At 31.8% G+C, this 72,089-nt stretch overlaps 3 protein-coding genes and 2 long non-coding RNA genes across 6 annotated transcripts; 4 read left to right on the top strand and 1 right to left on the bottom strand.

The window, feature by feature from the left end:
• Positions 1-6,639: 6,639 nt before the first annotated feature.
• On the top strand, positions 6,640-7,847 carry LOC107900345 (uncharacterized). Of its 2 annotated transcripts, XR_001684905.2 has the most exons (3): positions 6,668-6,898; positions 7,156-7,558; positions 7,652-7,847. It is a non-coding gene; the product is annotated as an uncharacterized lncRNA (long non-coding RNA). The 2 variants fall into 2 exon arrangements; XR_001684904.2 differs by lacking the exon at positions 7,652-7,847 and having other exon boundaries at positions 6,640-6,898; positions 7,156-7,512.
• Positions 7,848-11,422: 3,575 nt separating this feature from the next.
• LOC107900346 (uncharacterized) lies at positions 11,423-12,271 on the top strand. The gene is made up of 2 exons (XR_001684907.2): positions 11,423-11,645; positions 11,963-12,271. It is a non-coding gene; the product is annotated as an uncharacterized lncRNA (long non-coding RNA).
• A 2,334-nt stretch (positions 12,272-14,605) lies between these two features.
• LOC107901540 (carotenoid 9,10(9',10')-cleavage dioxygenase 1) lies at positions 14,606-20,915 on the top strand. The gene is made up of 13 exons (XM_016827597.2): positions 14,606-14,727; positions 14,824-14,964; positions 15,027-15,129; positions 15,521-15,780; positions 15,913-16,092; positions 16,174-16,252; positions 17,185-17,266; positions 17,995-18,057; positions 18,133-18,271; positions 19,159-19,480; positions 19,692-19,756; positions 19,869-20,030; positions 20,423-20,915. The coding sequence occupies exons 1-13, from the start codon at positions 14,617-14,619 to the stop codon at positions 20,615-20,617; spliced, it is 1,902 nt and encodes a 633-aa protein (XP_016683086.1). The 5' UTR covers positions 14,606-14,616; the 3' UTR covers positions 20,618-20,915.
• Positions 20,916-24,582: 3,667 nt separating this feature from the next.
• Positions 24,583-26,266, top strand: LOC107901541 (protein JINGUBANG). The gene has a single exon (XM_041095787.1). The coding sequence runs from the start codon at positions 24,726-24,728 to the stop codon at positions 26,094-26,096; it is 1,371 nt and encodes a 456-aa protein (XP_040951721.1). The 5' UTR covers positions 24,583-24,725; the 3' UTR covers positions 26,097-26,266.
• Positions 26,267-52,770: 26,504 nt separating this feature from the next.
• LOC107901543 (aquaporin TIP4-1) lies at positions 52,771-54,239 on the bottom strand. Its single transcript, XM_041095788.1, has 3 exons — positions 53,864-54,239; positions 53,528-53,766; positions 52,771-53,315 (listed from the first exon to the last, which is right to left on the bottom strand). The coding sequence occupies exons 1-3, from the start codon at positions 53,988-53,990 to the stop codon at positions 52,941-52,943; spliced, it is 741 nt and encodes a 246-aa protein (XP_040951722.1). The 5' UTR covers positions 53,991-54,239; the 3' UTR covers positions 52,771-52,940.
• Between the last annotated feature and the right edge of the window lie 17,850 nt (positions 54,240-72,089).

Raw genomic sequence — 72,089 nt, forward strand, 5'->3', positions numbered from 1 at the left:
ATGTGCAGAGCTCTGGTAGACCCCATGCCTCCAGGTGGTATTTCGTCATCGTGGAAGAAGATGAAGTTATCAGTGCTTATATTGCCGACCAGTCGATCTAGTTTGTTGACAAAAATATCATCGGCCACATAGGTTTCGTTTAGTACTTTCAATAGTGCATTTCGATGCCCCTCCGAGCTTAGGAGTAAAGCTAGCATAGATATGTGAGCTGATTGTTTGTGCAATTGTTTCACAACACTGTACTCGCTATGCTTCAGAAATTTTAAAAACTCTCTAACTTCCTCTTATTTTATTGGCTCATTAACCAATAATTCAGGTTCGGCCGCGTTCTCTTTTTTTTCATCCGAAGCTTCTTCTTTTGTTGGCTCTACCTGAGCTTTCATCTGATCGCAGTGCTTTCCATTATGAGTATAGGAACCCCTATCCTGGTCCTCCTTACTAGTCACACCCTCTTTCCCTGGAATTGTCACATTACAATCGTAATTCCAGGGAACCCTCATGTTATCCTTATAAGCAAAAACGGAAGGTTTCTAAATGATAACCCTCGGTGTTACCCGTGCTCCAGCCTCACTATTCTTAGGCCGCATAATGATGACTACAGGATAATTAGCCTTTGGAACTTCCAATACTGACTCTAACGCGCATACATGACTCTCCTCCTAAACTCCTTCACAGAATTCCATTACCTTATTATCCATCATAAATTGCACCATGGCTCTGAACTCCGCACATTCCTGGATTTCATGCCCCATTTCATGGTGAAACTCACAATAGTCTCCCTTCTTTCCGCAACATTCTTCCGAAACGATCAGTCCCCTTTTCACCATCTCCTTCCAAACCCAATTCAAAGGAGTTTTTACATCCATGATGTCTGCCTTAATTCTTCTGTTTTCACTCATCATATTTACCCCATTGTCAGTGTGGTTTGGTAATGGATTTTCTGCACTGGTCGAATCATCAAATTTGACCACACCCAAATCGATGAGCTTTTCCACCAATTTCTTAAAGGCAGTAAAATTTTCTATGAAATGTCCCATAATTCCCGCATGATAGTCGTATTATGCCTTCACATCGTACCATTTGGGATACGGGGGTTGTAAGGGCTTTAAATAGGAAGGGGAAACCACGTGTGCGTCGAACAAATTCTTATACAGCTCCCTATACGATATTAGATTCTGTTACTCTCTCCAGCATTGATCTTCCTACTTCTTATGGCATTCTCAATCATCTCACCATTCATGACTATATCATGAAATCTTTTTGTAGCACTCCCTAATATATGTGTAATGAACGGTGCATTCAGTGTGTTAATGAATAGCATAGTCATTTCTTTTTTCAAAAACGGTGGTTGAACTTGGACCGCGACTTCCCTCCATCTTTGTGCGTACTGCCTAAAACTTTCGTTTGGCTTCTTCTCCATATTTTGAAGGGTGATTCTATCAGGAGCCATGTCTGTCACATGACTATACTGTTTCATGAACGCCTGTGCCAAATCCCTCCATGAACAAATCGTGGTACGACTCAGTTGATTGTACCACTTAGATCCTGCCCCTGCAAGGCTATCCTGAAAATATTGTATCAAGAGCTGGTCATTGTTAACATATCCCGCCATTCGCCTGCAGAACATGGTGATATGAGCTTCTAGTCAACTTGTCTTGTTGTACTTCTCGAGTTCTGGCATCTTAAACTTATGGGGAAGTACCAAATTCGGAACTAAGCTCAGCTCTTTAGCGTCAATCCCACGATAGCTTTCAGTGACTTTCATCGCTTTGAATTTCTCCTCGAGCCATTTGCACCTTTCCTCTGCTGCTTTGGTAACTCCTCCTTTATTCTTTCCTTTTCAGGCACTTCATCGAAGTCAGGAATGACAGAGTTAGCAGGGTGGTTTTCGGGGTTAGAGCCCAATCTAGCTTGAAAGTTCGAAGCATCGGCCTAGAACTGCTGAGGCCTAATTGTGACAGTAGGTTTGTGCAGATATTCAGCTTGAGTTCGAACATGTGGAGGAGTAAAGCTTGGAGGATAGAATAGTTCATCTTCATCACCCTCTTCGACATCAGCCATGGGGCCCTTTTCCTTATCACCTCCTCCAGTCAACAGTTTGGTTAGCTTTGCCATTATATTATTTTGGGATTCCTGCATCCTCTTTGACATATCCTGTTGCATCTTGTCCAACCGCTCTTGTACTTGTAGCTGAAGTCAGTCTTGCATCTCCTTCTGGTATTGTTCGAGCTTTTCCAATCTCTGATCCATGTCTTTTGTCTTTGCTCGAGTGCCGTATCGGTGTTTGGTTGGTTGGTTGGTTTCCAGGTTAACTGAGCAATAATTTTAATCAGAACCCTCTTAACAATTTAATGCATGAAATGCGATGTATGAAAATGAATGCAAAAAGGCGTCAATTCTAATTTTAATTACTTTCAAAAACTTTATTAGAAAACAAATCTATTTACATAGAATGGGATACAAATATGACTTTGCCATAATACTTAAGGCATTGATCTTTTTAAGCAACGAAGCTAATTCTTGTCCCTGGTCTGACTCCAATTCATACTTCACGCTCAATGTGTCAGCTTGTACTGCTAAAGTTTGTAGGTGATCTGCCACTTCTCGAATCTGATCCACAGCTTCTCCTATAACACGATCCCTATTTCTGACTTGATTCTAGAAATAATGAAGTTGCTCACTCTGACGACATTTCTTTTCCTCTAAATGCTCAATCCGAACCTCACAATTTCGCAATGCTGCTTCTAACCCCTCTATTTTACTCTTCATCTCTTCAATCTTACTCAGACTTACTTTCAGCTTTGTTACAGAGTTTTGACTTCTATGCTGATGAAGAGACCCTTCTAACTCAACCACTCTGTCATTCAATTCACCTCTTTCCTTTTTGCTTTCTAACAAGCTTTTCTCTAAGGCTTCATTTCATGTTTGTACCTCTTGAAATTTCCTTTCCCACCGGTCTGACTTGTTTCTTTCTTCTCGAAGTTCTTCACGCCACTGTTCTAAAGTTTTTCCAAGCCCTACAGTTCTTATTGAGAGCCACAACTTTTTGTAATCTGTCTTCAAGCTATCTAACTCTTTCTTATCTTTATTCTTCCCCTTCCTTATTTTATCAACCTTAAGCTTTTGAATATCCACATCCAGTCTCAAATTCACCTTTTCTTCCTCCATTTGCTCTATTTTCTTCTCTAATTATGCATTTCTTCTTTCAAAGTCTTGCTTTATGATTTCCAGCTCAGAAGGGACAACCCGCAAATGCTCCTCTATCGACTGACTATTTCCTAAACTCGACCCAAGAATGTTATCGTTGATCCTCTTAACCCACCATTCACTATACTCGGAAGTTTTCATTGGACCCACAGCTAATCTCTTCATTCGGTGAATCTGATTCCACGCATTGGCCATCTCACGAGCTTTCTTTTTGTAACCTTCACCTCTATACGAGAATTCACACTCGACCAATCCTTGAGTTGTAGGCACAAACTGCCTTGACTTGTATGGCCTTAGCACTAGCAATTGAGCATAACCAACAGCACCCCAAATTCCAAGCAAAGGAACCCAATCAAAATCCTCACACCGATATAGGATCTTATTCGGAAGCAACCACGGAGCTCTCCACTCGATATCCTCTTCTTGCAGATTTTGAAAAATTACCATCCATTTCTCCTTCGAGATGTTATCTCTTCTTGTCGTAGCCACTATCTCCTTCAATGGTGAATAACCTTCAGAGAAGACCCGATATGAAACTTTACCCACCTTTCAAAAGTGGATGTGGAACCACGCAAGTAGAAACTGTACACATCTAATAAATCTACCCTCTCCCGCTCTCCGACATGCATTTAGTGGGCTAAAGGTTTATGCCAAAATTACCAGGACTAGTGTAACTCTCTTATCAAGTTGATCAAATAAATCAGTGATCGCCTCGTCAACATGTCCCAAAATCCTTGGAAACACAATTAAACCATATATACTTAAAGCAAAGACATCTACCTTCTTCCTCATGTCTGGGTGTGTCAAAATAAGATCTTTCAAATTTTTCCAGGGAATACACCTGCTATCCCTTTTTTCTTAATCCGAGCTGTAACCCACTGCTCACTCATCCCCGTTATATTCATCAACTTCTTCAAGAAGGTCGGTACATTTACTACTTTCGAGTAGATTCTATCTACTTGAATCCTCGAACACCGAAGTAAAGCCAAGTATTCTTCTATTGTAGGCACCAAATCAACCTTCCCGAATGTGAAGCAACTATAAGCCGGATTCCAAAATTAGGCAAGAGCTCGAAATAGACGCTTGTCTACCTTCATATCAAGTAAATAAGGCAAATCCCCATAATTTGAATAGAATAACTGTCTAATCTCATTATTCCACTAATCTCAAATCTCCTTCAACTCCTGCAAGTTGTTCTGGGCTACGCTAATACGGGTGAAGTCCCATAATTCTGATATGTATCCCTCGGCCAAACTATCACCTTTTTCGCGCTACATCATCTCAGCCCTAGTTCGAACAGCCGTATTATCCTCCACTCTATCAAGAAACCCATCTCCCATGATAAAATTTTCTATCTAGCAACCAAAAACGAACCAACGCCTTTTATAATGACATGCCATGCAATCATAATTTCATGCAATCAAAACAAAATAAACCCAAGTTAGTGTCACGCATAAAGACATAATCCATCACAAAATAGTAATACTTATCCAGGAATTCACTAGAGTTTGTTACAGCTTTACCTAGGGAAAGTTCCTAAAGCTCACTACATGAGGTTTAGTTTCTAAAGTAAGGGTACCCGAACCAGCAGATTCCTCGATCCTCACCCATTATAGGCTCATATGGATCGAGTTCAGTTCAGGGGAATACATTTCCGTATGGCTGCACGGAGATGAAAATCTCACGAAGACATAGGTACGGATGTATCCCGAAAGCAGTCCACTACCCTGCACAGAGGTGAAAACCTCACGAAGGACTAGTTTCTCGCTCCCACTTAAAGGGTAAAACTGACCATGTGATGCAAAATGCAAATACAAAGTAACCGACTTGGTCCAATCATGCAAACATATCATGATAAAAATCAATGAATGCAAAGGGAAAACATGATTTAAAAAAACTTTTGATTTTCGACAAAAAAAGACAAAACGTAATCAATTCATGGCTCGACTCTCTAAAATCCCCAGTGGAGTCACCAAGCTGCCGAAACCGTTTTTTGAAAACAAAAATTTAGTTGTCGACTTTTAAAAAACGAAAATTGGAGTCGCCACCGATCTTTGATTGAGGTGTGATCAGCTCACCTTAAAAACAATTCTGGTCTACGAAATTTGAGAAAATAGGTTCGGGAGTCAGTTACGCACGAGGAAGGGTTAACACCCTCGCAACGCCCAAAAATCGGTACCGAATTTGATTGTTTAATGTCTTGGTGTCGAAAATTTGAAAAGATTTTAAAAGAGACCTTTTAACTCGTGAATGAATCAAAATAAAACATTCTTATTTCAAAGAAATAAAACATCACACCCAGTGAGTTAGGGCACAATATTTTTAAATCTTCAAAATATTGAGTATTGCCTTTTGTTTTTGAAATCCTTATTTCGAGATAATAAAATGTCATGACCAGTAAGTTAGGACCCAACATTTTTGAATTTCCGAGAATAAGTTTTTATTTGAAATTTGTGAATTTATTGCAAAACAAATACTTGGCTTTTTAAATCCATCGAAAAATAATCGCAATCCAGTAAGTTAGGACACGATCTTTCTCGAGAATCATGAATGTCAAATATTTTGGAAATTTGTAAAATATGATGATTTTAATGCTTTGACGCAACCAGAATATATATTTTCTAAAAGGCATGTTAAAAAGTTAATGTATAACATGAAACAAATACTTCGATTTAAAATATATATGTATATATATTTACAAAGTATGAATATATATAGACATAATATATAGGTGAATTTTGCAAATATAGGTATGGCTATAAAATACCAAAGATGCATACATATTTGAAAACGTTTATGCATATATATGTACACAAAAGTCATGAAACTAACAATAATAAAATACATATGAAATATATTTATGCATTTACAAAAAAATGTATAATATAGTATATTGGTAAATATAATAATGTGGAAAATACATTTATAGTAAGTTTTAAATAGAGTTGGATATATATGTACATATTATATAAAAAATATACAAACTTGTATAAATTATAAAATATGGAAAACGTGTAACTATTATAAAATATAAATGTATATGTATATATGTATGAAAAAAACTATGAAAATAAAATAATAATAAAAACTATGTACATAATATGTATATGCATTTAAAACGTTTAAAATGTATACCTATATATTTACATACATATGTGCATATAGATACAATGATAGTAACATATAATATAATAAATAAAAATATAAACTAATAATGATACAGTAATAATAATATAAATAAACAGTATTAATAATAAAAAATTAGAATAATAAATTCAAGATTAGGTTGAAAATAAATAGAATTTAAGGGCTGAATTCAAAAAAAATGAGAAAGGGAGCAAATTAAAACATGCGTAACAGGAGGAGGACCGAAAGAGCAATTTACCAAAACCACCCAAAACACTGCGCAGCAATGGATTGAAATAAAACAAATTCAATATTTCATAGGGAAAATTGGAAACAGAAAACAATGATTTTGAAACGATAGGATTAAAATGAAAGGATTAAAAACGTAAATAACCCATCAATGCTTTAAAACCCTTTTCAATCCCTAATTAAAACCCAATTCCATTTGCAGCATAGTAGCCGCAAGAATTGTTTCATCCTCTCCCCTGCTCTTCACGCCAAAATCCTCCTTTCAACTTCGATTTGGATGAAGCGAAACAAAGATGTCGACGGTGCGCCACCGTTGGTAAGAATCTTCCCTCCTTCTCTTTTCTTTTATTTATTATTATTTTTTTAAAAACCAATAGAAAAATGAAACAAAAAGCAGTAAAAAAACAGAATAAATAGATCACATTCGACAATTGTTTTCTTTTTCTTTCGTATTTCCGTATTCTCTCCTTACAATCCGTCCCCATTTTACAAAATAAAACGGCTTTATATAGCCCGAAAAAAGAAAAATAAATCGAATATAATTGCTATTTTTTGTTGTTTCTTCTCTTTCAGACTCTTTGAGTTTGTGCTTACAAGTGTTTGTGGAGCACACGTGGAAGAGTCGGCCTCGAGACGTGCGGCGGTTGGAGGCTTTGCTAGAAGCGGGGAGGCTGATGCTAGGGTTTCCTAACCCTTCCTTTTCCATTAATTTCGGGCCTGGGTTAGGAATTAGCTATTGGGCCCGTTATTGGATTTGTAACAAAATTGAACTGAAACATTAGCTTTTGTTTCTGTTTGGTTTTTATTTATTTAACGGGCCGGGCAGAAATTGGGCCCTACAACATAATTAAATTTTTATCTATAGAAAATGGTAAATGTTGGTATATAAAATTATTTCCTAATAATATATCTCCATGAATTGCAGGGAAACATAATATTTTGGGTGTCACTAATCTTACATTATTTATGTAGATTGGTACATTTCTAGCTTTATATTGGATTATGGTTTCACTAGATTCTATTCCTATTGCTTTTATTGGATGTTTCATAGGTTTCCATTTTTCTACAGGAATGTCATTCTTTCTGCAACTACTGGTTGTAGCTCCTATATCTAATAAAGCATGCAAAGAATATATTTTATATTCTCTAAATTGAAATGTAATTTCAATATATATGTAATATTTCCTGGATTGGAAATTTGAAAATGTAATTACACCACTTATTCCAATTTTTATTTGTTGAATAATTGTTGAAGTTTGTATTTCTTCCATTCTACTGTTTCTAGAATTTCTTCTTGGTTTTGTAAGAAAAATAGGAATATGAACTGTTTTCATTCCTATTGAAATAGAACTTATACATGTATTATCCTCTTCTTCTTTTATTTGAGTATTTGAGGGTAAAATTAAATTGTTATTTGTATTTGTTATAGCAATATTTTTAAAATATAATTTATCTTCAGACGACATATATTCTATAGTACTTACAGGTTTAGAAGTACTTGCACTACTTATCTTTTCTATAATCCAGTCTTTTGGTATTGATAGATCTCTTAAATGTAATAATTTTGGTTGTATTTTAGTAGTAAATTTATTAAGTTCAAAGAGCTCAATAATTTTATTATTAATCTCTTTGATTTCTACTTCTATTGTATTTGTATATTCATTAATAGAAGTTCAACTTATTGTTAGATCTTCTGCTAAATCATTAATTTTAGAGTTTTTTGTTTGAATTCTTAGACATAAACACTCTTCTATTAAAGGATCTGTAATAAATATAAAGTAATTTGGTTTAACTTTAAATCCTATTACGCCTTTATGTAAGTTTGATTGAATTCCTCCAATAAGTGCTTTTATTGGATTTTCAAATCTTTTATCTAGCAAAACTGCTATTATCGGTATATCATGACCTGTTCTAAATAAAGTTCTAATAGTTATCGTTATTATTCCTAAATGTATATATCTAACTTGAGGATATTTCTTTTTAATCCTCTTAATTTTATCTTTAGTAAATAATGAGATTTCTGTTAATCTTCTTCTAGTATCTTTAGCTATTATATTACCACTTATTTTTTCTATTTCTTTGACTCTATATTTTGAATTTAGAAAACTCTCATACATACAGGTGAAATTGTTGGGGATTTGGAGTTTATAAGAGTGTTGGATGAACTTTAGGTGGCGGGATGATGGTGGAAGGGTAAGTTGAGGCAATGGTGGGGCACGGTGATGATAATGGTGGTCGAAAATGGCAAGGCTTAGGTTGAGGATAGATGGTGAAAGGTTGAGAGTTAATGGCATTGAATTTAGGCCATGGTTTTGGAGGACGGTGCTCAGTAGTTATATTTAACGTGTTTAGGATTTTTGGCGATGACTTGATTTTCATGTTGGCATTTAATGTGCCATGTGTGATTTTCGTAATACTTCAAACGGAGAGTAACGACACAGTGATCAAAATATTATAAAACAATAAATTATATCGTAATAAACTAAAATTTAGTGATCAAAACGTAATTTAAACTATACATAAGTTATTTTTATTGTTACCAAAAGAAAAAAATTATAAATATTGAAATATTAAGGCTTTCAAACGTACTCATTTTAATCAATCCCCTGCTTATGATATCTGCATTTTTTTTTTTTAAATATTTGTGTTTGGTGCATACTTTAACATCTTCAGTTTTGGGTATATTCCAAATTCCTTCTGCACACAAATACAGCCAATTTCAAAACATCTCTTCACCTACCCATTTTCTATAAAAGAGAAATAAAACAATAATTCTACTAGACATCTTCAAGTTTTAAATTAGTTTCATTTTATGTGAAGCATATTTTAAAAAATATAGATTAAATTGTAAATATATATATACTTGCTACAATAGCGGATCTTGAAGTTAAGATTTGGAAGACTTAATTAAAATTAAAATAAAAATATTTAAAAGTTTTAGTAAGTCTTTTAAAATTTTAATTAAACCTACCAAAATTTTATAAGGGTCTAATTAAAAATTTTAAAAGATGTTGTCGAAACCATTTTTAATTTTGAAAAAAAATGTCGATCGACTTTGAAAATAGAAATGGGAGTCGCCACCGATCTTTTATTGTGGTGTGATCGGATCACCTTGAAAATAATTTTAGGTCTGCGAATTTTTGAGAAAACAGGTTCGGGAGTTGATTACGCACGAGGAAGGGTTAGCACCCTCGTGACGCCCAAAATTAGTACCAATTTGATTGTTTAATGTCTTAATGTCGAGAATTTGAGAAGATTTTAAAATACGATCCTTTGAAAAGAAAATTTTAATAATCGAATTGGAAAATAAGACCTACCCACTTTAAAGAAATAAATCGTCACACTCAGTGAGTTAGAGTGCAACGACTCAATCTTCGAAGCTAGATTCGTCCTTTTAAGTTTTAAACATTCATACCTTTTGAGAAGGATTTTTGGTTATTTAGGTTAATCGAGAAATCAAGACCTAGTAAGTTAGGGTTCAATTTCTTAGAATTCCTAAACACCAAATATTGCCTTTATTTAAAAATCAAGATAACAAATTGTTATATCCAGTAAGTTAGGATCCAACATCTTGAAATCTTAAATGTTTTATTTTAAAATTGCATGGTCAAAATAAAGCGGATACTTAATGATATAAATTCATCGAGAAAAATTGAAGTCCAGTAAGTTAGGGCACAATTATCTCGAGAATTATTAAACATCAAGCCTTATTTTTTGGAATTTAAAATAAAACGATTATAATATATTAATGAAATGCAATTCGTACAAACAATATGGTTGAATAACAATATATAAAGCAAATGATGAATAACAAACCAACTCTTCAATTTGGAGCACCCAAACATATGATGCATTAACATTTATAATCAAATAAGCTAATCATCAATCTTACAAATAACAAAACGAGAGTAATTAATACAAAAATAATTTAATCACAAACAAACCAACCAAAATAATCTACATGAATAAAATTTTAAAACGTAGAATAAAAATTTATAAGGCACAAATTATAATATATTTTATAAACATATATATATTAAAAATAACGTCATACATAATAATAACATATCGAATTAACAAAAAAAAATAAGTAGAAAGAATTTAAAATAATGTTGATAAATTTAAATCATGTGGATAATAATTTAGAAGAATAGTGCATCATATCTTAGAAATCACTCTAATAATTAGTTTAAAAATTATTAAGCCAATATTAAAATAACATTAAAAATAATGAATTAATAGAAATTGATTTATTTAAAAAGGGTTTAAAAATAAAATTAAATGCATAAACATTTTTAAAATCAAGAACCACGATCAACAAAGCTCAAATCCAATCTTAAACAAAATTAAAATAACAATATATAAAAAAAATACAATAGACTCAAAATATTGATGTATAATGAAATTAAAATAAATAATATAAACTAAATAATATTTTTATTACATTTTTAAATATAAATTAAAATACCATCAAAGTAAATATTACAAAGAATATTAAATACCATAATATATGAAAATAGAATTAAATATATAAAAAAACATTGAATTTTAAGAAAGAAAAATAAATTAGTATTAAAATAAAATCTGCTTCAAAATTGAAGGACTAAATCCGCAATTAAACACAAACATCAAAATAATCCCAATCATCAACAAAACGGTACCGTTTAAGTTTGGATCTAAATGAATACGGAATTAAATATGTAGTACAAATTGAAAAAAAGAAATAACATCAAATTGAAACAACACCAAAGAAAGAGGACTTGCTGCTCAAATAGGCCATTAAAATGAAACGCGCGGATCCTTCCCCCGGGTCGGGTCACCACGCGGATCGGGTCTTCAAACGGCGCCGTTTCGAAGTCATTACATTGACTCTGAACGTCGGAGTTTTAATGACCGCCCTTTTAAACTAAAACCCTAAATAAACTTATCCCTTTATTAAAAAACGAAAACCTAAACTAAAAAAGGAACTAAGCGCCGCTTTGCCGAATCGTCTCTTCCAGAGGCCATCAATCTCCGATTCGACTCTGATGACTGCGGAGCGAAGACGAAAATCTGGCCTCCAGGTACACCTAAACACTCTTATCCCTCTCTTTTTTTGTTATTTTTCCTCTTCGTATCAAAAGAACCAAAAGGCAACAGTAAGAAAATCCGAAAAGAAAATAAAAAAGGGCAAATCACCTTTTTTGAATCTGTTTTTCTCTAAATATTTTTTGTATTCAATCTGTGTAATCCGTTTACAGCGTTTGAATGGCTTTTTTATAGCCACCATTTACATAAAAGAAAAAGAAAATCAAAAATAAATAAACAGAATCAAAATCGCTCCCTTTTTTGTTATTTTTTTTATTCTCTTTCTCTGTTGCTTTCCTGTGTGTGTTTGCAGGTGCTCGGCCAGCCTGGAGGCGCATCTGTGTGGAGATGACGTACGCGCCTGGTGGTGATGCACGCGCGGGATTTGTTGCCTACAGCGCCGAAACAGGAGTTTGTGCCGCGGCTTCACCAGAATAGTCTAGAAACCTCTAGGGTTTCTAATTTTGGGCTATCCGGGCCACTGTAACCGGGCTATTAGGTTAGGTCCGGGGTCCGTTTTAATTAATTGAAATTTAGGGCTTGTTTCGGGTTTAGGCTTTAGAAATTGGGCCTTTTATTGTACCTGGACTGTACTGGACTTTTAATTTAAATGGTTTTTTATTTTATTTGTTTTTTTGGTAGTATATGTGGGCCGGGCAAAATTTGGGTATTACAGATGCAATGAAAATTTTCAAATTTTAGGGAGAACTAAAATTATTTTGAAGGTCTAAAATGAGGTTTTAAAATTTTGGAGGGAGGCCTCATTACCATACTTGTGTGAAAATTTTCCTAAATTTTATTAATAATGAAAGTTTTTTTAGCACATGAAATTTAAGCTATTTATCTGTTAGATACACAAAGTTATATGAAAAAAATACTATACTTGAATATTTAATTAGAATGTCAATATGTCATGAGCATTACAATTGAGAAATTAATGCAAAGAATACAATATATAGAGAGGATTAGGTAAGCAATTAAATTATCAATGGTTTTATTAAGACCTGTCATTATTGGATCCTTTCCATTAGCAATATGATAATAAATATTTAGGATTTACGCCTTAGAGTTTAGGGTCTCACTTAAAAAAAAAAACAAAGAAGCTAAATGAACTGTTTATTTCTATTTTATATGAAGTTAGAGGTGTTGGTAGGTTAAATTTGGGTTAGGTTTACATATTCAATCTGAAATATTGTTTTAAACCCATCCATATTTGTAGATATATTTTTAAAATAGAGTTCATTTTAGTTAATAATTATATTATTTTATTATCATTATATATACTCTTTTATTAAATTCCTAAACATAAACCACTTAATATAATTTATAATATAGAATAAATTAAAAAATGTGTTCTTAATATTGAAATTTGGAGCACGACTTTAACCCATTATTTAAACCCTTTCGATTTCATACATATATTTAAATTTAGAGGTATCTTAAATACTTAATCAAACTCAAAAGAAAGGTATATTCCGCATTACTTGTACATGCTAATACTGCCAACATTATTTTCCAAGTTGAAAACAGCTCTTCATTTCCCCCCTTTTTCTTAGCTCCAAAATTGATAGCTCTTTAATTTTTTATTCTAAAATTGAGACATCTAAAAACAATTCTCAATTTCTTTCTTTTTTTAATATGATGTAATTAATTTTGGTGAGCAAAAGTGCTAAGTTAGTAGTCCCTTGGTACCATACTCGAACATCAAACAATAACACGTTAAGATTTGCATAATACTACTTTGGGTTTGTATTTCATATTTTTTTAAACAAGTGTCTGTATTGTGATTTATACATGGTGTATGAACTGAAATTAATTTCTTAGGCCTAAATTATACATGTAATCATTTAAACACACACCATATATATTTCAATTAATTTAGTCACTCTCATTAAACTTACAAACGACATTTCAAAAGTCAATATAATAATAAATTTAGTCATCAAATTTTAGATATTATATCAATTTATTCATAATTTTTAAAAAATTAATCCTAAAAATTTACAAATAGTCTCAATTTGACCTTAATTCTAAAAAAATAATTTTTTTATATAAAATTACATATATTTTCAAAAAAATATAACAACAAATTTTAAAAAATACATATATTTTCAAAATGACCGAACTATATAACGTGGGTATTTAAATTGCAACCTTTTTATTTTAGGGTTTAAAATGAAATTTTTTTAATAATTGAGTGGTTAACCCATCTATTAGATTTAACTCAAGTCAAAAACTCATTTGATTTATCGGAACTAAACTTGACCTAATCTTATTTAATCACAAAAGATAAAAATCATCAAAACCCAAAATAATCTAAAAATAATGGAACCTGAAATGACCCAAATACAGAATAACTCGAAGGAGTGTCAAACTTAAATGAAAAACATTTATAGTGACCCCAATGTGAAAAACTTGATTACCAAATATAAAATTAACTCCATCTTTAAATGACCAATCTAAATTCATACATAAAATTTAAACTCAAATTATCCAGACTCATATTTACCCAAATTGAAATCAACCCAATCCTCTCCATAGAAAATGATTGTATGAATTTGTAATTCCACGTGATCCTTATTCATTTTCAATAAGATAATGACAAATCATATTTTTCTCCTAATTTTTAATTGAATTTAAATTTTTTCAGTAGGAAAAAGTTAAAAATCGGAAAAAAAAATCTGATTTGTCATTGTCCTGTTGAAAATGACGTGGAATCACAGTTTCATCCAATCTATTCTCTACTCTCAATTTACCAATCAGATGCGAACCCGGAAATAAAATTTTAATTTTCCAGATTCAAAGAGCAGTCTAAATTAAATTATTAATTTTGAAGATGAAAATACAGTTTCTCCATTTTAATTAAAGGGCCAACATTGTGTCTCCCCTTTGGATCAGCCCTGAGTGTGATTATATATATATATTAATGGTTGCAGAAACTTAAAAATTTAAAGATTAAGCAAAGAAATGGCATCTTCTGGCTTGCCAATTCATATTCATTGCTCAGCTCAAAAGCCTTCCGTATCTTCATCAGCCAACTTTGATCATTTAAAGTCAACACTTTCCAATGCATTTAAGGTCAGGTTTCTCCTACTAGTAACAAAACCCAGATTCTTCATTTTCTTGATTCCCTAGAATAGTGTTTGATATGGTTCAATGGGTGTTTGGGGGCAGCCATTTTTAAAACAAATAGAGCGGCTTCCATTGCGAATAGATGTGGCTCCACAAACTCTGAACGACACTTGTCTCAAACTAGTGGATGCAGCTGTTGATTCTGTGTTTGAGTTTGCTGATCAGCCATTGCTCCCATCTCAGGTATAAAAGTTCGCGTCATTTCGGGTTTTGAAATTCAGTTTGTAATAATGGGTTGTTCACAGAGTAATTTTGGGCCGGTAGATGAGATGAAAGAAGCCGTTCAAGTCACCAACATCCAAGGGGAAATACCTCGTGATTTTGCTGAGGGTGTCTACATCAGAAACGGTTTGTCATTGACATAATCAATCTTTACCATTAAAATACTAGGATGTTCCTTTACCATTTCCATCCATTAATTACAACAAACCCCGGCATCGATTAGGCCGAAAGGAAATTTTAGAGAACCACCTGTGTGTTTTATATGGCATTTTATCTCCCAAGGAGACTTCCTACAAGACACCAACTAAAAACATTCACCAACGCCTAAGCTGGTCTCATCTTATCCTATATTCAATAATTTTTAATCTTTTAAATATCAAATTTTATAAAAACTAAGTTTATTTTGGCTGTATTCTGAACTGGTAGAATACTGTTTTTGCTAAATGTTTGGATGTTGTCTTTAAGTTTTTCATATTATTTTTGTTAAACGTTATTGGTTATTGTAATAAAAATGCAGGGCCAAACCCCATATTTGGAGCATTAACATCAACGAGTTCGATGTTTGGGAGGTCAAGTTACACTTGGATCGAAGGGGAAGGGATGCTTCATGCTTTGTATTTTTGCAAAGGCGTTGAGGGAGACTGGACCGTCCTTTATAAAAACAGATACGTGGAAACAGAGACATTGAAGCTGGAAAAACAACGGAACAAACCCTCGTTTCTACCTGCCATAGAAGGGGATTCTCCAGCTATTTTGTCTGCGTATTTGCTTAACATGGTGTGTGTGTGTGCTTTGCCTTAATCCTTGCTTTTTTGTTCTTTTCTAGTTATCAATTAGCCCTATATTCAAACAACCCCACTTTACAACACTATTTCTAATTTCTGATTGATGTGTTTACATTTGGGTCAGTTGAGATATGGTAAAGTAAACAAAGAAATAAGCAACACCAACGTATTTGAGCATGGTGGGAAGATGTACTCAATAGCAGAAAATCACAAACCTCAGGAGATTAACATCCTTACGCTTGAAACTTTGAATGATTGGGATGTTAATGGAGGTTGGAACAGGCCATTTTCTTCTCATCCCAAGGTTGCTTTCACTCTTCTGAATTTATTCACGTTGCTGTACAATATATAATGTTTGGTACGTCTCATGTCTTATGCTACACAGAAAGCTCCAGGCACTGGGGAGCTTGTTATTCTGGGGATAGATGCAACTAAGCCTTTTGCGGAACTGGGAGTAATTTCTGGTATTTTTTTGTCTTTTAATCAAGTATTTTGTATTTAAACATGTCAAATACACTTATTCATTGGAAATAATTTAGTTAGGATGATTCTAAAAAACCATAAAATTTATGGTCTCTTTCTAATTATTTAATTACATTTCAACAATTTTTTTCATGCTTTTGACACATAATTTTGGTAATTTTATTTATTCTAAAACCTTAAATCTAAAATTCAAAACCCTAAATCCAAAATTTAAAATCTCAAATCCTAAATCTAAACCCGTAACCCCAAACCATTGAATCTTGAACCCATAACCCCAAACCTTTGAACTGTAACCCAAACAATTAAACATTGAACATTGAACCCTGAGCCCAAATTATGAATCCCTAAATCTAAAATCGTAACCCCAAATCATTAAATCTTAAATTCATAACCCCAAACCTTTGAACCGTAACCTGAACTATTGAATATTGAACCCCAAACCCAAATCTTGAATATCGGGATTCGGAGTTCAAAGTTTAAGGTTCAAAATTCGGGGTTTTAAGTAAAATAATTACCAAATTATGGGTCAATGATATAGAAAAAATTATACAAAAATTACTAATTTTTTTTAAATTGGTTGCAAAAAAAATAAAAAATATTAACTTATGGAAAAAATAAAATGATTTAAATTTGTAAAAGAAGAAAATCTTTGTTTATAAAATAAAAATTAATTATTTTAAGTAATTTTATTAAAGTCAAATTAAGTTGGAGAAGATATTAGATATAGATGAGTGTATAATAATATTTTGTTATCTTTAAAATTTAATGATGTCGCACTATTTGTTATCTTAATATAATTTATTTGTTTTATTTTATTTTTCTATGTACAGAGACATCTAAGGAATTATATCTCTTACATAATTATAGAACAAAAAAAAATAGTTTAACATAAATCCATTCATTTTGTGTCCAGCTGATGGAAATAAATTGCTTCATAGAGCGGATCTGAAATTAAATAGGTGTAGCCTATGCCATGAAATTGGAGTTACACAGAGGTAAACCTGCTTTCATCTTTCTTACCCCCATTACTTGGATAAGAAATATTGGAAGTTCTATATTATCTTATTTTGATTTTTAAACCTGGTAAAGAAAAATAAATAGTTTTAACCATTTTTATTGGTGGGAATGAAAGAAAATGATTCATTACAGTCATCTTTTACACTAATAATTTTAGATCAACAAAATAGAAAAAGATATTTTCCCCTTATAATTATTTAATTAAGATTATATTAATTAGGTCTTTTCCCGATCGCCAGCTTGATCATTAAGTGTTAATTTGCATATGGCATAAAGCGTATTTAAAACACAATAATCTAATTCTAAACATACATGTAATTATCATACGGATAATTTAGATCTAATATGTAGCATTTCTAATTTTAATGTAATTATCTATTTTGGTTAAGATGTTAGACTTTGTCCATGAGAAAGTACACACACGTTTAAAATTTGATTCACTTGTTTTAAATATATTCCACGTCAAATTTGAATAAACATTTAATATCTTTGACAACTAGACTAATGAAAAGACTTGATTAAAATGATAATTTGAATAATTTAAAACATGAGTAATATCTAGTACAATTAATCTTCTAATAAATTTATAATATAAAATATAATTATGTGAAACACATACTCATATTTAATAAACTATTTGTGATCACAGTTTCAAATTTCATGTGGAATACAAGTTAAAATTTGACGTGAATTTTCCTTTTGCAAGGTACAATGTATTTATGGATCACCCTCTATTGATAGACTTGAACAGACTTGTTCGTGGTAGCTCGTGAGTCTAATTTTTTTTCTTCTTTTTTTTACTTAAAATTGTTATTTTAAACAATTATTAAACTTGACATATTAGATTAATGAAATACGAAAAAGAAGGATATGCAAGGATCGGCATAATGCCTCGCTATGAATCGGCAGATTCAATCCAGTGGTTTAAAGTGAAGCCCAATTGCACATTTCACCTTTTCAATTGTTTTGAAGATGGTGATGAGGTAAAAACTATGGTTGGATTCATAATAAATTTTAAATTTTTACTGCACTTAGGGAGTGTTTGGTTGGGTAAAAAATTGAAGAAATGAGAAGAAGCAGTGAAAAATAGAAAGAAGATAAAATTTAAGCGTGATTGGTAGACAGAAATGTGAGAGAAAAGAAAATAAAAAGGATGACTATTTTTCATCTTAATGCATAAAAATTAATCATTCCAAATTGAAATGATGAGATGAGAGGAAATGAAAGATATATATTCGTTACTTCAAAATTATGTACTTTTATTTTTCAAAAAAAAATTTATGCATTTTTAGAATATTTTCATCTCTCCTACTAAATGCACCTATAAAAAAAATTATATATTTTTTTATCATTTTAATTTTTCACCTCTTCAATTTTCCATCTTTCTAATTTTCTTTCTACCATACTGAGTAAAGCCTTAGGGATGACAATGTGACGGGGCAATGAACAAGGATTGCCTCATTCATCACTGTCCCACATTTGAATCGATGTTGAAAATATCTGTGGTCATGGGTAAAGATTATATACATAATCACTCTAGATTACTTCGCACTGTTTCACTTTACTTTTTACTAATAATTTTTTAAATTTAATTTTATCTAGTTATATATTTATAATTTATTCATAAATGTAATTTCGGTATATATAATTCTTTAGCATATGAATGATATATATGTAACCTATGGATAATTATTTGATATTATAAGCAAACAAATGAAGTCAAGCAAGCATTTGCTACAATTGCTCTATTTCACAAAGTGATTTTTTTTTTTAAGAAACTTAATATTTGGATTGGGTTAATAAATCCATGGAACAATTGGAATTTTACCATCCCTAACTGATAAAACAATCTTACATTGACTTCCTTCAGGTTGTGATGTGGGGATGTAGAGCCCTTGATTCAATAATACCAGGGCCTGATAAGGGACAGAACAAATTTGATTGGTTCTCGAGAAAATTGAGGCCTATAAAACCCATTGAAGGAAGCATGGATGCTGTATCAGAAGATCAGTTAGTGTTTCCTCGTCCTTATGAGTGGCGAATGAACAAGCAAACCGGTGATGTAAAGGAGAGAAATCTAACAGGGACTGAATATTCCATGGATTTTCCATTTATTAATGAAGGTTTCGTAGGAGTTCAAAATAATTATGGGTATTGCCAAGTACGTGATTCTATTGCAAGTTCTGCATCAGGTACGTACTCCAATTCGAGCTGGCATTTAATGTTGGATCTAACAATTAGGTTGATAGAAAAACTTGTTGATATAATGGTAATATTTTTAGGACTCAATTAAAAATATATTGAAGTTTTGGGTCCGATTTAAAACTTAAGTGATAATTTGAGAATGTATGATGTAATTAACCCATACTAATAATTAACTTTATATCCTTATAACAATTTCAGGCATGGCAAAATATGGAGGTCTTGCAAAGTTATATTTTGGAGAGCAGAATCCTGGTTTTTCCTTGGTATTTAAATTAGGTCCCTCTAAACTTCTTTTATTTTTTCTTTCATCATTTATCAGTTGCTTGATTAATATATATGTATATATATTCTAACTTGTATGTATTTTGACACCAGAAAGAAAATGAAGTAGAAGGGTTGACAAAGGTAGAATATCATATGTTTGAGAAGAACACATTCGGCACCGGAGCTGCCTTTGTCCCTAAACAAGGTGGTGTTGAAGAAGATGATGGTTGGGTCGTCACATTTGTTCACAATGAAGATACTAATATATCTCAAGTAAGCTGATTCTAACGATAATTCTACCAAATTTTTAGTTAGTCCCTAAACTTTAAAATATTTCAATTAAATCCTCAAATTAAAGTACCATTCGAATTAGGTTCTCCTATCAGTTAGACGTGGGCTTTGGCGTTAAATGCCAAATTGGACCTAACGTGTCTAAAAATATGTACTAACCCGTTAGATTCAAGTTAGCATTTAAAGTCAAAGCAAACAGCTAAACCAGCAAAAGGACTTGAATGGAACAATACTTTAGTTTGAGAAATCAATTGAAATGTTTCCAAGTATGGACCAATTTAGAATTCAATCCATAAGTCAGTGACATCTGATACAATTAACCCTTGATTTTAAGACGCTAAATATATTCATTTTTCCTCTTTTATTGCAAACAGGTCCTTATAATTGAAGCAAAGAGCTTTACCAGTAAACCCGTAGCCAGAATCACCTTGCCATTTAGAGTTCCATATGGTTTTCATGGAACTTTTAGGCCAATGCAACTGCAAAATGACATCTTGAGTATAATCCCCTCCTTGAATTCTAAAATAGTAAAAAGCATATCTCCTTCATGTTCACAAATTCATGAATGATTAAGTGTCTAATCATATACATTGATTTCTTAAGTATTAAGTGTGGTTGATATTTTCATAGATTCTGATTTGTATCAATAAATAAAATGTATTGTTGAGGAGATAATAAAGATTAGGTTTTGTGAGGTTGAAATCTTAATACGTGTGAATCTAGTATTTATATCGAAGTGATTCAAGTGTATTTTAATTTGTTAGTTTGATAATTCAATTATATATGTTAATTCTGATTGTAAATTTTTGTGCCCCTGTAATTTTAAATACATAAATAAAATGTATAAAAAGTATTTATTTCCTGCCAAAAGTGAAAATGAAAATGATTTATACCAGTAGATTATATAATATGAATTTTTTATTTTGTTTAAAACATTTGTATTCAATCATTCAATGTTTATATATCTTTTGAAATGGTGCTTCTATTATGGGATTCACTAGAAAAGCTTAGGAAATAAGATTTTTAAGGAATTTTGCTTAATTCTTAAAAATTTTAGTAAATTGTTAAATATTTTGATAAATCTATATAAATATTGGTAAAGTCTTACATATCAGTAAATAATTATTAGATATTTTGGTATATTCATATAAATTTTGATAAATCGTTAGAAATATTAATAAAGTATTAGATTTTTTTTAATCCTTATAAGTATCGGTAAATTGTTAAAAAAAACAATCAATCAAGTATGGGATGGGGTACACATGATATCCTTAGAAATTTTGGTAAAAGCTTAGAAAATTTGTTAAATTTATAGGAATTTTGGTAAATAGTTAGAAATAATTGAAAATCTTTATAAATATTGGTAAAAGGTTAATATTTGTAAAGCTTTAAAAATTTTGATTTTTAGTAAATGGTTAGAAATATTAGTAAATTTTTAAAAGTTTTGATAAATTCTTGCAAGTTTTGGTAAAAGTGTAGAAGTTCTGATAAATTATTAGATATTTTGATAAACCCTAATGATCCTTGAAAATTTTGATGATATTTCTAAATTTTGATAAAATCTTAAAATCTTCTTTCCAGCCAGATTCGCAAATGTAACACAAATCATCATTCCCATAATATTTATTTATTTCCATAAAACTATAACAAAGAAATAAATTACGGAAATAGAAGCAATGAATTAGCAACAATATGGACTAAACACGTACCGGCCTGCTCTTAGAACTCCTTCCTCTAACTCTCTAAGAATCCTGCAATATATAAAAGCGTGTTACTGATGACTATTTTCATGAATTTCATAAAGATTAAGTAATAGATAAATAAAATATAGCACCTTAATGTTTCTCCAAAATTGCTGGGGGGATTGAAAAAATAAAAAAATGACTACATTGATTTTCCAATGCCCAAGGGAAGGGTGGTACAACACGAATCACAAAGACACTGCTGTCCCGCCAACCACACGATGACAAGAGTTCACCGATGGGAAGGCGGAATCAAAAATTTTTTTTAGAGACCGGAATTAAATTGTATATTCAAGTTGTCGAAACCATTTTTTTAAAACAAAAATTAGTTGTCGACTTTTATAATAATAAAAATGTAATCTGATCATTTTAATAATTTATATATTTATAATTTTTAAAGGGTTAAATCAACTTTTTATTTTTATTTTTTGGGGTTAAACTGTAATTTTACTATTATTAATTTAAAATATTATAAATTATAAAGAGTCTAAATTAAAAATTTACCATTTTAGAAAGGTTATGGTACCTAAATCTCTACTACGCTCCGTTTGAAGAATTAACGCATTCTCAATATTTTATCTTTCAACTTTGAAAAAAGTTTAAAAACATTTTTTTTCATGAAGTATAGAAGTAGTTTAGGCAACCATAATATCAGAAAAGAGTGGCAGCTGAACAGCAACGCACTCTCAATGTTTTATCATCAAATTTTGAAGAGAGACTAAAGGCATGATAATTCGAAACCGACTTCTAGTACTTCGGATAACCATAATACCACATCGACTAGCTTTCAGTTAATCCATCATTACCAATTGGCCTTTAAGAGAAAACATCAACTTATTTTTCCTTGTTGTGGACAGCCTAGTTACTACACAATTAATGTCTATGGTTAGGATGGCTACCTAATCTTTTAACAACGATAAATGATTGGAACCACCCGTAGATATACACTTACGAAGATGTTAATGTGTTAATGGATTCCATCGAATTACGATTTGATTTAAAAAAAGGATTTTTAAGTTGAACTCAACTAATTCAAGTTTGTTTGAATAGAGTGACAATCACATATCGTTCGTTTTTTATGTATTCCTCTACTTTTTTTTAAAGCTAACAAATTATCAAGTAGTCAGAATTGTATTAATGAATGTATTATTTTCATCTTGATATAGGCATGTATCGATATTAGTATGTTTTGATGCATCATTTTAGGATTTATTGATATTTTTAAATATTTCTTATATATACATTTATAGTCTAATTTTTTTTATCTTTTTAATAAATTATATATTATATTACGCAAAAAAATCATATATGTAATATTTTTCAATTACATCCATAAACATAAGTTTTAAAATAATTAATTAAATTTAGTAACTGTATTTTAATTTAAATAAACATATTAATATAATTTTGATAGTTTTAGTATTTATAAACAATAAAACGAGTTGGACAAGCTAATCTAGTGTTCGAAAATAAAAACTCAAGCCCAACCCATAAACACTTCTAGGATGATGTATTTTACAAGAGTACTTTTTCCAAAAGAGTACAAATACAATTATATTGATAGATAATTACAAAAATAATATATTTAAATAATTATAAACAAAATTAAACATTACAAAACAGGATCCCCACCAAGGGTGAAACCAAATTTTTTTTCTAAGGGGCTAAAATTAAATTGTAATTTTTACGATAATAAAAATGTAATTTCATAATTTTAATAGCTTATATCTTTATAAATTTTAAAGAATTAAATAAAAATTTTATATTTTTAAGAGGGTCAAAGTACAATTTTACATTTACTAATTTAAAATTTTAAAACCTATTTCAGGTACCGATGGCCTGCGAGCCCCTAGTTTTGCTACTCACCCACACAGCCAAAATTTAAACCAATATAAATCTAAACAAACACACATTATTTATCTAAGATGAAATTCAAACCTTCAAAGTGGCAACCTTAAAAATAAAACCAAGACCTCATTAGTAATCGGAATTTCTATATTAGATTAACATACGCATTCGCCTTTGAGCTTTACGAGGGAAAGGCGATTACCCTTTTTTTTTTGCAAATTTAGATTTCCAGGATCTTACCTTCTATGCTTAGAAATTAATTAGAATGAATGCTTTTGATTTTGGATTTTACCAACGCAGTGTATATTTATTATATTAAAAAAAGGACAAAGATAAAATGGTTTAATTATAGTTTAGTCTTTCTACTATGCTGGAGTTTGGATTTAATTGGTTTGTTTTATTTTGATATAATTTAATCCTACATATTAATATTTATTATAAAAAAAACTTTAAGATTGAATATAGTTGAAGGGACTTCCACATGATTTTGGGTATGTAAGAAAAGAAATTGTATATCAACATAGCAACAAATAATGTTATCAATTTAAATACGATACTAATCACTTATACACACATAGAATTTGAGCTTAGCTTTCCTTTTAACCTTTGTCATCAATTTGGATTTACTAATAATGTTATAAAAAGGAGAGATTAACTTATATCAATTTAAAGTAGAGACATTATATTTCCAACTCTAACATTATAAAAGGACTAAAACCATTATAAAAAATTCTTGTAACAATTTTATTCATTTAAAATTATTTGCAAATAAAAAGAATCTAAAAGTAATAATCCTAATTTAATCGAATTTAAAATTAAATATCAATCAAAATTTTATTTGAATGAAAATAGATCATCGAGAAATATTCACTATATCAAAATATTTTATTATTAAAATAACTGGATTTATTTCTATATGCAATAGCTTACATCGGATATTTAACTTGCCTTCTTTAATGGAGCCATTGAGACATACCAATACCCCAACTCACCAAATTTAAGTTGATAACTACACCATCAATGCATCCCTTTATCTCTATCGAAATCATACACGTTTTCACTCTTACTCTCACAATACCCAATTGCCATGGATTTCTATGGGAGAAATTCTCTTCATGGTTTCATGGATGAAGAAAGCAATCCACCCCAGTCACCTCCTCATCACCTTTCCATTAGAACTCGCTTAGATATGTATGACCAAGATCTACAATTCGGCCCCGGAAGACCTTCGAGCCCCCGAGTGAATCCCGCCGTGCACTCGATGTTTCCACCCGGTAGTCCCGAATCTCCGTGGACGCTCTCCCCTCTTCAAACCCCATCCCCGGCTCTCCTCTACCATTGCATCGCTTCTCTTCACCGCCAAGAAGGTAATATCTACTCCATCGCGCTCTCGAAAGGGCTAGTTTTCACCGGCTCGGATAGCAACCGTATCAGGGCATGGAGGCAGCCTGATTGCACTGAACGGGGCTACATCAAAGCGAGTTCGGGCGAAGTTCGGGCCACTTTCGCATACGGTAACATGCTTTTCACCTCGCATAGAGACTGCAAGGTCCGAATTTGGAACTATACGATTTCGGATCATTTCAGGTTCAAGAAAATCACAACCCTCCCTAAAAAGACCTCGTTTCTCATGTTCCCCAAAACAAGCAGCCAACAACACAAAGATTGTATCTCATGCATGGCTTATTACCACACCGAGGGGCTCTTATACACCGGCTCGTACGACAGAACAGTAAAGGCATGGCGGCTGTTAGACAAAAAATGCGTTGACTCATTCGTGGCTCACGAAAGCAATGTGAACGCCATCGTCGTCAACCAAGACGATGGCTGCGTTTTCACTTGCTCCGCCGATGGATCGGTGAAGATATGGCGGAGGGTGTACAGAGAAAACTCCCACACTTTAACCATGACCCTAAAATTCCAACAATCCCCCGTGAATGCCTTGGCCTTAAGCACCACATTCAACAACTGTTTCCTCTACTCGGGCTCATCCGATGGGACAATCAATTTCTGGGAGAAGGAAACATTGTCAGGGAGGTTCAACCACAGCGGGTTCTTACAAGGCCACCGGTTTGCGGTGCTTTGTTTGGCGGCTGTGGAGAAGTTGGTGTTTAGCGGGTCGGAGGATACGACGATTAGGGTGTGGAGACGAGAGGAAGGGAGCTGTTTCCATGAGTGTTTGGCGGTTTTGGATGGTCATCGAGGGCCAGTGAGGTGCTTGGCGGCTTGTTTGGAAGCCGAGAAAATTGTGATGGGGTTTTTGGTTTACAGTGCTAGCTTGGACCAAACGTTTAAAGTGTGGAGGATCAAAGTGATGCCCGAAGAGAAACTGTGTTTCGATATTGGTCCGGCAGATCGAAGTGATTCCAGGACAAAGACGACTATGGAGTACGAGATAAGCCCTGTTTTGTCCCCTTCTTGGGTCGAGAAGAAGCTCCATGGTAATCATTTTCAGTAATTTAATGATACTTCATTAATCTCTATGTTTTATTTTTTTTTCCTTGTTTGGTGTTTTTTTTTCCTTCGTGGTATTGTACAAACAAAGGTTAGAGAAAAATATAAGGTTAAAATATGTAGTTAATTTTGGTATTTATATAAATTTTGGGATTTAATTCTTATATTTTAAATTTTTTTAATTTAAGAATCATAGTCTAATCCTAATGGTGATTAGTAGTTTCTGTTAACACCATTTTTTTATAGGAAATGCTAACCAATGAGTGGGTTGAAATTTTTAAATTAAAAAAAATAGAAAAGTTTAATTTAAATATTTTAAATGTAAAGACTAAATCTCAAAATTTGTCAAAGTGTATAAATTAACTGCATATTTTAACCAAAATAAAATTTTTAATTATTTATTTGAAGCCTTGAAGGTAATTTGTTAGGGGTTTCGTATAATCTTCTGCATAAGTTCATAGATCGATTATAAATAAAGTCCCCATGTTTTTGGATTTAATTTTTATATTATAATATCATTACTTTTTTTAAGTGTTATAAGTAGTGAAACTATTACAAATGGATTGTTTGAATAATCATAAGGTAGAATCAAATCATTACAACACAAATGAACTAAGAACTGGTACAATCCAAGCTAAAGCCAACAAGTTAGATTAACTAGATTAAAACTCACACATAACAACTGCATATAATGGAACTCGAAAACTTATATGTATATAATTACACATGATAGATCTCATATATGAGTACTTAAAACCCAAAACTTCCACTTTTGCCAACTAAGCCAATACCTAATTGTTCATTCCATCATTTTTAACTTCTATAAAACGTGTATTTTTGGTAGCAAAAATATTGAACAGAATCAATTACAAACTAACAAAAACAACATTAGGATTAGATAGCAAGAGACTACTATTTAACTGAATCGAATGCTCTCATTAATCTAGTAAAAATATGGGGAACAAATTTCGCTTTCTTGGAATCTAATTAATGTCCACTGCTTCTTTTAATTTTTCTATTTTTTCAATTTTATTAAATATTTGACGTGGATTATTTCTTAAAAACTTGGTATCAAGTGATAAATATACCACCTCACCACTTGCTTAGAAAAATAAATCACCACAAATAATTTGATAAAATTCATGAAAAAATAATAATTACGAGATTGAAAATATACATATTATTAAATATGGTAAAAATGCATAATGATAAACATTTTATCCTCCCCAAATATTTATAATTTATTTTTAACCCCTAAAAAAAATCATAATAACTACTTTCTCCAAATCAATTACGAGATTTGAGAACATAAATTCAAGAAGGGTTAGTAATATATGAAGTGATGAAATGGTTTTATTATCTTTACATATTGTACCGCTTTACAACAATGTCAAAGAGTTTAAAATTTTTAATATAATTTTTTTACACTAATTTTTTAACCAATTGTACTGGTTTCAAAATAATTAAGGCAAAGGTGGTCAATAATTGCATGGATTTTCATGCGACATAAAGATGTACATGTTAGAGATATAGTGAAAGAGCTAAGATGATGATGGTACACAAAGATATTACGTAGGAAGGTGGCCCCAACTACTTAAAATAAATTACTCCATATAATGTTGGCCATATATAGGCATATTAATTTACAGATGCTTGTACCAAAAAAATGAAATTTACAGATCCAATCTTGGGCTCACTATATGAAATAAATAAAGTTAGATAGTTTTATATGAAATCCAAACTTTTGCAGTAAAGTTAATTAATGGAATATTTATTCATCTCTTGAATGCCTCTATCACCATGTCGCAGCCTCACCTATCCAACAGAGTATCATTTACATAGGAAGGGATGGAACTGAAATGCTTTTTCTTTTGCTTTACAAAAATATGGATATCACATATGTTGACACCATTTTTTTTGTCAAAACGGGGTTGACTTGATTTTTGAAAAAGAAAATGAAAATAGGAGTCACCACCAATCTTTTTTGATAAGGTGTGATCGGGTCACCTCGTAAAATTGTTATTTTTTAATAAACGGTTTAGGTTTATTAAAACAATGCTTTTGGCCTGCGAAATTCAAAAGAACATGTTCGAGAGTCGGTTACGTACGAGAAAGGATTAGCACCCTCGTAACGCCCAAAAATTGGTACCTAGTTGATTAGTTAATGTCTTAATGTCGAAAATTGAAAACTTTGAAGAATTTTAAAAATACGATCCTAAAAACTTTTGAATGGTATGGGTTGGAATTTAAGATTCTCTTGTTCCGAAAGAATATCACATCCAGCACATTAGGATACGATATTTTAAACTCTTGAAACCAAGATCACCTTATGGTTTCCAAAACCCATACTTTGAAACTTTAAGAGGGTATTTGGCTATTTGGCTAAATGAGAAATTGAAACCCAGCACATTAGGGCACACTTTCTCGAATTTTCAAATGCAAAATACTGCCTTTATTATTTTTTAGAAAAATCCTCATCTCGAGAAAACAACGTGTCATATCCAATGCTTTAGGTCACAACGTATTGAATTCCCGATAATGAGCTTTTTATTTATATTTTTTTGATTAAAGAGCATTCTCGATTATTTAGATTCAATGAAGAAAATTGGAACCCAATACGTTAGGGCTCAATCCTCTCGAAGATCCTAAAAACCGAGTGTTGCATCTATTTTCAAAATTTTCTCTTTTTACGAATTTGGGTAAAAAAATTGATGTAATGTTAAATTTGATATATGAATAAATTCCGCATTAATAAATGACAATAATGAATACGACGATGTAGCATAAATAATACGAGGAACCACAACAAAAATAAAGAGAAAAAAAGGACAAATCGATTACATATAAAATAACAAGTGAATAAGCAAATAAAATTAAAACATTCTCTCAAAATAATAATGAAAATGTAAATAAATAAATGAATAAAGAAAATGAATAAAATTATAAAAAGACATATATGTATGTGTTCACGAAAATAAAATGGGTATTTAGATATATATAGATATGTATATAAATTAAAAATATATGAGAAAAATATAAGTACGTAAATATACATACAAATATAAATAAGTTACAAAAATATATGTGTATAAATTAAAATAGGTGTGTGTATATACATATATATTATAAAAAGTATGTATATATATATAAGTTATAAAAGTATGTACGTGCATATGTATATATTATAAAAATGTATGTATGTATATATGTATATAAATTATAAAGTATAACAAAAAATAAGTAAGTATATATTATGTTGAGTTAATAAAATAACACATTATAAAATAATAATAATTGTCGAAACCATTTTTTAATAATTTAAAAAAACGGGGATCGACTTTTAAAATGAAAACAGGAGTCGCCACCGATCTTTTATTAAGGTGTGATCGGTTCACCATTAAAATGATTTTGGTCTGCGAATTTGAGAAAACAAGTTCGGGAGTCGTTTACGCATGAAGAAGGGTTAGCACCCTCACGTCGCCCAAAATTGGTACCAAATTGATTGTTTAATGTCTTAGGGTCGAAATTTTGAAAATATTTTAAAATATGATCCCATGAAATGAAAGCTTAAATAATTGAATTGGTTAAGTGGACGGGCCCATTTCGAAGAAATAGATTGTCACACTCAGTGAATTAGAGTGCAACAATTCAATCTTCGAAGCTAGATTCGCCCCCTTTTTTAAAAGAATCATACGTTTTGCGAAGGATATTCGGTCATTTGGGTCAATCGAGAAATCAAGACCCAGTAAGTTAGGGTTCAATTTCTTAAAATTCTTAAACACCAAATATTGCCTTTATTTTAAAATCAAGATAACACAATGTCATATCCAGTAAGTTAGGATCCAACATTTTGAAATCTTAAATGTTTTATTTTAAAATTGCATGGTCTAAATAAAGTGGATACTTGATGATATAAATTCATCGAAAAGAATTGAAGCCCAGTAAGTTAGGGCACAATTCTCTTGAGAATTATTAAACACCAAGCCTTATTTTTTGGAATTTTGAAATAAAACGATTATAATGTCTTAATGAAATGCAATTCTTACAAACAATATGATTGAATAATAATATACAAAGCAAATGATGAATAACAAACAAATTCTACAATTTGGAGCTCCCAAACATATAATGCATTAACATTTATAATCAAATAAGCTAATAATCAATCTTATAAATAACAAAACGAGAATAATTAATACAAAAATGATTTAATCACAAATAAACCAACCAAAATAATTTACATGAATAAAATTTTAAAACGTAGAATAAAAATTTATAAGGCACAAATTATAATATATTTTATAAACACATATATATATTAAATATAATGTCATACATAATAACATATCGAATTAACAAAAAATATAAGTAAAAAGAATTTAAAATAATGTTGATAAATTTAAATCATGTGGATAATAATTTAGAAGAATAGTGCATCATATCTTTGAAATTATTCTAATAATTAGTTTAAAAGTTATATTAAGCCAATATTAAAATAACATTGAAAATAATGAATTAATAAAAATTGATTTATTTAAAAAGGGTTTAAAAATAAAATTAAATACATAAGCATTTTTTTAAAATCAAGAACCATGATCAACAAAGCTCAAATCCAATCTTAAACAAAATTAAAATAACAATATATAAAAAAGATATATACAATAGACTCAAAATATTGATGTATAATGAAATTAAAAATACAAAGTATAAACTAAATAATATTTTTATTACATTTTTAAAATATAAATTAAAATACTATCAAAGTAAATATTATAAAGAATATTAAATACTATAATATATAAAAATAGAATTGGTTATAATTAAAAAACATTGAATTTTAAGAAAGAAAAATAAATTAGTATTGAGTTAAAAAATTGCTTCAAAATTGAAGGACTAAATCAGTAATTATACGCAAACATCATGAATATTCGAATCAATCACAGAAACGACGCCGCTTAAAATGGATCTAAATGAATACAATATCAAATGTGCGATATAAATTACAAACGATTAAAGAAAATAAATCGCAACTCCAGCAAACATGGAAGGACCTATTGCATAAATAGACCAATCGATCCATATGCGCGGATCCTTCCCGGATTGGGTCACCGTTCGGATCGAGTCACCAAAGAGATGTCGTTTCAGAGCCATTGCATTGACTCCAAACAGCCGCGTTTCATTTCCGCACTTAAAAGAAAAAGAAACCCTAAAAAACTTTCTTTCATCCTAAAAACCTAGACTGCACATCCATGGCGCCACTCGACGAATCAGTTTCCCAGGCCCGATCCCCCCTCAACTCCGATGACGACGGAGAGAAGGAAGATGCGGTCGTCAGGTGAGTCTCTCCCCTCTTACTATTGACTATTTCTTTCCTGAATAAGCGACTGATAAATGCAAAACGAAAAAAAGAAAAGAAATGAATGAACAATCTGCAAAAGAAATAGAACCCAAAAATCACCTTTTCGAGTTTTTTTGATTTTGTATTCTGAAAATGTATATTAAATGTGTAAGCCCTTACAAATTCGGTTTAATGGCTTTATAAAGCGGAAAATACGGAATAAAATTTAAAGAGAAAAAAATACATCATCTTTTCTGTTCTTTTTTCTTTTTTTGCTATTTTTTTATTTTCTTTTCTTCCTTTTTGTTCTTTTGTGTGCTGTGTTGTCTTCGTTTCCTTTGCAGATATAGTGTACGGAGGCGTGTGGCGTGGAGGCGTGCGTGGCAGTGTATCTATTATTGTGGTGGCGCACGCGCGAGGGCAGGTGATGGGTCCTGGTTACTGCAGCGCTGGGAGCCGAATGCTACTAGGGTTTTGGTCTCTGTTAGGCTAGGTGTTGGGCCATCGGGCCATTAGGTTAGTTTGGGTTTAGTGTTTGGGCTAAGGTTAATTGAGTTTAGGCTAATTGGGACTTTGGATTTTGTAATCGGGTTTGGGCTTTGGTTTGTAATCTGGACTGATGTTATGGACATTTAAAATTTTGCTTTTATGTTGGTTTTATTTATTTTATTATTTTTTATCGGGCCGGGCAAATTGGGCCTATTACAATAATAATATAAGTACAACTCAAAATGATAATATATAATACGATAATGAAAATATGATTGAATGTACCACTAAAATAATAATAATAAAATAGTTAATAAATTAATTTAAAAAATGTAAAAAGGATTAAATCGCAATCAAATATAAATTAATAGGAAAAGAGTAGAGTTATAAACAAGACCGGGGGTTAAAGTGCAATATGCAGATTACATGGGGGCAGATTGGAAATATTTCCTCGCCCCCAAAACGCTGCGCATTGTTCAGGACCTAAGTGAAACAAAAACAAAAATGTAAGCTGAAATTAAAAAATGAACAAAATCTGATTTGAAATTGCTATAAAATAAGAGGGACCAAACGCGTAAATTTCCCACGCGCTATAAAACGCACGGGTCTAGCCTTGCATGATGTCGTTTTAGAGCCACTGAAGTTTGGCTTTAACGACGTCGTTCCCGTTCTATATATATATGTTATAAAATAATTTTAAAGGAAAACAAAGAAAGAACCTTAAGCCCCCATATCCCATTTTCGGTTCTTTGGAATCGACTGAAGACCAGGCCACCTCCCACCGTTCTCAGCCGAACAGCAGCCCCTTTCAACTACGATTTTGACAGAACAGGTGGGGGCGACGGCGGACGCGAGATGCAGGTAAGGTTTCCCTCGCCTTTTCCTTTTTTTTTATTTTTTATACATTCTTATATATATATACATGATTAAATAAAAAGGAAATAGATAGAAACAAATCAAAGAAACAGAATGAAAAAGAGAAAAGAAGAAAACACCTTCTCTTCAAATTTTTTATTGATTCTTCCAAATTTTTTTCAATCGTTTTTTTCTCCCCCCTTTTACAGTATATTCGGCTTTAGCCGAAAGAAAAGAAGAAAAAACATAAAAGAAAATCCCCTCCCTTTTACAATTCTTGGCTTCTGGCTTATATAGCCAAATACCTCTTGGATACTATTTTTTTTGTTACGTTATTGCTGTTGCGTTTTTTCTCTCTTTTCTTGCAGGCATCGACCGAGTTTGCAGTTTTTTGCCGTTTTGGTGCAAGACTGTCGGGCTTTGGGCGGTGTGCACGCTGAGGGCGCACATGGGGCAGGCTGGAGAAGGCGTACGGCGCTAGGGGTTGGATGCGGCGCGAGGAAAGGAGGGAACCCTAGGGTTTTCTAATGCTGCTTAATCTTTTGAGGCCTATTGGGCCGTTTAGAGTTTTGGGCTGGTGATTGTTATTGGGCCTAGGGTTATTGGGCTAGGATTTGGGTAGGTTTTGTTTAATTTTGTAATGGGCCCGGGTGAAATTGGGCTTCTACAACATATATAATAAATATAATTACATGTTATTATTTATTACTATAGAATATTAATTCAAATTAAAAGTGATATAATTTAATTAAAGATTTTTGAGCTTAGTTATTAAATAAAGTATGAGTCAAATATGTGTAGATACTCTAGTAACTAATTTTTAATGGATGATGGGCTGGTTAGAAATTCGGGTTAATATACAAATGTTATATATTAGGGTTATGGTTCCTAAATTACACATAGATAACTTTTCTAATATCCCATCTTTAGAAAAGAGAGAGACACATTCTTAAAATTACTTGTGTGATAATTTGGAATATCAAAACCATAAGATCAGAAGATTTTAAGAAATCCATAGATTCAAGTACGCTTCTGCATTTAGATTTATTCTTGACAATTTGACATGACAGATCCTGGTTTATGGTTTGTTAATTTTTATATTAGATATTATTTTACAGTTCTAACAAGTGACATCCGAGCCTCATTATATTGAATCATTGAGAACGAATTGGTTCTCTATTATTGTTGGGTTGACTCGTTTTTCAAATTTTATGAATTTGATATTTAGATTCAATGTTTTCGATCATACAAATATTAAAAATTTTGAATTTATGTTAAAATTTTAGGGTTTGGTTTTTTAATTTTTAATTTTAGTTATTTCAATTCTCATTGATTTTGGTAATTTTCAATTGAATTCCACATATGTTAGAATTGAAGTTGATCGAAGAATTGGTTTGGTATGAATTACTTTGGTGCAATTCATGGGAATTGCTTTGGTTTTTTAATTTTACTTGATGTATGCATGTTAATGGAGACAAATACTTTGGTTATAGTAATATTATAATACGCGTATATATGTATATCATGATTTGTGCGATTGATTTTTTCTCTACAATTACATTGATATACATCATCAGGTTGAGTTGTAATGATATGTTTTGGTTAAATTTTGTTTGTCAATTTTTGGGGTTAAGTTTTAGTTATATTATGAGATTAACGTTATGACTTTAATGGATAAACCGGGACATTTATTGTCTTTGTTACGAGACTTCTATCTTTCAACAGTTTTGGAGTTAGATGCAAAGTAAGTCGGTAATATTTTTACTATATGCATATAAATATCAATGAATTTGAGGGAATAATGCATGATTTTATTTTGCATGAATTGAGATTGATTTTACTGGTGCAGTTATAACTTTGGTCGAATTAGTTTGATGGACATTGTTTTGATGCAAATTGATGTTGATCATGATATACATTTAAGGAATTTAGTTTTAAGTTTGGTTCTATAATATTAGGTTTTGACATCTTATGGTTCCAAATATTTGGTTAAATTATGATGATATGGTTTATTGTATGAATTGTGGGATATGCCCAACTATTATGATTTTGTTTTTGAGATATATTGGCTTGAAAATATTTTTAAGTATTCATATGAATCTCTATTTAATCATAAATACAATTTTGAACTTACATGGTATATGCATGGTGAGTTTTTCTATTTAATTTTGAATACACGTATATGCGTGAATTACTTTGGTGTTTTGTCTATACTAAAATTATGAATACATGCGCTTGTTAATTATTTAGCCTTGAATCACTACATTATTTATGTTTGTTTTTGACATATATGGTTTTTTAAAAAATCAATCAAAGATTAATGTTTTCGATTTTTTATTGCGCTACTTAGACAACCTTATTTTGGGTTATTTCGAAACCGTAGTGCAATCAGAAATTTTAGTTCTAACCTTTGACTGTTATGAACATTTTAAATTTGAATGTTGGTATCTTTATATATATTTTAAAATAATTTAATTGAAATAATAAGTTGCCAAAGTGACCTCTGTTATTGAAATTATTTTGTTTTAAAATATAAAAGGTTGTGTGTATGTAACTTAAGCTACATTAATATTGATTGGCCCAAAGGAAGGTTAATATTTAACAAAATTACATATGCAACCGTGGTAATAAACATCTGACGATTATTTGGTTTCACATGTGAGCAATAAATCAACCCAAACGAAGATTTATTGTTCAACATGTTTTTTTATTGTCAAACTTTGATTACTACATTAAGATATGACTTACAAGTTAATATTTTTGTCGAAAGATGAAATATTAATGGAGTGCCCGATATCTTAATATGATATTTACCTTTATTCAGATTATTTTGGTTTAAACTTGAAATATTCTAAAAAAAATAAATTCAGATTTTGACTTTGGGATTTAATTAAGGATGTCTAATATTTTAAATACATTTGTTGAAACAAAATGCCACTAAAGTGACCTCTTTTGCGTAGATTAGTTTATTTAAAATATCAATATGATTATATGCTTTTGTAATTCATGTGTTTATTAATTGACCCAAAGGTAAGTTAATATTTGTCAGAATTTCAATGATGTCAATGGTGATAAATGTGTGACAATTATAAAGTACTTTATGTGAGCAGTAAGTTAGTCTAAAGATTGATTCATTATTTGACATAATTTATTGTCAATGTTTGATTGCTACAACAAGAGTATCACTTATGGTTAATATTACTGTCCAAAGACTTGTTATTAATGTTGTGTTTGGTATCTTAAGATGAAACTAACCACTATTTTGAATTTATTGTTTATTTATGAATATTAATGTGAGCTTGTGTTTATTTATTTTGTTCTATATTAAGCTAGTTCATCTTCTACTGCCACAATATCTACTAATATAAATTCTATACTCATGCTTAATGAGACTAATTTCAAGGAATGGAAAATGCACTTACGTATAGCGCTTGGTTGTATGGGCTAGACCTTGCACTAATGGAAGAACAACCTGCACCTCTCACTGCGGCAAGCACCCTTGATGCTAAAAAGGATTTTGAGAGGTGGAGATCATCCAAACCGCATAAGTTTAATGACTATGAGCACAACATTCTAGAAGCGTTTGGGGGCACAAAATCTGAATAAATTACTTAGGCTAAGGGTTTCCTTAATGAAATTGAGAAACGTTTTGCCAAAAATGATAAGGTTGAGATGACATCACTTCTGACTTCTTTGATGTCTATGAAATATAATGGTCAAGGAAACGTGAGAGAGTACATTGTGGAGATGTTCCATATTGCTTCAAGACTTAAGGCATTGAAGATTGAGGTTTTTGAGGAATTACGTGTTCTTATGGTTTTGATATCGCTTCTTGCACACTTTAACCAATTTAAAATTAGTTACAACTGTCAAAAGGAGAAATGAACTTTAAATGAGCTCATTTCTCGTTGTGTGCAAGAGGAAGAAATGTTGAAATATGATAAGTTTGAAAGTGCTCATTTGACTAGTGACTTTAAATACAACATATTACATTCTGAATAAAGTACCCACTAAAGCAGTTGCAAAAACACCTTATGAGCTTTGGACAAGTCAAAAGCGTAGTCTAAAGTACTTTCACGTTTGGGGATATCCAACTAAGGCAAGGCATTATAGGCCACATAAAAAGAAACTGAAGTTCAAAATAGTGAGCAACTACTTTATTAGTTATTCTAAGCAATCTAGGGGGCTATAATTTTTATGATCCCACAATTAGGAATATTTTTGAGACAAGAACTACAAAATTTTTTGAGGATATTGATTTTAGAGGGAGAAATAAGGTTATATATATTACTTTTGAGGGGGAACTAAATTTTAACCCACTTTCTGTTATCACTTTTGATGATGTTTAGATTCTCATATCTATCATTGATCAAGAAGTGAATTTAGAACCTCAATAAGACAATGTTCAACAAGTCCCTATACAGGATGATGTAATTGTTCCAGAAGAACAAATTCAACAACCTCAACAACAAGTGTCATTAATGAGGTCAATAAGAGAAGAGAAATGCTATTTCATATGATTCTATTGTATTTCTCCAAGAAAATGAGGATGATAATGGAATGATGGAAGATGATCCAATCAACATTTGTCAGGCCATGAAAAGTTCTAATTCTCAAAACTGGATTGATGCCATGCAAGAAGAGTATAAGTCTATGTAAGACAATAAAGTTTGGAAACTTGTCCCATTACCTGAAGGTGCAAAACCAATTGGTTGAGAATTTAAAACCAAGAGGGATAAAATGGTAATGTGGAGAGGTATAAGACGCATCTTGTAGCTAAAGGATATACTCAGAAAGAAGATATTGATTTTACAGAAACTTTTCTCCAATTTCATCAAAAGACTCTTTTAGGACAATCATGACGCTTGTTTCCCATCTTGATTTTGAGTTATATTAATGGATGTTAAGACTACGTTTTTCAATAGCGACATTGAAGAAAAAATTTATATGGTACAACCAAAAAACTTTGAGTCGGGAAACCCAAATAATATGATTTGCAAATTAACAAAATCCATCTATGGACTTAAACAAGCTTCCCGTCAATGGTATGACAAGTTTCATCAAGTAAATATCTCGTTCGATTTTGAAATGAATATTATTGATGATTGTGTGTACTATAAATTCAGTGGGAGTAAGTATATATTCTCAGTTCTATATGCCGATGACATTTTGCTTGCCACTATTGATATAGGCTTATTGCACGAAACCAATAGGTTTTTATTTAAGCATTTTGAGATGAAAGATCTTGTGGGTGCCTATTTTGTTTTAGGAATTCAGATACATCGAGATCGACCTCAGGGTATTCTTGGATTGTCATAAATGGGTTATATCGATAAAGTACTTAAAATGTTTGGCATGCAAGGTTCTAGGCTAGGTGGCACCCCTGTTGCTAAATGAGAAAAATTTAATCTTACTAAATTCCCTAAAAGTATTCTTGAAATTCAAAAGATTCCCTATGTATCAACTGTTGGGAGTCTAATTATTGCTCAAGTATGTACGCATCTAGATATTGCATACATTGTTGGGATGTTAGGTAAACATTTAAGAATCTTTGATATGGACCATTGGATAGCAACCAAGAAGGTTATGAGGTATATTCATAGAACAAAAGATTACATGCTCACATGTCAGAGGTCTGATAAGTTAGAGAGCATAAGGTATACAAACTCTAATTTTGATGGAATATTGATGCAAAATTTTGTCACTAGGGTACAAATTGTGACAATAATTGGTAGTCCTTTATTCCAATAACAACAAGACCACATCAAAGTCAAAACACATAGACTTTAAGTTCTTGGTTGTTAAAGTAAAAATTCAAAGTGGTTTGGTGCCTATAAAGCATATTGGGACAAACTCCACAATTGCGGACTCGCTTACTAAAAGACTACACCCAAGGTTTTATAAGAGTACATTGCTCATATGAGTGTGATGTCTTTCCAAGATATTCAGTTTTAGTAAGAGTTTGTAATTTCAAATGTTTTTTTTGCTATAGACACATGTTTCAGTTATCTCAGTTTACGAATATTAAGTTTATTTTCTGTAGAAATAAAGTTTATTTGGTTTATTCACACTCTGATTTTCGTAAGGTTTGATCTCCCTATGGTTTCAAGATGACCAATTGGAAATGGGCATGTTTAGATCACATGGCATGTAATTTTCATACTACACATTCATACTTGATTTATGTCATTTGGTTGTGTTCATATACGTTATTAGGGATGGCTTTAGTTACGATATATGTAATGAAAGTCGCATTGGTTCTATGTTAACATAATTAATGGACGAGATTGTTCGAAATACCTTTTGGATATGATAGTAAGGTTTTGAGCTCATAAGGTTATATAATGACATGTAATTATAAGGTAATCAGTATATATATGTGGTCCAAGTAGGAGATTGTTGGAAAAATATGGGCACCACATATATAATAAGCATAATTACATGTTATTGTTTTCTATCATAAAATATTAGCCCAAATTAAAAGCGATCTAATTTGGTTAAGCTTTATTAGGCTTTAGTTCTTAAATAAAGTATAGGCCAAATATGTGCAGATACTCTAGTAACTAATTTCTAATTGATAATGGCTGATTAAATTAGGATTAATGTGCAAAAGTTATATATTAGGGTTATGGTCCCCAAATTACACATAGATAACTTTTCTAATATCTCATTTTTCGAAACGAGAGAGTCACATTCTTAAAATTATTTGTGTGCTAATTTGAAAGATTAAAACCATAAGATTAGAAGATTTCAAGAAATCCATGGGTTCAGGTACGTTTTTGCATTTAAATTTATTCTTGATGATTTGACATTACAGATCTTGGTTTATGATTTGCTAAGTTTTATACCATATATTATTTTATGGTTCTAACAAAATATATTGAAATGGTAATTTGGTTCAATAAAAAAGGGGAAAATAAATTATCTATGAGAATCTGTTAAATATATTAATTTTAAAAAAATAATATTTATAATGGATTTTAATATCTAGAGTTGAATATGTTACATGTAAAAGTAAAACATATGTAAATAATGAATATTTAAACTTATTATATCAAAAAGTAACCAAATCGTGTAGAATTAAGTTGGGTAATCATAAATAATGTGCTTGATTGATTTTTTTTAAAGCAACAAGTTTGAATAAATGAAAGATGAAACATTACAAAGCAAATAAAACCAAAGGTTGCAGAGTCCATAAAATTTTCAAACAAAAGGACCAACATAGGCACCACGACTAGTAACTGCATCTTGCCATTATCAGCATACACTCCTCTAACCGGTTAACATCTATTTATAGATTAATTTGAGTCAAAATTTATAAGATTTTATTTAAAAGTAATTGAACAAATCAACATGATTAAATCCAGATATTCTTAAAAATATTTTAAGTAATTTCAGATCATTCATGCTACAAATTTTGGCAAAATAAGGCCTATAGGCCGATTTTTTTAAAAAAAAATTAGTGTTTTGGGTCAATTTTAATTTTAATTTGGGATATAGGCTGATTTTGCTAGAAAACACGTCCAGTTGGATGCTCTTTCATGTTCTGTCTCCTTAGGTTAGGGTTTTTATTTTATTATGGTTAGGATTTTTTATTAGGGTTTTATTTAGGGTTTAGGGTATTTTGAAAGTGTTCAGGGTTTTCAACAGAAATTATTAGGTAGTTTTGAAGGTCGGGGATGTGATAACGCGCCTCAGCACACATACATTTTATATGTCAAGGTGTGGTAGGTCTATGACCTTAGAAACCCATCGTGGGGAAATCTAATTTTGGGGTTATAATGCTTGATACAATCAGGGGTCGAAGTCAACATGAAGGTCCTAGTCGGCGGTTGTGATGCGGTCACGGGTTCGAGTATAACCGGAGCACAAGGTGATGGTCATTACTCGGTTAGGAGTTTAAGCTTTTTCGGTACTCACAAACGATACCCTATATATACCATACATAAGATTGAGACCAGAGTCATATGGAGAAACTCTAGGGACTTCCAGTGTAAACAACGTAATTTTTTTCACTATTTCCAAGCAGTTAGTATCTCTAACCTTTTATTCTTTTCCAAAAGTGGACATTGAGGTGGACACAAGAGGACTCTCAGGAAGAGAATGGATGTTTCGATATAGTAGAGGTCAAGCTGAAGTCGACACGACAACGGTTGTAGTTATTAATAGGTTGTGTAATAACGAAAACCATCATCGCTCCTAAAAGAGCATCACCTTTACTACACTATAATAGTCGCTCCCCACCTGAAATTCCTCTTGCGTCCATGACTATGCCGAACTTCGAACAAGAATGAAGGTTAAAGGTACCGGTTTCCTGGAAATGCAGAAAAAATTATACTAATTATAACTAGAAGCCCTAGATTTTTTTGTATGAATATGACCTCAAAATTTTGTATGGTATTTATAGGGTATAATTTTTAGGTATTTTGAAAAAATTGAGCTTGTGGCCGCGTAACGATCATCAACTGGCTCCCCCGTTATACCCTGATCCATTACCGCATAATGACTGTTGATTGGGACCTCCACATCGACTTCCACCCTTGGGTGTAAAAAGTAAAATCACCCCACAACTGACTTCCCTAAAATAGGCTTCGGAGGAATTGATCCCATCTCGACATGATATATGATATGTGTGCGGCTCGGAGTGATATCGCATCACCGATAACTCAAGAATACCTCGAACGTAAACAAAATATCCTTCGTGACTTGAATTTTTAAGGTCGGGAAATGATTTATAATGGAGAAATAAAAAATATTGGAGATACATTATATTAGTGAGAGATGATGATGCTTGGCATGTGAGAGCCAATTGATAGACGCATAGAATAGTCTATTTGCAAAGGAAAACCTTCAATATTTTGGTGGAACATATTCTAAACGTGTTGAGACATTTAAATTGTCCAAAATATTCAAAGCATTAGGCTTTTTAGCTTGGGAACAGTAAATTCATTTCATGGAAAGAAAGCTCCCCAGCTTCCTCTAACGAATTTACTGTTCCCCGGGCAGAAAGTACTTTTTGGTATGATTGTTGTGCATGTTATTTTGCCCGCATAATCTGGATAAAATTATATGAGTTCTGAATGCGTGATGAAAATTATTTGCACCAGACAGTATGAAAGAAATGTGTGCATTCATTAAAATAATTCATAGTACGTATTCTCTTTCTCCTTACATAATTCTATTATAAATGGGGCATAATTTTTGTAACATTTACACGCATCAAGTTAATATCAAATAACTCTCTACTTATTTTTTGCATTTATTCGTCCAAACCGTTATCGATATTGAAATGAGTCGACAAGTGAAATCCGTTATATACTATGACAGTCAAATCTGTAATAAAGAGTTCAGGGTGGTGTTTGTAGGAGCGAAGTCCATGGAATTAGCGTTCAATAGTACCATTCAAATGCGTGAGCTATGGAATAGAATCAGAAGAAAATTTGGGGGATTGAGCTGGGGAAGAATTACGAGGTTACAATGCATATTTCTTGTATATGTTGACCCCTATAAGTATGAGCTATTTGATGTTATCAATGAGACGCATTTTGAGACATATCATTGCATATCTCAAGCGAAAATGTTGTTATTGAGTTATATGTTGAGTTCACTAAATCTAATAGATTTAGTCCATCGTCAACCTTCGTTGCGATGAATACTAGTACCTAAGATCTAGTAGAAAGTCCTACTATATAGTTGTGCAGTGGGTTTTCTAACCTACTTCAGAGCGGCTAATATGATGTTACCAAAACAACCATGGGTAGACACTCATTGGTCTCTAGTATTGATCTAAACTTCAGGGATCAGTACAAGCCAGGGTATCAGCATAAAATGTAGACACTTGGGCTCTACATTCAATCAGTACATTTGATTTCAACTTCAGTACTGGGTCGATGTTGTGGGGTAGAAACAGTTATACCAAGAGATCATCGATGTACACCGGTTATCAAACCAATGATTATTCTAGCGGGCACATGCGTTATTGGAGAACCGATGACCTACTCCTTTCGACGGGAGTCGATGAGGGTATGTCCAACACAGTACTCGAAGGTGACAATGAAGACACGGACGAGGAAGGAGATGCATGTGAGGAAGAAAGGGTTGCAGACATAAATGAAGAGAAGGAGTCAGAACCTAAGCCAATCTGATAGCGCGGTCCGGATGGTTCAGAAGTGACATTATTTTCTGAATTGGATCCTGTTACAACGGAGTCAGAACTTGACGATTTTGATGATAAAGCATTAGAAAATGTTTCGAACCTAGATCTGTGATTTAAGACATATAAACCTCCGCCCCACATGAAGAACGTCAATCTATCGGCCAATAGTGGTTTAGAGTTTTCTTGACTTCCGCATAGAACACCTGGTCATGAAGTACGGTTTGTAATGTATGAGTTCTTGAAGTTTGAATGGAATACCCCAATAAAGATGATTTTCTTGTTGCACTAAAGCGGTACAACATTAAGAACGGTGTGACTTACTATGCCACAAAGTCTTGCTTTGAGAAATTTGAAGGAAAGTGCGCAACGAAGGATGAGAGGTGTGAGTGAAAAATCATAGCATCATACCGGAAAAAATCTAGGCTATGCACGATAAAGAAGTATACCGGTCCCTATACATGTGTTGCGACGGGTGCAAGTCAGGACCATTCAAGGCTAGATTTGGATATGATTACTGACATTATTCTACTGATGGTGAGGGTTGGTCCCCGGGTTGAAATGCGAACAAACGTAGTCAGTACCAGTACACTCTAACGTACATACAAAGTATGGGTTGTAAAACAGAAGGCTATGGAGAAGTTGCATCATAGGTGGGATGGTTCGTATAACTATCTATGGTAATGGTGTTAGGTATTGGTTCGGTACGTACCAAGTTTTGTAACCGATCTTGAAACGCACCCAGGGTATTCCGATAATTAAATGGTCCCTAAGAAAAGAGTATTCCATCGGTTCTTTTGGACCTTTGAATAATATAGAGAGGCATTTTAGCACTGTAAGCCTATGGTCCAAATTGACGGAACTTGGTTGTACGAAAGGTACCAGTAGTGTCTGTTGCTTGCCATTGCTCAAGGCAGTAATAAGAAGATTCTCCTATAGTGTTCGCAATAACTCCCGGAGAAACAATAAATGATTGAGATTTTTTCTATAGTCGATTTCGCCTCCTTGGTTGCCCATAGCTCGATATGTGTATGTCAGACAGGGAAACCAGAATACTCTCGGTGATTGATCGTCACTGATCCCTTTGGGATCACACTCATCATCGGTACTACATTCGACATATGGGATCCAACTACTACCAAAAATATCTTTTGGCGACTGAGCGAGATCTAGTCATCGACATGGGTTTGTAGTTCCAACCTTGCATTCACTGCAAATTGAATCTTGAATTACATGGTTATATCATTGCACTAATTGGTACCTATTTATCAACAGGTTAAAAACTCGTCCAACATATTTTCCATCAAAAGTTGAACAACTTGAGCACTATTAACGTGTACGATTTAACCTATGTTTCGAATATACCATTCAAATAGTGGACGTAATTGTATGATGGAGGTCTACAATACAGGAACATGACGTCAAACTTGGCGGAGTGTATCAATTTGGAACTGAAGAGGACGCGTCATTTCCTAGTAACATCAATTGTGAAAGAGACATTCTTTCGACTAGTCGCTTTGTTTCCTAAGAAGGAATTGGTGTATGCTGGACAAATAGCAGGCGATAGTACATTATGCGATGACGTAATAAAAGAGATTTGGTGAAGTATAGCGAGAGCGAACATGATGTATGTAGTGTGCCACTCATGTCGGAACCTAGATTTTTAAGTCACCGAGCACACTAGACCCGACCAAAAATGTCGAGTGTATCGTATCGTATGAACCTAACAGAAGAGACCTATAATACTAGGAGTTTCCAAGCACTTCAGTTTCCATGCACACATGCAATTGCTGTATGTGTGAACATATGGATTGAGTATGTGCTTTACATCAACGATGTCTACTGACTACAACATATTAGAAGTGTGTGGAGTCTTGAATTCCCACCCATCCCAAATGAGAGTATATGACCACCTGTGTCCAGCGCACCATTCAAGCTGATGCCAAACAAGGACCTACGTCGCATCCCAAAAGGTCTCCCATAGTCCACTCGGATAAAGAACAATATGGATATTCGGGAAAGGCATGATCAACATAAATTATACAAGTATTTTAGAAACCTAGGGCATATGAAGCCTATTTGTTCTCTGTACAGGGAAACGTTGCGGCCTCAATGTTGATAACATTGCTTTCAACCAAATTTCATATGATCCTAAGTGTTAGTTTTATTCAGTATAACTATAAAGGTCGATGTTCTGTATTGCAATTAGTTTCAAGGACATATAATTTATTTAGTTGATAATAAGGTAAATCCAAAAAAATTCATATTCAAAATAATATGTCGATAAAAAAATCCAACATTTGTTATTTATCGATAAAACATAAGTAGTAATAATGACAAGTGGTTTGTTTGAATGAATAACTTCTATGCGGGGAGAATGTGTGCCACAAAGCGGTGGATGATGGTTGTATGAAGGATTTTGACATACAACCGACTATACCACCGAAGACTCATCCAGAAGTGCCGGCCTGTAGACTTCTTCATTGTTGTCATCGCCTAAGTACGTAGCTAGCGCAGCCCCCTAGGCGGTCGTATTTTCAGGATTGGTATCGTCGTCATCTTCTTACGTAGTCAATTGTTGCGACGTCTTTGCTTGCCATTGTGTATCCTCCACTCCCTCGTCCACCGGTTGCGACGATGACCCACCCATGTAAAATAGTGATGCGCGTGGTGTTTGGGTTATTATAAGAGTGAAACTATAAGGAGCCTCAAATCCTAGGTACGACGGAAAGGTACTGAGCATCGACATTGCCATCGACAACTGCATGGGCACTTGTATCGGTGGCGGTGGGCATTTCATCGACTATATTGACATGGGGTTTGACATCGACATTTGTGCAGGGGTTTAGTATGCGGAGGACGTCGGTGGAGTGAAATATGTACCTGCAGGAATAAAAGAACCAGCCATGTATAGCGATGGTCCGTAGTGTGGTTATGCTTATGAATAAAACACATGGTTAGGTAATTGAACAAGAATACCTAGACAGAAATGACCCAAATATTACGTAGCCATAGGCGGCATATCTTCTGCCGGAACGGATAATGAACCCGTCATGCGACCTCGACCCCTCCTAGTTTGCTGTGGTAGTCAACACAACCTCTTCACCCGAATTTTCTGACTCCTCATCCGGCAATAGCAGATACGACTTATCAACAGCTTTGAACCATGCCAAGTAATCATCAACTGCCACCGTGTTCGCTGAGAAAAATTATTCACGAACGGGTATGGATTACATCTTACGATCTCATGCCTCGATGTGCTCCTTGTGCTGTACCAACCAGTCGGTGTTGTTCATCCCCCACATGTCCACCTTGTGCAAATCCTTCAGGTCTAGCGGTGGTGGCGAAATTCGTTGCCTTCACCCGAACTGCCGCAACACCTAGTCTGTTTCGTGCATTTCCACCGTCAGGTACACTATCAATGATATCTTCACGTCCCACATCTATTGATTGTGCAACACTTCTGGTGGGATGCAGGATATGACATCGGTGTCGGAGTACGACATCCATTCAAACTAGTAAGCAAAATTCTAAATATCGTTATTTATGAATTTATTTTTATGAATAATTACGTAATTAATATAGGTTTGAATAATTGGTAACTAACCTTGGCTTACGACCGTTGATCTAACAACAACCTAATATCTTCTAGAGCCTCGAGCAGTCTCATGTAGCTTAGCCTCTGGTTCCACCTATACAAGCGATATGTTAGTCGAAACACTTTGAATCACACAATTTCAAGTTCGGGAGTTTAAATTATGACCGTTTTAATAAATATTGCGCAAACATAATTTCTGGATGTGATTATGACGGGAATTACGAGTTTCGGGCTTTTAATTTGAGTTTGAATCATATTGGATTCGAGTTTTGGGCTTAATTTTTATTATATATGAGCCCAATATTGTATTTATCAGCTTTTATTATTATTATTATTATTATTTTATTTCGAATTTTTTATAATTATGAAGTATTTTAAGTTGTTTAGGAGTTTTATGTTAATAAGAAAGCTTAATTTAAAACTACTTATTATTTAGATTAAATTAAAGTTCTAGTATACTTAAGAGTTTTATTTAGATATGTTTAGCTAGCCTATATATAGGTCTTTGCATTGTACACAAATCATACAATTCATTGTTATTCAACTTATCTTTTAAGTTAATAAATTCTCATTGAGTTTTCATTTCAATAATTTCTCTTGAGTTTATTTTAGAAGAGTTTTAAAAATATTTTCAGATTGTGAGGATGATCTTCAAACTTTTTCTTGCCAAGTTTTCTTTCTTGGAGGAGAAATTAGAGCCGCTTGAAGGGGGTTGTGGATTCTTTATGTTTCCAAGGCTTCTTAAGACTTCTACATATCACGTCATATCTTTTCATCTATCTTCTTTATTTTCTTTCTTATTGTTCTAATTGTAGATTTATTATTCTATTTAATTATCTTAGTTATTTATTTTAATTGTTTTCTTTGACTTGTAATTGATTATGTTTCAGGTTGTGTCAAAATTTAAGTTTCTTTCCCAACGTCTAGACTCCTAATTCAAATTTGCGACTTGAACAAACTTTACGATTCGCTTCCGCATTCATCCGCCTCATTCCGTATCATTTGATATCAGATTTGGGCATTTTAGGTGTTCTTTTTATTTTTACAAACGATCTAAAATTTTACATACTGTTTCTTAGCACTATTTTAGAATATAAAAAAATATTTCTCACAAAAAAGTGATAAAAAAGTACAGAAAAAAGAATACGAAAAAAGTAAAAAATATTTTGGGAGTTGAATTTTGTGTTGAAACTATCCAGATCAAATCTACATTATTTGAGGAGGCTCCAGTTTAAATTTCATGATTTTTGGAAATCGGGAACACCTCAAACAAAGTTTGTTAAGTTGCTTAGCAATTTTTCGGGTTTTCGAGTTTTAGCAATTTTCATTGACTCTTAGCCTTAGGTTTTCATTTGTTTTTCCTTTTTTATTGTTTTTTTACACATTCTAGCACTTTATTGTTTCTTGTGTTAGTAGATTAGAGCACGTTGCACATTTCTTACTTCGTGCAACACAATTCTTTGGTGCTTAGCAGATTTTGGACTCATAGTGCTATTAAGTTTGCTTTATTAGTTTGATTCTAATACATTCTGATTAATTGATATAAACATTTTTAAAAGACTCAAAAGATTAATTCCTACCTCATTGAGAATTTGATTTTATTTCTAAGTGCATAATAGTGTTGTTTGCTTAATTTTTCTTTTCTTGAGTGTTGTGTTCTTTTCAAGCTTTCATAATGATTCGCGATACTATGATTGGGAAGTTGCAAGGGAGTCAAGAGGTTTGAAATGCTCGAGATAAAAAATGTGACACTATTCTAAACACGATCAACAAAAATTTGGAACGTCTAAATACCAAAATTGAGCGTCAGAATCGTAGTTTAGGAGATAAGGTTGATTAGCCTCATCTTCGTGCAAATAATGCTCGACGTGTCTCTCGTGCAAATGATGAGACTTTGGTTAATAATGATCGTGGAAAACATTTTTTTAGCTAAATCAAAGTTTTCAATTCTAGAATTTCATGGAAGGAATGATCAAGAGACTTATTGTGATGGAAAAGGTGATCATAAAATAGTTTGTCAATTCAAGGGGAGATGGCCAAATGAAAGGAGGAATACGATTGAGGTATCATCTTTTGTGCGATGTTATTGGTATAGTTCAAAAGATCATAAGGGTTTCCAATGTCCAATTAAATATCCAAATAGAGAGACTACGATTGAGATATCACATTTTGTGCAATGTTATTGGTGTAATTCAAAATATTACAAGAGTTTTCAATGTCCAGTTAAATATCCAACTAGAGAATAAAGTAAGTATGACTGTGTACTTTTTGTCGACTCATACTCTGGTGGAAAAGAGATTTGTGATGGTGGACTGTGTGAACCGGAAAAAGGTGATAGTAAGAATTTTTTTCCTTGGATCTATTGAGTTAGATGAGATAGAAACGTCAAGTTCTCCTAATGAGATGTATTGCATTGAATTAAATATTCATAATACTTGTGAGGGGGATATGGGAAGTAAGGAAGAATCATGTGAAAAGACTGAGAGAAAAGAGACCTTGAGTGATAAAAGTCTACTTGATGGTTCAAATTTGGTGAGTGAAAATCCATATAAGGTAAAATTGGAGAGTTCTCAAGTGCAAAAAAGAAAAAGAAAAGCAAGAAAATACCCTTACAAAAGTGATGAATGATTATGTTTTAACTAAACCTAACTCAAATTTGTTTAGTGGTGTTTCTTTATTACAAGATTTCAAGGATTTATTGACGGACTTCCAATTATATTACTCTACCATCGATAGACGATTTTACTTGTGGGAAAGAGGTAAGTTGAATATTGCTAATTCTCCACAAGTGTTACAAGTTAAGAAAGGTAAGGAACTATTAAAAATTGATTTAAGAAGGCATACATTGAATTTTTTGATAAGTATGCTACTGATTTTGTTTTTCCTAATAACATGTTTTCTCGTTGTCAAATTTTATTAAACCTTGGTTTGAAAGTTCAATTGATTTTATGGGTTTATCTAGATCTTTAAAGGTTAAAAATAGTAATTTTGTTGTCCTAAATAGGTTTATTAAAGCATTTTTTGTATTTGCTCTTACAAAAAATTTTCTATCTTGACCTTTAATGATGAATTTTTACATAATCTTATAGATGACTATGTATATTCAAAGAAAGTTATAGGTTATTTTTTACTTAAACACTCATGTGCTTCTTTGTTTAGTGTTGATGGTTTGTTTTTGAAGGAAAGATACTTGATCCATGCTGATTTTGGAGATTAAAATCATATCTTTTATCCTGAAGATAGTTTTGGCGCACAAGAAAGCTTAGGTAAGTATTTTTTTTCATTTTATTGTTATTTATTCTAATCCTTTTTCTTTTTGTACAGCTAAACATTCAAGGACGAATCTTCTTGAGGAAGGGGGAATGATGCGAGTCTCAAGGCCCAATTTTAGACCCATGGATACGATAAGCTCACATTACCTCAAGGCCTAACAATAATGTCAAAGGCCAAGCAAATCAAACCAAGATTCAATCAAATACAAGATCCGAGGATGAATATTTTTCTAGAAAATGGGGAATGATACATGCACGGATAGGGTGAAATTTATTAAATTCCATACACCGAAGCTGCCAATTTTCAGGTTTGGGAAATCAGCATACTTGCGATGACTTTTTGGATGGGATCCAGACATTTTTAGATTGAGATGTCTCATAGCTGAAAATCTATCTCTTAGTTTCGAAACACACTTTAAATCACTCAATTTCGAGTTCTGGAGCTCAAGTTATGACTGTTTTAATAAAGACTACATGAACAAAATTTCTGAACGCGATTATGAAGGGAATTACGAGATTCAGGCTTTTAATTTGAGTTTAAATCATATTGGGTTCAAGATTTGGGTTTAATTTTTATTATATATGATCCCAATGTTGTATTTATCAATTCTTATTATTTTATTATTACTTTATTCCGAATTTTTGATAATTATTAAGTATTTTAAGTTATTTAGGAGTTTTATGTTAACAAGAAAGTTTAGTTTAAAACTACTTATTGTTTAGATTAAATTAGAATTTTAGTACTCTTAAGAGGTTTATTTAGATTTATTTAGCTAGCCTATATATAGGCTTTTGCATTGTACACAAATTATACAATTCATTATTATTCAACTTTTTTTTTGAGTTAATAAATTCTCATTGAGTTTTCTTTTCAAGATTTTCTCTTAAGTTTATTTTAGAAGAGTTTTAACAATCTTTTCAGATTATGGGGATTATCTTCAAACTTTTTCTTGCCAAGTTTTCTTTCTTGGAGGGGAAATTAGTGCTGCTTGAAGGGGGTTATGGATTCTTTGTGTTTCCAAGGCTTCTCAGGACTTCTACATACCACGTCCTATCTTTCCATCTATCTTCTTTATTTTCTTCCTTATTGTTCTAATCGTAGATTTATTATTCTATTTTAATTATCTTAGTTATTTATTTTAATTGTTTTATTTGACTTGGATTTGATTGCGTTTTAGGTTGTGTCAAAATTCAAGTTTCTTTCCCAAAGTCTAGAGCCCTAAGTCAAATCCGCGACTTGAACAAACTTTACGATCCGCTTCTGCATTCATTTGCATCATTCCGTATCACGTATAATAATAAAAAATATTGTACAAACTATGTATTTGTTAATAAATGATGTTTACCTCGTCACCAACGGGAACATATATCGGTCAGTCGCCACCAGGCCACAACTGCAGCAGGAGCAGACAACCACCGATCAACGCCGACCTTGGGTTTGTGGCCCAACACGTCTCCTGGTATAACGTGGACAGTATGGCTGATCCCTAACTTAGTTTCCTGCAATCATTGAAGTCTATTAGATGTAATAGCCACCTTACGTGCACCAAATTTCAAGATTTTTTAGGCATTAAAATGCTCCCGATTAACATCATGATTTATGCTCAGGTGTATTATTCTATCACCTCATTTGTTCAGTCTTTAGGGAGCTCGTCGAAATTATCCTTCAACTAGTTCATCGATATCCGACCACTTTCGAACTTGTCCGAGACCTTCTCCAACAGTGATTGACAGAGGGTCACTTTGTTCGAAACAATTCTAGATCCCGTGATGATTGGCCCATTCACTGGCAAACTGAGTTGTAGCACTACGTCTTCGAGTGTGATTGTACACTCGCCGCATAGAAGGTGAAATGTGTGTTTTTCAGGTCTCTATCTTTCCACCAATGCGCTAATTAGTTGCAAATAGAGTTTGTAGCCCCTGGACATGCTAGACACATGTAAGAATCCAGTTGCTTGCAAGTGGCCACGAATTTTAGGAATCACACGCTTTCCCATATTATGGATGAAGCCTTTTAGAACACGATCATCCGCCTATTTACAAAAAAAATTATAATTATAATAAAAAAATTAAATTTAGCATTATTGAAATTAACAAAATTTAAATTTCGGTCTTACCATTACTAATTGTGCAGCTGAAATATGCTTGTCGTCGAAGCGGATTGAGGAGGCAATCATTCGTGAAGAATCAGTTTAAAAGAATAAAAATGAGATAATTAAAAATAAAAATATTTTTAAATAAAAATATCAAAAATTATTAAAAACGAGAGACTTGAGAGGGTTTGAGAGAATTTTAGAGAGTTGAGAGAAGGATGTGAATGAAAAAAATGAAATTTGAAGGGTATTAATAGGGTAAAAAAGTAACCATTAGGGTTTTAATTTTTTTTTACCGTTGGCGGCAACGTTCAAAAAGCCGTTGGGAATTGACCATTAGCTGAACAAGCTTTCCAGCAAAATCGGTCTATATCCCCAATTAAAATTAAAATCGGCCCAAAACCCTAATTTAAAAAAAAAATCAACTTATAGGCTTTATTTTGTCAAAAAATTTTTACCTGTTTTATTAGGTTTTATTGGTTAGGATTGATTGAATATTTTAAAGAATATGATAATTCAGTTGAATTTGATTCTTGATTTTTTTTTCATATTAATTTTTGGCTGATTAATGAACTTTGTTTTTATCTCTTTTAACATTGTTTGATGAAGTTTCAAAATATTTTCATAGTATTTTTTATAAAAAAAATATTTCAAGTAAACCAAAAAATTAATAACTCTTAAACCATAATTTTTTTGGAAAAAACATTTTTTATATAGAATTTTTAAGTTATTTTTATTATTTTAAATATAAAATACGTATTTCTAATCATAAAATTTTAATTAATTATAAACAATCCGATAGAGTTTGAGATTATTTAACTTATATTTTTATAAACACTTCAAATCGGAGCAATTCTCAATTTGATTGACAATAAATTTGTTTAGGGAACAACAAAATGAAAATCTTATTTAATTAACAAGATAGATAATGTAAAGAAAATATACAAAATAGATGAAGCTCTATAAGTGGAGGAAGCAACCACACTAGAAAGTTGATACATAGAGAGACACACACAGAGCGGCTATTCTAATGTTACTGAAATTAAAAGCTTAAAAGGCTTCATTCTGGGGAAGGAGAACATGGGTTCTGACGATGAAGAAGTTCTCATATATGTAGCCAGCAAGGCCACCTCCGATTAGGGGTCCCACCCAGTAAACCCAGTGATCGGTCCAGTTCCAGCTCACTAGAGCCGGTCCGAATGACCGAGCCGGATTCATTGAAGCACCCGAGAAAGCTCCACCGGCTAAGATGTTGGCCCCAACGACGAAGCCAGTGAGCATTGGACCTAGCCCATCGATGGAACCTTTCTTGGGGTCTACTATGGTGGCATACACTGTGAACAGCAATGCGAATGTGAGAATAATCTCCCATATAACACCTTGAAGGAACCCCATTCCACTTGCTAATGTGTGAACCGGAGTGTTCTGCAAAAACAAAGTTGTTCATCCGAAATTTAATTACATTAATTCCAATTCAATTCGTTGAAAAATCAAAATCAAAATCGTCTTCACTTAGAACCATGAAATGATCCAAATGCTAAATGATGTCAATCTGAAACGATCCCATAAATTCCAAACCCGAATTCATCTAATATGGATCTAACCCAATTCATTGTATTCATAGCTTTATTTCTTACCAATCCTCCGGTGAGATACTTGAGAAGTATACAAGCAGCTGAAGATGCCAACAACTGATCGATCCAGTAGAGGATCGCACGGACCACCGTGATGTGACCACCGAATAGCAACCCAAGCGTGACGGCTGGGTTAAGATGGCCGCCTGATATGTGTCCGGCCGATATCATAACGCCGACGACAAGGGCATGAGCCACCGCCACAGCAAACAATCCCACCAGCGCATTTGCCCCCGACTCATCTGTTCACGATCACAAAAACATGTAAAACAAAAAAAAAAAAAGGACGACGATCCATGAAAATGGTGGAAATCAAGTTAATGAATAACTGAAAATTACCGGCGGCCATGGCAGCTCCTACTCCAACGAATACGAAGAGGAAAGTGGTGATAAACTCGACCACAAGGGCTTTGATGCAGTCAGGCTGAGCAGCCTCTTGGCTTGTTCCCAAGGCGATTTTCGGCATTGTGGTGGCCGAAGAGTACCACGACGGAGCCTGGTTATATGATTATATGGCAGGCTTTAAGATAATTGGAAGCTGACTTAACTGTACTTGGCTCGATGAGATGGACGATATATATTAGCGTAAGCCTCATGGTTCGACTATTTTGTTTAGGGTTAATTATGTCCCAAGTCCTCAAACTATAACATATTTCAATTTAATCCTAAAGTTAAACACATTTTAGACTTTTAGTTGAGTCTTCAAAATATTAGGATTACAAACAAAATGTAAAAAAAGTATATATATTTTTTAATTAGTGAATTGATCCAAACAAACTCTGAAAAAGATTCCACAAAAATTTAAGGGTAAACTGCACCATTAGTCATTAAACTATTGGTAAGTCTTCGTTTTGGTTACTTAATTAAAAAAGTTACAATTTAGTCACTAAACTATTTAAAAGTTTTCATTTAAGTCACTGGGCTATTAAAATCGATTCTATAAGGCTTTCTTTGTTCGCACTATGTACCTACAGCAATCGAAAACTCCCTTTCCCTTCCTCTTCTACAGTTCAAATTTTTTTCATAAAACAACTTTGGACGTCACGGATATGTAAACCAAAATTCAAACATCTTTTTTCTCCGATCTCCATCACTAACCATCAAATTGATTTAGATCTAAGGTATGTTCTACTCATCAATGGGTACAATTTATCATACCGATCGTCGAATTGTCGCTTGGAGATTGTTGACGGAACATTTTTTTTAAAAGATAACTTAACAACCTAGTGATTTAAATAAAAAAATTTAAATATTTTAGTGACTTAAATGAAAAGTTTTGAATAGTTTAATGACTAAATTTTAACTTTTTTAATTAACTAACCAAAATAAAAACTTACTCATAGTTAATGACTGATGGTTTAGTTCACCCAAATTTAAAAATGATCCACCAAAATTTTTTAAATGAAATTATTTTATATAAAAATAAATTAATCTCTCTTCAAGACGAAAATTCAAAATCCCTAATCCTTTAATTTTCTTTCTACACTCATCACTTTTTTTTATTATTTCTCTTATCCTTTCATACATATTCTAAAGAATTTCTACAATATGATGATTAATCTTTCAATACTTTCAAGTGAGTCTCCCTAATTTTATAAAAAAAAATCCTAGCTTTATTGATTAATCTCTAGAAAAGTAGGATTATGGCTTTTCTTGTGATAAATTAGAATTTTTATGTAAGATTTAGTTTTTTTATTTATCGAATGATTTTGAAATATTGATTTTGTATGAGATTTCTAGCGTCTTGATTGAGTAATGATTTTTAGAGGTTTATTAACATAAATCCTTAAAGAAATTAAAATTGATTGTATTTATAATCTTGAATTTCATGAATATTAATTAGAAATTTAATATTTTTATTTAGAAATTATTGTTTCTAGTATGTTTATTTTGAATCTTATGTTTCTCATGACACCAAAAAATATTTAAATAATTTTTATTTTTGTAAAAAAAATTATTAATTGTATGTTAGCTTCATAAAAATATTTATTTTAATAGTTTTAGTTTTGTAATAGACTTATAATTAACCATATGCATTAGTTTATATATGGTTGATATTATTATTATTTCAAATTTCATGTTTATATTTTAAAGATGTAATTAAAACAATTTGAAAATCGGAACCAATTTAAAATTTGGTTGTAGTTTGGGGACTTATGCTGAGTTAACCCATTTTGTTTATTTTCTCTTTCCTACAATTATTTCGCTGTGGCTAGTTGACTTGCTTTATCGCTATTGGTTGCAAAAGATCTGGAATAATATTCAAAATTTAGGGGAAAAAAAAACAATAGATATATTAAAAAATAGATACTTTCAAAAAAAAAAATTATTATTAATTATAACTTGCAGCTACAACAAACGTGATAATGGAATCCTTGGCAAAGGCTTAGGTCATGACTACTTAAAGTTTAAAATTTACCATGCATAATTTTGCATACATGAGTTTTATTTTAAATTATTTTTTGTGCATTGTATTGATGTGATTCTATTTTATAATTGTTTGTATATAAATTGTTTTACAAATGACTTGTAAAAATCCTTCCTTTCAAAACAAATAATTACAATTAAAATTGTTCATATATGGTATTAAAAAAGGTGGAGAATAAGGAGAGGGGATGATGTCAAGGAAGACCAACTCACCCATTCTAGGATCGAAAGTTAAAAAAGTAGAGGGACACATGTAGAGAAAGATGAGAGTTTAGTGTATTAGGGTTTTGGAAGAGTTGAGGAGACCCCCTACAATGTTGGTATGTTCGACTATTTTAAAGGAGAATGATGGGTCTTACCCAATTATGCCATTCAGTGGGGTCTTGAGTGGCCTCCATCTGAATCCAATTTGAGCTAAAGATGTAACAAAAATTAATTATTATAAACATCAAATTAAGTACTTAGCTTAAACTAATTCCCTAAAGATGTGTTTAGATACTAAAAAACAATTGAATGGAAGTGTAATTGCTAGGTAGCAATTACATTATCTTGTAATTACAATAAATCTTAATTCTCTAAACATGTTTGATTGCATCGCAATTTCTTATATCATATTTAATAGTATAACAATATATACCTAGGAAGGGATTGAATAATAAAATGAAAGAGAATCTTGATCCAAAACTTGAAAATAATTAAGTTTACTTAGCTTCCCGTTTGTCTCTCACTTCATCTCTTGCATGTTCCTCCAAAAAAGTCATTAACATGTTCTGTCGTAATATCTTCAAATGTTGCTGATGAATGATGATCTGGCGACCATGCTTACAACTTTATTATAATCTGCATGTTATTGTCATATATATATATATATAATGTAAAGTTGACATTAAAGAATATGAAAAAGAAAAAAGTTGAAGTGAATATATAACATTTTTTCTATTTTTATTTAAACATAAAATTTTAAATATCAAACTTTGAAAACTCGAAGTTTGATACACTTTAAATCTTAAATCTTAAATTTGAAATTTAAAATTTCAAAAAGATATTGTATAATAATTATAAGGGTAAACTACACTCATGGTCACTTTCGTTTACCTCAGGTTACATTTTAGTCGGTATCTTATGATATTATGATGTTTGAGAAAATTATATACTTAGTTAATTGTTGTGAAGGATATTATATTATGAATGGTTCATTTTGATTGCGTTATAAATGTGATATTCTTAATATCAATGATGTAACTCTCTAGACTTGGTTTGGACGTCCAAGGCGGGTTTAGGGTATTACAATTTTGGATTACAAAAACTATTCCAGAATTCAAAGTTTCCACGTATGCTACCATACCTTCTTTTATATAATATACTAGTTTGCATACCCATGCCATACACAGGCCAATTGTATGTATTAATTAAAATACACTTAATTATTTTTATGAATCTATCTAATTATTTTTATAATGTTTCACTAATAATTTGATTATGAAATTAAACCATACTTATGTGTCTGCATGTGACAAATGTGTTAGAACAAATTGTTACTGAAATTATTTCAAAATTCTATTTTATTATATATATAGTATATATGATACGATATGTGTATGTATACTATCATATATATAATAAACAAAAAAATAAAATAAGATTACTTCTTTTCTCCCATTTATTGTTTGATGAATTCGATAAAAAAATAAATCTATATATATATTGGATTCCTAAATCAATTTAAATTAAATTATTATATGATGTAATTAATAGTGAGGTATATAAAATGGTAATTAAATTAAATTAAATACTATATAATGTGATTAAATTAAAATGTTATATAATGTAATTAAATTAAGTTAATAATGAGTCTCAAATTATCTTAGAACTTAATATTTTCAAATATTATCTTGTACCTTATTTTATATAATATATATGATATATACGGTTGTTGCATACAATCATATTATTTTGTTATTTTTTTAGATTTAAATTTTAAATTTTAATTATAATTTAACGCATGATCTTTAAAGTTGTTTAATATTTAAAAATTTACTATTATTATTAATGACAAAAAAAATTATATTTAAAACTTAATTTAAAAAAAACGGAACCTACTTTAAATATAATTTTAAAAAAAAGATGTATTTTGGAACTTAAAGAATTATCCCAAAACTCAAACATTCCACATATGCTCCCGTACCTTCTTATATATATATATATATAGTTGTTGCATGTAATTGTATTATTTAATGATTTGTGTTACTATTAAGTTTTAAATTTTAATTATAATTTAATAAATAATGTTTAAAATCATTTATTATTTAAAAATTATATTTAAAACTCAAAATTTCTATATGTACTCTGAAATTAAAATATGATTTACAAGTTACATATACTTAAGCCAGCGGTGTCATGTGTATTATAAGATAATTTAACATGGGTCATGGATATTATATATACCTAAGATTTAGACTACTAATTGGGGCTTTCTTTTGGTTTAATAGAATCCAATCAATTCAACTATTAATTTCCGTTCATTTTAAATTAGAATTTTGTATTTAGATCAGTTAAATCAAATATTAGATTATTTATTTAAATAATTTCAAGTTTTTTTTATTTTTTTGAGTTAAATGAGTTTAAATTATTAATTTTATGATAAACGATCAAGTGCAACTCGAATATTCTTGGATTAAAGTCAGAATTAATTAGTCTAATAGATTCGATTGATTAATATTCTTAATTTTCTTTTACCTTTTATGTTTAAAGCATTCTTCTTCAATTCAGATTTATAATTTAAAATCATTTAACTGTTAGTTTTTCATTAAAATAGTCAATCAATAATGAGTGAAATGAAAATAACCTCTGGATGGCTCATGAAGACTAAATTGATCTCATTCTTGAAATAAAGATAGCTGTCAAATAATTTCACCAATATATAAAGATGAAATGAATATGTCGAGATAGTGAAGAGTTGGTGCGGTCCTCTCCATGTTAGCTTTTTTTTTGGGCATAATTTATATTTGACGTTCAAATAGTGAAACATAATTATAATTGCAAATTTTCAATCTTTATCTTTCACTTCTTTCTTTCTTTTTGTTCTTTTTCATCAGTCTTAGATCCAATTTGTGAGGTCATGGAAGCAGCTCACTTAGTTGACTTTGTGATTTAATTTAAAAGCAAATCCCCATTTTTAAGTGACATAAAGAATTTTTAAAAAAACGACCATTCCCACCAACAATAAAAAAATAATCTTCCAAACACATGTGATTGGTCAATCAATCAAATTACTAAGACACTCTAAAAAAATTAATTTATTAAATATTATTTGTAAAGTGTAAGCTAAATGATTTGAGCTTCAAAAAACACATTATTTCCCAACAACCACCAATTGTAGTACTAAGTCCCACATAAGTTGGAGTTATTACTATAAATCAAATTTTCTATTAACTACAAAATCATTCTACAAGAAATCCAATATTTTTATATGATTTTTAAGTTACTTTAATTTGTAAAATGAAAAAAAAAGGAGTTGGAATCCACATCCTGTAAATTATTTTTGCAACAACCATAATTGCCTCCTAAATAAAGTTTTTATTACTTTTCACTAAAAAAAATAAAAGAGAAAAAACAGGAACCAAACATCTTTAAATTTGACATGTTCCAATAGCAAACCTGTAAATGCCGTGTTGTTTGTCCCATAAGACATGATTGAACCATTACTGCAAAAGTTGGTCACTGCTTTGTTGTTTTGTTCATCATGATTCATCACTCCACCTTATAGTCCTACCTCAATTATTACTAAATATTGAACGAGAATAAAATATCTCAATTATTACTAAACGTGAAAGATATTATTATTATTATTATTATTATTATTCAACATATATTTTTTTTCAAAAAAAAAAGCTCACTTTTATTTTTTATTAAAGTAATATTTAAGCTTTTAAATTTGATAATTTATTTTATCTTGGCCACTAAACATTTTTTAGTTCACATTAATTTGTCCAAACTCAAAAAACCATTTAAAATTTGGGAGGGTTCGGACAAAATTATTAGACTTAAAAATGAGGTTGGCAACAAAATAGGTCTACTTAAAAGAATAGTATTTTTTTATGAATTATATAATTTATATCACATAAAAATTAAATATATAGTCATATATGATACAATAATGTAAACATAATTAAAATTTTAATAAATAAAAATATATGAAATTATTGAATATTAAATTAAAAACAATATAATTAATTTTTAAAAAAATATGGACGGATTTAAAATGGACATGGGTTAGTCGTTTACAAATATGGGGAGATTTTGACAAAATTTTAAGCTCATATTTCGAGTTGATTTTTGACAAACATAAAGTGCATTAATATTGCACTTAAACTCAGTTATAAACACTACTTGGAACTTGACATTCTTTTTAATTTAGTCACTGAACTTGAATTCATTTAAGGCATGATCACATGATACTTTAATATTGTGTCACATCGTTAATTGAAATTTGATATTTTTATATTTTAGATTATTTTTAAAAAACTATGTGATGATATGATGTAATTTCAAAGTATCATGTCATCATACGTCAATGGAATCCAAGTTTAAGAATCAAATGAGAAAAATTGTTAAGTTTAAGGAAGTAATTTGAGAAAAAAAATTTAAAGATAAAATTGAAAAAAATTTGTGAAATTGAAAGATTAAATGTTGTTTTATATAATTTTTATATTCAATTCCACAACTGAAAAAGCATGTTTTGTTTATTTTCAAAAATTGTTAATTGTATCCAAAGCTCATGCACGGTTCAGCCTTTATTTTTTTGGGGGGGGGGTGGTCTATTTCATAATTTTACCAAGCTAAATTATTTGGCACACATAAAATTAATTAGATGATACGTATTTACGATATAATAAAAATATTAAAAGAATACATGTTAAATTTTTTTTTATATAATTGGGGAGGGAGATGAAGTGAGCATGTAAAACCTAAAATATAGAAGGTTAATTGTAAAAAAAAAAATTAAGTTTGATGGTTAAGTGTTTAGTATATTCTTATAGGCCTTAGGTTGAAGCCACACTTTTCTCAATTCTTTTTTCTTTATTTTTCAGCAACTTACGGTATATTAATTAGTGCAAAAATATATCTAAGTATGGGTAGTAGTTTAATTGTTAAGCATTCTCTCTTTTTCCCTTATATCTTAAGTTCGAGTCATGCTAAACTTCTTCATTTTTCCTTTTAATTTCTGTAACACTCTAAACCCGGCCTAGACGTTTAGACCAAGTCCAAAGAGTTACATTATCGATTCTAAAATCTCATAGTTATAACGCATCAAAATAAAATCATTCATCACATAAAATCCAGCACGATAGTTAATTAAGTGTAAAATCTTCCCAAACATCATGTTATTATAGATTACTGAAATTCCTAATAGTAGTATTTCAAACTAAAGATAAAAGCTTGATCGAGCTCCCGCGGCACAGACCCGTTCAAGTTTGAGAACCACTCGAAATCCAATCAATAACAAAGTGAGTTGTGGACTCAGTGCGTAAAAGACGTTTATTCAATTAGAACACATTTATAAGATAGTTTCCGAATTCAAAGATTTAGTTTGGTAACAGAAGTAATTTCAGTTCAGGTTCAGAACAGATTAGTTATATATACAGAAGCAATTTCAGTTTCACAAACAGAACAGATCAGATTCAGATGCAACATTCCTACCCCCATCCGCTATACACCATCTTCAGCCATCCCATCACATCGTTAAGGGTGTTCAATGGCCAACCAACCCTACACACCTTAGAGTGTCTGTCTGACACGTTTACAAAGACACAACTTAACTGCATTGTAGCTTAGCCACTAATTCAGAGCAAATTACTTCCTTCTTCACAATATCTTAACCCATGTAAATGCAGAGTACAAATATCCACAATCTCTAATCAATCATTCCAAATTGTTTCACAAGTAGATAATACAGCTCAATATCAGAATAAGTATCATAGTATGCATACAATTATGTTATTCATACGCCCATCACAGAGTATCAGAGAGTTCTCGTATAATCAAATTCAAATCATTCATGTATTGGGGACAAATGTCCACAATATCTAATCAGTCATTCCAAATTGTTTCACAAGTAGATAATACAGCTCAATATAAGAATAAGTATCATAGTATGTATACAATTATGTTATTCATACGTCCATCACAGAGTATCAGAGAGTTTTCGTATAATCAAATTCAAATCATTCATGTATTGGGGACATCAATATCAGTGTTGAGCAACATTCACAGCCTCAAAAACAGGTTTCGGGCCCTATTTATATGCCACACAACCTAGACACATATCCATGTCCTTGCCCGTGTGGCTCATACTGCTTGGGCACATGCCCATGTCCTCTGCCCGTGTGGTTCTCAAGCATAAACAATGAGTTACACGGCTTGGACACCCGTTTGTGTCCTTGCCCATGTGACTCACATGGCCTAGATACACACCCATGTCGCTAGCTGTGTGGTTCTAAGTCACAAAGAGTGAGTTACACGGCCCAGACACACGCCCATGTCCATTGCCCGTGTGAACCCTACACTATCATGGCCATACACGGCCTGGACACACATCCGTGTAAACCCAAATCGATGAACAGCGAGTCACACGGCCGTGTGGCTTACATGGCCTGGACACACACCTATGTGCCTTTCTGTGTGGCGTTGATAGCCATGTTTTTCGGCAACCAAAATTCACGAAAAATGAAGTTTTCAGCATGTACCAGGAGAGATTTTGAAGAAAAAATAACGCAATGGACTCTTGAGGCCTAAAATGGATGATTAATACCCAATTAACACGAAATCATCAAAATTATTAAGATTAACGCTTCATCGATATAATTCAACACAACACCCCGATTCAACAACCATTACCTCTACACTCAGATGAATTTCACAAATTATGAGCATTAGAAGGACCGTCGTCCTCGAGGCTTTCTCCTAAGTCATTAATCGAACACACAAGTAAGGGTTTCATCATTAATCACAAAACTACTTTCTTGACAAAAAAGAATTTTAGAATTTCACAACCAATTCACAAATTTTACCATAAACAAACTTACCGGCAATAGTAACAGGTAAAGGGCACGAATCTAAGCAGATGGTACAAAGCAACAGGAATAAATCACTAGCACGAAGAGCGATAGAAAGCAAAAGAGAAATGAAGAAAAGAATGAAAAAATGGAAAGAAAGGAACAGAGGAAAAATAATTTGGAAAAGAAGAAGAAACGTTAAATTAATTGATTTAACTTCCAATCAAAATTCCGACAGTTAGCAAAATATTTCTATACGCATATGCTAGGACTCAAACACAAGACCAAACAAAATACAAAGGCTTAACCAGTGAACCAACAGACTCATTCTTGACATAGATTTACACAAAATTAAACTTAAATATGCAACTATAGAGTAAGGTTATCCTAAAATAAATAACAAAATTTCTAATGTTACTACTCAAACTCTTGACTTCGACCACAGAAGCAAATAACATAACCACAAACACAAACACTTAATTACGACAAAAATCAACAGTCAAATGTTAAAATTTTAGGGCGTTACAATTTTGACAGCAATGGTAGATTACCCCGCAATCCCTTAAAAGTTTAAAAACCTAGCTATTTAGTCCTCATTTCCTAATTACATTAGGATTTTATTTTATTTTCCATTCCAAATTAGAATTTCTCATTCTTTTCTCTTCTTTTCTTTTCATCATATTTTTAATCCATTACTAAATTATTATTGCCTTTCCCGAATCAAAGTCAATTTCTGTTAACTCACATTCCAAATCCTAGCCAAGAATCGGTAAATACACCTCAATCCTGATGGTTAAATCTCGAATCTTTAAAGAATTCCTATCTAATGATAATATTTGGATCGATTAAATGATCTTTCTTGATTTTTCATCGAAACTTTCGACCATCTTGTTTTATCTTGAAATCAATCATTAATCCTTGTGTTATTGTCGGTTGAATGACTCATTTTAGGTACCTCAGATCAGATTAAATAAGAGGGACGTCGCTCGGTCTCCCGATGAAAGGTGTGTGTTCTTTTACAAGTGAATCGAGGCAAAATTATGCCTAGGATAGGGCCACACGGACGTGTGGACCAAACGACCATGCCCCCTACAAACCCTATGATAGATCACTTTTCACACGAGTACGACCCTTCCACACAGTCTGCCACACCGGCGTGTAGACCACAAGACCATGTGCCCCTTTTTTAGATTTTACTATTTTACCCAAAATTTTTTTATTTGCTCAATTTAGTCTCTGATTGATCCCCGAACTACTTTTAGTATTTTATTTTGTTCAATTAAGTCCATAACAAAATGATTTAGGCTAGAATCCATGATTGATTGATTGAAATTGTCACGTCCCAAAACCCGACCTAGTAGTTTTGGGTTAGTAGAATCAAGTTCTTTTTAACCAGAGGTTGAGCCAGATATCGAATAAGGTTGTAAATGAGTAATTTAAGTATGTGAATGCCATAATCAGATTTTTATCTCATTATTTAGCTCAAAAAAAATTTTAATTTTGAGGTCTAATTTGAAAAAAATGGATTTTAATTGATTTAAGACCTTTTTGGAAAAGGGAAAAATTAGGAGTGACCTAAAGGGCAAATTGCCTAATTTTTTAAATTAGTCTCCTACAAGAGAACACCTGCCATCTTCTCCTTCTCTTTTAAACCCAAACTATTCAAAAGTTTTCCAAAACCTAAAATTAGAGAGTTTTCTTCAAAATTGATTCATTCCTTCAGATTATTAACTTCCCAAACACCAAAATAACCCTTAATTTCAAACGAAAATCCCGTTTTCTTCTCTAAATTCGTCATTATTATTCTTGAGTTCAAATCTCGAATTAGAGTTGTAAGTCGTCATTTTCATGAAATTAAGGTAATATTCTAACTTTCTATGGTTAAATAAAGAGTGTTGTTAATTCAAATCGAGTTTTAAACGGGTATATTTGGGTTTGATATTTTTAATGTATGTTCCGATTCAATAATGGTAGATTTCGAAATCTTGAGTAAACTTGTGTTTTCAAAGTGATTTTTTGATACATTTTAACTTAATTAGGAGGTATTTCACTTCAATTTGATAGTTCATAATCAAATTTTTAAGAATCAAGAGTTTTCCCCTTTTTCATGTTCTTGAAAGCTTCAATTTTTCGAAAAATTTAATACCATGGATTTAGGTGAAATTAATGGTTTAGATATGAAATTAAATTATATTTAGGATTCTTTAAATCTAAATTGAGGATTAGAAACGAGATTAGAAGGTCGAAACTTTAATTTCGGCAAAACTAGCTAGTTTTTTGTAGTGAAAAATGAGGGCTTGAATGTGTATTTCTTGCTATTTGGTTGTGTTCAAGGCTGATTTTTGACGAGTTTAGAATGTTTTTGTTATGTGTGTAAAGTGTTGGATCAATCGGGAGCCATTATGAGCAAGTCTTAAGGCAAGGTAAAGCTTGTTTGAGCTTTCGGCTTGTAAGCGGAAGCGTAATTGGTGAGTGTTCTGAAGTCGTTTCTAGTATGCGCGATTCATAGCATTAATCGAGAGCTTAGGAATTGCCTAAAACCCTATCCTAAGTTTCAAGTGTAAGCCTTTCTTATATTGTTGCTTTGTTGTCGCTCTATGTAAATATATAAAATTAATCGCGAAATATGTGCAAGTGTACACAATTGTAACAAGTAATAAGGTGATAAGTAAATGAGTATTGTCTCCTCAGGGATTGAAAATTGAGACAAAATTTGTGAAAAATAAATTTAAAATTTTAATAAGAAAACTAATTAATCAAGGGTTTAATGCAATTAATCTAATCTAATCTAAATGATTCTATTCTATATGTGTGCAATTTTTTTCAACAGAATAACAAAGACTTTAAAAAATGAGTTTTAATAACAAGTAACACCAAAATAATTAATCCACTTTAGCCTATGTTCAATTTAATCTAGATAAAAATTAATACGAAATAATTCGTGGCTTAATTGGTGAGTCACTAACCTTAATTTTAACTTACCCTCCCGGGTATCATTACTATAGAATGAAAGAGGTAACAGTATAAGTCTAATATGGAACAATTTAATCACTAGTAGGCTTCTCCCGAAGGCACTACATTTAGTCTTGTAGGCCCATCACATATCCCTATGTCAAATGCAACTCTAACGACTATGTGAAGTAATAAAATTAAGTCTATACTGAAACAATTTAATCATGCATTCCTAAGGTTATGTAGGGCAATAGGTACCTCCCGTCATAATCGCTAAATTTAATTAATTAATATTTTAATCAATTAAACATACACGAGTCAAGTATTTTGTCAATTAGTAACTATCTTCTCAGATAAATTAACTAATTCAATTACTTGTTAAACTCACGTAGAATTAATAAGCAAACATTATTTTACCTAATTAAGTGAACACAACCAAATGATTTTACATAAACAAAAGTTTCATAATAACTCTAGCATAATAAGATCAAAACATGGTAATTGATAAGAAAACACAAGAACACAAAGTAATAATATTTTCAATCAACAAGATCACAATAAGAATTTTAAAGAGTAAAAGGAAACAAAGTTGTTTCACGGTGGATGTTGTAGTGGTCTGCATAGCTTCTCCTCCTTGGGACGCCACAACCTATCTTGAAGGGAGCTTATTACTTAAATTACCCACATTTAAGAAGCTTACTTCTCTTGAACAAGAAAAGGATACAAAATCTCTTAAAAAGAGGATGAGAGAACGTGAGAGAGGGAGAGAATGAGAGTGAATTGGATGATGAAAAAGAATGGGTGAAGGAGCCTATTTATACTTAAGGTGGTAGCTTTAAGCTACTAAAAATAACATTTAAAATCATCCATTTTACTCCCTCATGTTTTTTAAAGTCCAAATTCATAACTTTAGATGTTCCTTGATGTTCGTCTAGTAGCTTACGTGCCAGAATTCAACTCGCCAAACCATCAGGGCCTCAACGAACAAGCTCCAAGACTGCCTTTTTTCATAGATGGCTTTTTAACTATAAATTCGAGTTGAATTTATTTGGACTTGTTAGGAAAATTTTCTTTGCTATTTTGGACGTGAAATATGCTCATCTTGCATGCATGGATTAATTAAAATTCAGTTCCCCTTTATCGGCCATGTTTATCACCTTTTTGGCCCAATTGGTTCTAAAGTCATCCTAAACCTACATAATTTCGATCACTGAGCTCACTAAATATTTAATAAATATTTATTTTTTGAAATTTAACATTATAATAGAATTTAACTTCCAAGAGTCTAAATAAAAAATAAATTAATATTTTTAGTAAATATTGGAAATTAATAATAAATCACCCAGAATTAACAAGAATTGTAGGTATAAAGGCTTAAGATAACTCTATATCTTTTAGAGTTATCATTTGTTGTGAAATTACATTTAATGAATGTCGAGTTGTGGATTGGGATGTTGATATAACATGTAATGTGTGTGAATACTTGTATGTGATAAACTTAAAATGAAAATAAATATGAATCTGATAAGTATGCATTGTATACAAATTTGTGATATGAATTGATGATTATGAACAGAGATTATGTGCATTAAAAAAGTAATTAAATATGTGTATTTGTGGATATTTTGGCCTTGTGATCCCCTAAAACCGTTGGATATAGTTGGCATGCCATAGGTTTGTAAGTACTCACCCTTGTGTTTTGTGATTTGAGCATTGAGGCCCCGTGACAGATTGGAAGGATAAGGGAATGTCGAGCTAAGCTTCATTCACCAGGATATGTTGGTGTGTTGGAGAGTGTTTAGTTTTATGCTACACTTATGTGATATGCTAGACTTTTTGTAACACCTCTAACCCGTCTCCATCGTCGGATAAGGGTTATGGAGCATTTCAATGCAAAACAAAACCTTAATCATCGAAACATGGATCACCATGTAATTCACATATTTATTTTCAATAACATAATTTAAGTATGATAAAAATACTTTTACAGGCCTTAAGTCGAGCTTCATTGACCCTAAAAATAGTTTGGAAACAATCAGAGACTTATTCGAAGCAAATAAAAAATTTCAGACAGAACATGAAAAATTTGTGAAACAGGGGTCACACAGCCATGTGTCCAGGCCGTGTGACTTAGCCTAGACAGTGTGGACATTCGAAATAGGGTTACATGGTCGTGTCATGGGCCATGGGCCAAATCGTGTGCATATTCAAAGTTGGGTCGCACGGCCATGTAATAGGTTGTTTTTCAGACCATGTAACTAACTATTTTGGAAGACATGGTCGTGTCGTAGACCGTGTCTCAGACCGTGTGAAACCTACATTTAAAAAAATAAGGACACACAGCCGTATAAAAAACCCATGTGTGACACATGGATGTGTGAAAGCCCGTGTCTTAGGCCGTGTGTACCAAAATGTGCCTTGAAAAACAAGTTTACCAAAAATAATTTCTTGAGCCACAAGCATACCATTTGCTAACCTTTTTAACCTAATTAAAGCACACTTAAATGAGACCAAATCATGCTAAAATCATCATATATGCAACACATTTCCATCATTCAACCAATGTACCCTCATTGGTACCACAAAGTATACATCCAAGTAAATTCATCTAATTGACATAGACTAAGCTTAAAATCTACACCATATACCTATCATTCATCCATTTTAACTTCAAATAAACACAAATCAAGTTAAGAAGCATACAACATATACCTACATCAAATTTAGGCCCATTCCGCATCTCAGAGTTCTAGTTTGAACCTATATCAACCATGTCAAATAGCCATTCCAAAACATGCCATTATACCTTATAATACCTAATATCTATAAAGCATGCATAAAGTTCATCCACACATACTTATACCTATTATTCACATGTCATCATTTAATATCATTAACCACAACAAACTTAGCACAACCTAAACAAGCCAAATCATTGGAATAACCTTTTTTAACCCTATTACATGCCATTTATAACCATTAACCAAAACAACCATGTAGAAGCCCAAATTTGCTGGGCCCATTGTCCAGAAAATACAAATAGCAACCCATCACAAAATTAAACCAACCCTAACCAAACCCAATTTAGCCCAACAGACTAAAACCCTAAGCCCAGCCCAAACCTAAACAATTTTCAGCAAAAAAAAGAGAGGAGAAGAACCCTAGCCGCCGCCCCACCTTGGCCCGCCACTACCAGTTGTCTGCCACCAGCACACCCACTTGCCTCCACCACTCTATGCCTGCAAAAGAAGACAAAAAAGGACAGCAAAGAAAAACACCAAAAAATGAAATTCTTTGTATTTTTTTTTGGATTTTGGGCTATATAAAAGCCCTATGGTCATTGTAAACAGGGAGGGGGATTTTGATGTTTTTTGGAGATTTCAAAGGGAAGAATCGGTTGTATTTAAGGGGGATTTTTTTTATTTTTTGCTATGAAAACAAAAGATTTTCTTTCAATATTAACAGATTCAATACAAGAACCATTCGAAAATATATATACTATCAGGGGCTCTAACACCAAATCGGAGAATCAAATCTAAAACCTAAGGTGACTCTTTCTTTTTTTTTCTTTACTGTTTTGAGTTTATTTTCTACATAAAAATACTAAAAAATATAAAACATAAAAATATATGCATTATTAAGCAAAAAAAAGAAAAAAGAAAAAAAATATATTTTTTACCTTTTCCGGCCACCGCGTGCGGTGGCCGGCGCCGGCGCCGGCGAGCCTCCGGTGGCCGTCCGGTGACCGGCCCCCTTGGCCGGATTTCCCTTTCCCCCTCCCTTCTCTCTCCCTTCTCTCTTCCCTCTCTCTCTTCTTTTTTCTTTCCCTCTCCCAAATGATTTTTTTTGGCTATTTTAGGCCTTTATATAGCCCTCCAAAACGACGTCGTTTTGGGGGCTACACTTAAGCCTCAAAACGACGTCGTTTTGACCATTGCCCGACCCATCCGACCCGACCCGCTAGAGGATCCGCGTGTTTTCGTTTGAATGGGATATTTATGCGCGCAGTCCTTCCGCTTTTTCAAGGTTTTGCAATTAAGTCATTTTTCTTGTTTCCAATTTGGCCCCATAATTTCTCGCGCTTTTCGATTTAGTCCCCGCTAATGTGTTGTGTTTTAATGGAATGGAATAATTGTTGTTTCGGTCCCCCTATGTTTGGTGCGCGCTCAAATAAGCCCATTTCTCTTCATTTCCTTTCACATTTGCCCCAGAACTTTGTTTTTAATTCAATTTTAGTCCTTTTTTCGTTTATTTTTATATCTTTATTAAATATCCTTGTTATTTTTATTATTAGTATTATTAGTATTACTATTATTATTATTATGTATTAGTATATATTTTTATTATGTACGCGTATACATGTATATATATTTTCATATTTAATATTTTTATTTCATTTTTTTCTAATATTTTATTATAATTTATATATATATACATATACATATTCTTTATTTATTTTAAGTATATATTTTTTATATTTCATATTTTCTACAGGCATATATATACTTATATATTTACATATTTTAATTCATATACTTATAAATGTATGTACATACTTACGTTATTTTATTTTTATAATATACATATTTATATTTTTTTGTCTTTATGTAATATATATACATACATGCGCATGTTATTTATATATATGTAATTATGTTTTCATATTTTATAATTCTTGTACATGCACATATATATATATATGTATAGACATACATATTTTCATTATATATATATACCTACATAGTTTTTTTTTGTATTTTAAATCTTTTAAAATTCATACATGCATTTTTAAAACTTTTATAATTTTATTCATTTCTTTATTATTATTATTGTTTTACTTTATGTTTATCTATTTATTTATGTGTCCATTATTTTTTTTTTAAATGTTTTAGTTTTTTTTATTTTGTTTATTTACTTGTTATTGTATATAATTGATTTTTTATATATTTATTTTTGTTATCTTCGCTCGTATTATTTTTACTCGCATTATCGTAATTGTTATTCCGTCACATCAATTTTTACCCGAATTCGTAAAAAAGGAAAATTTTGGAAACAAAAGTAATACTCGATACTTGGGATCTTCGAGAGAATTGGGCCCTAACGTGCTGGGTTCTAATTTTCTGTTGAATCTAAATGCTCGAGAATGCTCTTTAATAAAAAACATAAATAAAAACTCATTATCGGGATTTCAATATGTTGTGTCCTAACGCATTGGATATGACACGTGGTTTTCTCGATATGAGGATTTTTTCGAAAGTAAAGGCAATATTCCGTATTTAGAAAATTCGAGAAAATCGTGCCCTAACTTACTGAGATTCGATTTTTCTCGTTGATTTTAAGTAATCGAATATCCTTTTAAAATTAAAATAAATGAGGTTTAAATAAAAAAATAAAAGGAAAGCTTACTCTCAAAAAATACAAGGTGTCGTGTCCTAACTTACTGGATGTGACATCTTGTTAATTCGAGATAAGAAGGCATTTTTCATTTTGACTTATCCAAGTAATTTTTTAAAAAAAAATAACGCAATATAAAGAAGGATCTTATTTTTAAATTCTTTTCGAGTTTTTAATTTTCGACATAAAGACATTAAATAATCAACTAAGGTACCAATTTTGGGCGTGTCGAGGGTGCTAATCCTTCCTCGTGCGTAACCGACTCCCGAACCTTTTTCTGAATTTCGTAGACCAAAATCGTTGTTTTCATAAAATTAAATCATTTATTAAAACAACCACTTTTTGAGGTGACCCGATCACACCTCATCAAAAAAAGGATTGGTGGCGACTCCCGTTTTCATTCTTTTTTTTAAAATCCAAGTCGACCCCGTTTTATCCAAAAAATGGTGTCAACAAACCATAACTACCAATATGACGAATAGATAGTGTGACGAGGCTCTGACAAAATTCAACCGGTCGAGCTTTTTCGATGATCTACAAAATAAAGAAAACAACTGCGTAAGTAATTGGTGCTTAGTAAGTTCGTATAAAGGAAACTTAAACTTATCGAACATATTAAACTAAACAACCAATCACACTTTCATAATGTCATATGCCAAACTTCCTTTCCTATACACATCACCTCATAAGGTTAGTAAGTATAACATTACATGTAAGTTCCAAGTAAATCATGACAT

Source organism: Gossypium hirsutum, chromosome D06 (assembly GCF_007990345.1).
Source record: "Gossypium hirsutum isolate 1008001.06 chromosome D06, Gossypium_hirsutum_v2.1, whole genome shotgun sequence".
Lineage (NCBI taxonomy): Eukaryota > Viridiplantae > Streptophyta > Magnoliopsida > Malvales > Malvaceae > Gossypium > Gossypium hirsutum.

Excerpts from the sequence above, each read along its gene's own strand:
- LOC107901540 (XM_016827597.2), top strand. The coding sequence starts at position 14,617 with ATGGCATCTTCTGGCTTGCCAATTCATATTCATTGCTCAGCTCAAAAG. Across the intron at positions 17,267-17,994 it reads GAAATTGGAGTTACACAGAG|GTACAATGTATTTATGGATC; the intron begins GTAAACCTGCTT and ends TCCTTTTGCAAG. Across the intron at positions 18,272-19,158 it reads GTTTTGAAGATGGTGATGAG|GTTGTGATGTGGGGATGTAG; the intron begins GTAAAAACTATG and ends GACTTCCTTCAG.
- LOC107901541 (XM_041095787.1), top strand. The coding sequence starts at position 24,726 with ATGGATTTCTATGGGAGAAATTCTCTTCATGGTTTCATGGATGAAGAA.
- LOC107901543 (XM_041095788.1), bottom strand. The coding sequence starts at position 53,990 with ATGCCGAAAATCGCCTTGGGAACAAGCCAAGAGGCTGCTCAGCCTGAC. Across the intron at positions 53,767-53,863 it reads AGGAGCTGCCATGGCCGCCG|ATGAGTCGGGGGCAAATGCG; the intron begins GTAATTTTCAGT and ends GATCGTGAACAG. Across the intron at positions 53,316-53,527 it reads AGTATCTCACCGGAGGATTG|AACACTCCGGTTCACACATT; the intron begins GTAAGAAATAAA and ends TTGTTTTTGCAG.